We start from the raw sequence: 72089 nt of genomic DNA, 5'->3' as shown, positions 1-72089 counted from the left end.
AAGATGCTATTTTTGGTCTTATCCTATTCTATTGATCCCATTACACCTCAACATGACTAAACCACTACAAAAATCCTATAAATCTCCACTGTCAATATGTCATATGGTGCTCATCAATAGGTAGCAGCAGTTCTGAATTGTTTGAGGCCACATCATCTTCCACTGTCTGCATGTTAAATGTTCGGTTAGGCTTAAATAATGAATTTCCGATTCCATGATCTTTTTGATAGATATTTAAGTATATATGCTGTATTTCTTTACATATATTGTAATTCTTAAAAGATATCGGCAGTATGTATTATGATTTTGGATTTAGATCAAAATCATTTCTTATTTCAGTTACTTGCGATATGCTGCTTCAAATTGTCGCTTGATATGTTAGCAATTCTGCTTAGTATATACCTTTTGATTTGGTCTTCATATACTGTTTTCAACTTCTCTCTGACCTTTGCTGTTATATTTTCAATTATAGGTTTATTGAAAATTTTGGTACTCACGTTATTGTTGGTGTGAAGATGGGAGGAAAGGATGTAGTATATATGAAGCAACAGCATTCATCTTCTCTTCAACCGGCTGATGTACAACAAAAGTTAAAGACAATTGCAGATAAAAGATTTGTGGATACAAGTGAGCAATATAGAATGGACTCAGAACAGAATTCTCAAAATGACAAGGTTTGTTGATTGTGTCTCTGCTCTATGCATGTGTTTTGCTCGCTTTTACCTTTCAGTTTTTGTTGAAGCAGGTGTATAATTTAATAGAAGAACTTTCTTTTACTCTATAGAAATGCATATTATGCATGCTTCTGAAGCGTGATTTTATTTTTTTGTGAATTGTTAGTTTTCTGGGATTTGTGGCTTAGGCTACATAGTACATAGCTTCAGATATTCGTATAAAATGAAGTGTCAGTAACCAGTCAAATTACTCTGTACTTATGCCTCACCAAGCTGCTGGCACTGCAAATGCTCAGCAACAAAGTTCTACTTCTATATGTGTTTCTTTCACTCTATACTTCAAGTACAAACTAAAGCTCATTCATGCCGGTGTATGGATGAATGTTTAATTTTTTGTCCTTCCTCTTACTCTTCTTCCATTAAAAAGCTTATCGAAAAAAAATTCACACTGTCGTATATTTTTTCACTCTCATCTTCTTTATCATTTTCTATTGCCTCTATTTTTCTTCAGTTATTTTCATTACATTCACACTGCCACCATACCAGAAGGAGCGGCATTGTTGCATCTCTTCTGCGGTTATCAATCAAAAAAGTGTTTATTAATCTGACCTAAGTGTGCAGTTGACCAACTAGACCTGCACTAAGTATCCAAAAAATTCTATTTTCTATGTGAACTGTAGCCATGAAAGCTGTAAGAACTCACCTTTGGAAAAGGTTTCTTTGCTTATCAGAGCACTACACTGCACATATCTTATTCCTTCTGACCTCCTGACAGTCCTATTATACTCATTATGGTGCCTGTAATGTTGATTAATCTACCTTCAATTCTTTTGACCTTTTTGGTGAATTAGATTGTTCAATATATATAATTTTGGTCTGGAATACCATCTATATTAGGTTCTTAATCATACAGAAGTTATTAAGCTTTATTGACTTGTCACAATGCAAAATCTGCCAGTGACAATAAGAAACTGTCTTAATAATGATTCAAGGTTTCAGATTTTTTAATTATATACATGCATTATTGGCTTGAGTCAAAGTCACCTTATATTTCAACAGGGCCAATTGTTCTGCTATCTCATCTGGTATAAAGAGATTAATTTTGCCAATTATTAAAATAAAGTTCAGTATATTTACCTTGTACATATATTTTATTATCTCTCCAGTTTCAAGTCAAGGAGCAGAGGCTGCGGTTTGCAGATATTGACTCGTCAAGCTCTTACTCATATAAGGAGGTATACCTTTAGATTATTTGCTTACCTGATTGAGTTTAGTTGCTCATTGTCACAGTTTTAGTCTTTTAGAAATCCGCCTTTGGTTGATTATATTTGTGTTTGTGTTTTAGGATATAGTAAGCATATGCAAGAGGAGGGGTGGCAGTGAAAATAAAAACTTAACCCATGATGAGTGGTTACATAGTGTACAGTTGGAACCTGATGTGACTTCAATGTCCTTCATCCCAATTACCTCTCTGTTGAATGGTGTCTCAGGGAGTGGATTTCTGAGCCACGCTATAAATTTGTACTTGCGTTGTAAGTATCATCCTTCTTTTGGTGTGATTTACTATTTGGAGTTGGTAATTGCAAAAGGAAAAGAATTTAAGGTTTTGGCGACAGCCACAAGCTAAACATACTCATAACTTCAAATTATCCATTCATTCAACGACAAGCAATTTTTTAATTCCATTCTGGCTTCTGTTTGCAGATAAACCACCAGTTGAGGAGCTTCATCAATTTTTGGAATTCCAGCTGCCACGGCAGTGGGCACCCGTGTTCAGTGATCTTCCCCTCGGTCCACAGCGAAAACAACAAAGCACCTCATCTTTGCAGTTTAGTTTTATGGGACCTAAGCTTTACGTGAACACCACCCCGGTAATCCTTTTCTTCGTGTGTTGAAACTAAATCTTCTCTGTTTCTTATTCACATGCATCGATATTTATAATGCTTATATGTATGGCAGGTTGATGTAGGGAAGAGGCCTGTGACAGGTCTCCGGCTATATTTAGAAGGAAAAAGAAGCAATCGTTTGGCACTTCATATGCAGCACCTTTCCTCCCTTCCGAAAGTCTTCCAGCTTGAAGACGATCCAAATGGAAATTTTCTCCAGGAGTCGTATGATCGTAAATTTTATGAGAAAGTTCAGTGGTCGAACTTCTCTCACATCTGCACTGCTCCTGTTGAATCTGATGAAGATTTATCTATAGTTACTGGAGCAAAATTAGAAGTTAAGGATCATGGCTTTAAAAGAGTGCTCTTCTTACGACTTCGCTTCTCAACAGTAGCGGGAGCGATTTCAGCAAAACATCCTGAATGGGATGGTTCCCCGGGTTTGGCTCGTAAATCTGGGCTTATATCAACTCTAATAAGTCATCATTTTACAACAACGCAAAAGCCATCTCCAAGGCCAGCTGATGTGAATATAAACTCAGCAATTTATCCAGGTGGCCCTCCGGCACCAGTCCAAGCGCCCAAGCTTTTAAAATTTGTTGACACAACAGAGATGGCAAGAGGGCCTCAAGAAACGCCGGGATATTGGGTTGTATCTGGAGCAAGACTTGTGGTTGAGAAAGGCAAGATCTCTCTTCGGGTAAAGTACTCATTGCTGACTGTAATATTACCTGATGAGGATGAAGAGCTGCTAGAATAGTCCTAACATCATTGGCTTTGCACTTTGAATCACTTGGAAGAAGCATATTCAATATATAGGTGGTAATTTTATCGATAATCCCGAGCTGGATGTACTATATTTTGGTTAGAGGAGCCTATGAAACATAGAATGACCCAGTTACAAAAAAATGTTAAAATTTTCACTGTAAATTACTTTGGCTACTCTTTCATTTTCATTTCTCTCGGATGTGTTGTGAGTGTGTTTCTCCAGAAAGGCAGTGAAACTGAAGTAACTTGTACATGTAATCTAAATCTCGTAATTCCTATAAAATCTTGCTTTTAAAGACAAAATAATGTATCACAAAACTTACTTTTAAGTTGCTTGTTTAGAAAATCAGGTGGCACCATACATATTGATAGTATATTATTGTCTTTTTGGTTACAAAGAGTATTGTTTTAAAAGTGGTGTCTACAAAATTTCATAGGTAAGATCTACACATGTATTGCATTTTTCGAGTTGATGAGAATAGAAATAATACGAAACACAAGTTATTCTTCTTTAAGGTAAGGTAAGCATAAGATATTTAAATACGCTGAAACTTGAATTGTCGGACGAGGCACGTACAAGGTTTAACTATATTCCTGAGTTTCTTAAAGGATCCATTGAGTTAGGATGCTAAAGATGGAAACTTTCAACTTTGTCTTTTGTTCTGTTTTATTTTGCTCCAATTACACAACGTTCCTTTGAATTTTTTCAAGTAAAACGAATAAAACAACACGTACTTGTCCAGTTTTAGAAGCAGAATAATCATTGAAATTGGATTACATTCACCAGATTCTGTTACTTCACAATAGTATTAGCTACTGAATTCTGCAGAGGATCTATTTAACTAAATAGCAGAACACAAGATCTGCTAACTGCTGCATTCTTGTATGTAAGAAAGTTACATACAATACATAATTGTGATCATTACATAGGGACTATAATCTGTGCAAGGAGTAAGTATGTTCATGGGATGGCCAAGAGGCACCTTCCCTTTTACATGGTAGAGGAGCAGGTTGTGCAATGAAAGTCGGACACCGCTGTCCTGGCATCACTACAGAAAAATCAGATGCATACGATGTTGGTACCTGTTACACAAATTGATCAGACAAAAGCCTGCATTAGGTTTATGTGAAATAAAAGACAAGGGCTTGTGTTAAAATGTTCGAATGCAAAATGATATTATTAAGGTGATCTACCACGGGTTGATGTCCAAGTTTCTGCATTCTTCTGGATTCTGCGGGTCTGTTAGTACCATCTTCGAGAGAAGAGAAAGAAGCAGTTGGTCTAAAAAGATGTTCGAAAATTGCCATGATAAGAAACATTGATATTAATATTGCTGTGGCAACAAATCCAAAAGAAATTGCATTCATGGAAGTTCCAAAGTTTTTCCATGGAGCTTGGCGATCAACACCTGCTTGTGATGGATTAGGTTGTGAACCAGTATAAATGTTCCATGGCTTTGCTCTTTCTGAATCGAATTCACTCATACTTTTATGCGGGGTGAGATGAAACACACAGGGATCTAGCAAGGACTAAAATTGTTTATGTGTATGAAAACATATGCAAAAAAGGCTCATTCAAACATATACAAGTCTGCAGCTGCTGGCTCTTTGAAACGTATGTTTCTGATCAGTTCCCGATTCTCTGTCAGTCTGGAGAGCAAAAATTGATTTCAAAGCAAATTAAAGTTTGAACAGATGTAAGCAGTTCATGAATTTGAGCTTCATCAAAGATAAAAACGGCTCTTTCAGTAAGTAGAAAAATAAATATATAGCATACATTAAATTATATAAGCATTCTTTTGGAAGTAGATGAAAGTTATGTCGAGGAAAACTTCCATTTTATCTGATTCATCACCGAATTGGAGAAAGACGATATAAATTGCAACTAGATTTTCATGTCGTCGTAACGTTGTATGCAGACATTCATCAAGCTAGATATATCTAAGAATAGATATGTCCTCCTGGACATGGATAATTCAGTAAATGGAAGTACGCTAGTAGCTGCAAAAACAAGCATTAAAAGCTGACTGTAGTAGCTTTTGCTGCTAATATGAGCAGGCTACTTCTACATCCTATGAATTAAGAACTTGTGTGCTGCAACTTCAGAATGGATCCTAAACAAAATTACCACTTCCCCACTAAGTCCTCATATAAGTATCAACAAGACGGAAAATCATGATAATTGCAAGGGAAGAGTAAAGTAAAATCCGAAAACAGGATAAACGGAACAATGCAGATACAGTAGACATGGATGGTAATCAACAAAATTCATGATTTTCTACAAAAGCATGGGAACTTGGCCACAGGAATTCAAGACTCTCATACGAAACGTATAAAATTATGTTGAAGTTAAATTAAACCTGTTCTTCTAATTTGCAGAAATCATAAAACCTTCCATCTTTCCAGAGAACCAAGAGCACCCCATCATCTCTTTTTTCCTTCCTGCCAATGACAGAATAAAACACACTGAAAATGCTTTAAACTAATAATACTAAAAGAATGCAGCTAAGCATAACCACTTTTATACCCAATAGAAAATGTAAACACAAAGTTTTATCATAAATCTCACTGTAACACTTACTTATCTATATTGTAATGTATTCATGTTCATGATCTTGATTCCTAACTTAATCAACACTATACCTTTGTCTAGAGAAACAAACTTAAAGAATTCTAAAGTATGGGCTTTCTTGTCTGGCTAACCACAACAACAATGACCTATTGGTTCTTCTAAAGCTTTTTTATATTTGTTTTTTTAAGGCCAAAAACACTGACATGGGTGCAGCATCCAAATCTGACCCGATCCGTTTACCCGAAGGAATCGATTCCACAATATTTTTATTAAAAAATAAATTCAACTACTGGATGCTCATTACATCAGATTATCATGTGATTAGAATGTGTGAGCCATGATAGTATCTACAACCAGAATTTAACACAGAGTTATAATTTCAAGGAGACACATGCTTAATTCTTCTCTTCTCATAATTATTCGTACTAACATTTTTAAGAAACATAAGGAAACTGAGACAAACAGCATATCAGAATCTAAATATATGCTTCACCATTTGTTTAGGACTACTGGAGTTAAGCCTAACCACCATGCAACAAGAGCTAAATTCTGTTCATTTAGAAAGTGGAAGTATAATCCATGTAATAAAAACAATTCAACGGAGAATACAATATAACCTAGTGATAAAAGATTTCCGTATATGTAAAAACTATTAAGGAACCGGTCTCATGATAAATTGTAAGAATGTCCCTCTAAAACCTCACAATAAATTATGAGAATGCCCCGCACGACTAATATCATGTTAAGTACCAAATCGCGCTAAAATTTTAAGATGACGAAGAAAGACCCTAATAAAATCTTAAGAAAAACAATTCAACTGATAATACAATATAACCTACTGAAAAATGGCTATCTCATTTCATGTCTTAAGTATGAACTATAAAAAATGAGTAGGTGTTTGGGAACAAAATAAAAAATAAATCATCCAAGACTCGGAGACGGTTAGTGGCAAATTGTAATCACCTTTATAAAGGTAAAATGCTTGCACAGAACATGATAAATAAAAACCCGTCTCGAATTCGTGCAAAATTCTTCATGGCATGATTAAAATTCATAATTAAAATGTCAAATCATTCCCCCGCTAGATGAAATGGAATAAAAAAGGCTGCCCTCTCAAGCTGCAGCAAATCTAAGGCTGCAGACCACTAGGAATTCTACATTTTGGTATTATAATCACATCCTACAATGCTTCTCTTCCCACAACAATTATGGTTTTTGGCTCGCATACACATTACTTCTTCAGTTCTTATATTCATTGCAATTGCACTATATCGGTGCATAACCATGCGTTAGAAAATGAAAAGTTTGAGGTTTTAGACATCTTGATGTCATTTTCAAAAATTAATTGTTGGAAATTGTTACTTGTGACGAGGATTAAATTTTTACATTTGGATCTAAGTCATTTTCTTAGCGTAATCCATAAAAAAATTGAGTTGAAGTTAGTAGTTTGAAATGTTTAATGACTTATCATATTGTTTTAATATGAATGTTGAATATCTAGAACAGTGAGGATTATCCGTTGAAACTCAATGTGGATTATCCGTTGAAGTTCAGCGTGAATTATCCGTTGATGCGATTATTCATTAATGGATTTGCTAAGTGCATTATCCATTGATGCTAAGTGCAAATCATGATGCGCTAAATTCTTATACTGACCGTTATGTTTCTTGAAATATTCATTAAATATAATTTAAGTCTGAATTAATTAATATAATATATTCAGTTATGTTTTGAATTATATATTTATATATATATATATATATACTGAACAAAACGTATGGAATATAGAGATACCGTTATCACATAATTGTGAAAACCCAAACTGCTTCTTCTCTCTTTCTCTCCCGCCAACATACAGAATAAAGCATAGGTTTTCTGGTCGAACCGAGGTAAACCGAGGTACAGGTCGCTGTTGAGTGTTACGTATCTGTGGATGATCAATCTGAGCTGTTGTATCCTGAAAGCGATATTACTGCAATCCAACACAGCGTAAGTGGGCAAGAATCTCTTCGAGAACAGTCTAAACTTCTCGAAGTCTAGGCGTCTCAGTTGTTCTGGTTCTTTCAGATTTGTTAAAATTTCTGATAGAGTTAAGTATTATGTCCTTTCTTTGTCAATTTCAATTACTGATTTATATCTTGTTGTTTGCGTTCGTATTTTTTTTTTCGTTATTTGGTTAATTGTCTGTTCTTGTTAATTGTGATATATGTAACTGCCTTATTATTACGTGTAGTATTAGTTCTATTTAGAATTATAATTGTGATATATGTAACTGCCTTATTATTACGTGTAGTGTTAGTTCTATTTAGAATTATACCTAACACTATGTACATGGGTGAACGCATTATCAAGTCACGAGGGAGCTGCGAGGTTAAGATAGGACTAAGAAGTTCATGATCCATTACATTAAAAAGGGTCCTTTTTTTAAGTTGGTTTAAGGGGAGATTACCTCCAAATTGAAAGTGCTTGGTTTGATTTTTTCGTCAAGACGAAGTACTTAAAATCTTGAAAAAAAGCACCAAACATATACTTTCCCAAAAATTAAATAATTTAACAGTATACTTGATGCAAATTAAACATGTGCAAAGTGTGTCCATTCAATCCTGTGCACTGTGCAGAACCATTACAAAATTGCTGCAAATCAAATGGGAAGCAAATAACTTGGAAACTCCTGTCCTGTGTAATAATTTAGTATGATAGAGCAATGCTACATACCGTGAAAAGGATATCAAAAATGTTTTCAAATGAGACGTGATATTATTTTATTTATGGGACTCATATTAATGCACGAGCTAAAAATATTAAGACAACTCAGGAACCCTTTTGAAAACTCTAGCATTTCTTTTTATGACGTATTGACATCTTATAAGAAAATAAGATAATGCACTAAATCATGGCATATTTGAACCTAATGCTAAAAATAATAAAGACACGGGAGAATCAGAGCAATGAAAACAGCCAGGTAAAATAACCTGTTAAGCAATCATTTAGGTGAAAGAAAGAAAAATGGTTAATGACTTATGCAACCAAAGTGAAAAGAAAAAACCAAAGACTTAGGAAAAGAGTGATATTGACTAGTAGATTAACATTTGTTCCTTAATTTTCTCCTTAAAGAAAGTCTTAAGAGGAACCATATAACTTGATTGAGAAGCACTAATTGCAGACTTAGTTGCAAAATTGTGGTAAAATATCAAAGATTAGATCATCACATACAGTAAACAATCACATAGAAAAAGAAAGTTGAAGAACTCTTTAAATTTTCAAGAAAAGTATAAGATGTAATAATGCCACTAAAAAGACAATGAGATAGGAAGCTTTTCTTCCCCCCCCCCCCACCTCAATTTTTATGTAGTAGTGCATATCATTGTCCACAGAAACAATCACTATGTCTCAGAAAGATGCAAAAGTCTAGCAGTCTGTTTCAACTACAATTCTCAAAAAAGAAAAAATAAAAGACTAGTGTTCAACTCTTATTTATTTGTGTCTTGTAGTTTTCTATGAAAATTAAAACTTTTTAGCACTAGTCAAGGAGGATGGAAAAAAGCAAATCAAATGCAAGGTTGATAGTGCAAGGCCATATCACAAATTTGTCTCCTCCTTTGTGTTATTGCTTTCTTTTGATTGTTAATTCTTTAACCACATTATATATTGATATATACTTTCTATCTTGTGTGTCCTTGTATGTTGTAACATGCCACTTCAAGGAAGGATTTTACTTTGTCTACTTAATTATTGTGGTAATTGCATATACAATTATTTTGTGTTCAAAATCGTGTTAATTTTAACAAATTTGTCATATTGTTGTAATTTGAGGACAGAATAATGGAATTATTTATAAGAAGGGGAAAAAAGGGGGAGGAAATAGAACAATGATGCTAAAGAAACAACGAAGGACCCCATGATAGGAAATGACATGAGAGAGATGTTGAAAAACATATTGGAATCATAAGCTTGTCCTTTTCTTGACCCCCTGCAATTCTAGGTGAAGCAACCCCCCCTTTTGCTTTTTCTACATGGTTTTTTTTTTGTTGGATGCTACATGCTAGAATGAAGACCTGCAGAAATGTTTGCATGTGGTTTCTTTATCCTTTTCCGAAAGAGCGGTTTTGATATATTAGCTTTTTTATCCCTTAGGTAGGCTTGGCTTTGCTTTGCTTTTTTCATTTTTAGGAATGCAATCTTGTTTCACTACCCATGTGCCTATCATGACTTTTTCATTCATTTGTATAATAGAATAGTACTTGTTCTTGTCCTAAGCTCCAATTGTCATTAAGGCAGTGGGGTTAGAGGTGCAGATAATTATCCAATTTAACGTACTAGTATTTTTCTTCTTGTGTTTCCATTCCTTTCTTCCTCCCATCATATCAAACATTTGATTTCGCACACTTATAGCTAGAATTTTAAGTGTAAAAAAAAAACCCCTTACTTATTAGCAATGCAAAGACTTGTGAGAATGGCCATGGCAAGACTTGATATGTAAAGAGCTAGAAAAGTGTAGAATGGATGCAATGTTAAGTTGTAGTTAAAGAGACGTAAATATTATTGGGATATATATAAGTACCCGTTTGGGAAATCTTAAAATAAGTAACTTATTACTTAAAATGATTAAATGTGAAATAAGTGATAAGTTAATAAATACTTATAAGTTCTATAGGTGTTTGGATAAATTTACTTATAAGTCACAAGTTTTTTTACTTAAATGAATTAAAACAAATAATTATTAAATACAATTATCTTAGTTCATGAATCTTAAATTAGAAAATATTTAAAAATTTATATTTTAAAATCAAAATTTTAGAAAAAAGTGAAAAAATGAAAATAAGTTGGAAAAAAAGTATGTCACTGCCAACTTTTAACTTATCAGCTTATAAGTTGTAAATTCAGCTTATAAGTTGGATCGACAAACACTCGTCGATAAGCTGTTACGGGCTTATAAGTCATAAGTGGCTTATAAGTATATTGTCAAACGGGTTAAATGGCGTTTTGGTCACTCAAGTGACCACTGACTTTCACTTAGGTCATCTAACTCAAAAAGCTGTCAGTCAACTGATCGTACTCATAAAAATTTTCAATCAAGTCACTACCCGTTAGTGTCGTTAAGTTTTGGACGGAAAGCTGAATCGGCAAGTGACATGGCTTCCACGTCATGTGACCGTTGTACCCGCCCAGACCATTTAAAACCCGTAAATTAAAACCCATAACCCATAATCACTACTTCTCTTCTTCTTCAGTTTATTTTGTTGCAATTAGGGTTCTTCCTTTTACCCTTCTTTCTACCATGTCCACTTCCAAAAGCTCCACAGTCTCAGCCCCATCTGTGAACAATTCATTTAACTCGTATAAAATCCATAAAAACAACTTCGGTGTCGATCATGGATATGATAATATTAAATGTAAGTGTGATATTGTATCATCCCCTTCAAGAAGCTTGGAAAGAAGGTACTCAAAATCCGGGTCGGAGGTTTTTTGGCTGCAAGAACTATAGGGATCCCTGCAAGAAGTGCAATTTTTTTTGTGGGCTGATCCACCCTACACTGACAGAGCCCGAGAAGTTATACATGGATTGAAGGAAAAATTGAAGATGAAAGATGTCGAATTGGCTAAAATCAAGCAAGAGTTGAGTTCCGTAGAAAGGAAAATGTTAGTAATTGATGAAGAGTGTATGGCAATGCAAAAAAAGATGGACGACGTAACATAAATGGTGAAGGAAAAAGCTCATTTCAGAACGAAGAAGATGTTATGCTTTGTTATCTTAGTTTGTTTTGTGGTTATGTTCTTTAAGTAATGTTAATGATGTAATATTTATGTCAGAATTAGTGAATGTAATGTTATGGATGTTATTGTTTATGTTTTTATGAATGAAATGTTTATGTTTATGTGATAATATAATATTGAGATGTTCGAAATAAACACAGTGCCAAAGTTATATATTAAGTCCGGAAGATTAATCCATAGTGCGTACATAGTACATAGAGTTATACTACATAAATAGTAGTTCAATGTCACAAATGACAAGAGTTTAAAGTACTCAAATGGTTCTAACTTTGGCATAAGTAATTCATCTACTTTTTTCTTGGGTGTGGCAGTCCTGCTACTCTCTTTCTTGGAGTTGATTTTTTCACTTGTCCCACTGCACTTGTTGGAGGTTTGTTGCTAACTGGTGGATTAGTCACAGTTGGAGTGGTCACGGGTGGAGTGTTGTCGGTGCTCATTTGTCCCATATGCTTCCTCAACCCCGGATTTGGCATCTACAATATAAATAAAAAATGTATTAAACAAACCATTGATATAAACTTATGTTAAACATTTATCAACATAAACTTATGTCATGGATCTCTATAAGCATATCAATAATAGGCATATATCTTGCTTTCAAAATCCATGAGTTAAAACACTCACTTGTATTATTTTCAGTGGAATTGGTCAATGAGTGTGTCTTAAAGAAAGCCTTGGACCACATACCTGGTTCTAAGTCACTCATCTTCTCAAAAGCACCTTTAGAGGCTTGCTCAAGTGCCTTATTGCTTTCTTATAGGCCTGGGGGTGAGTTGCTGTTGATGCTTCAAAAAATGCACTCATGACCTCACAGCTTGCTTAAAATCACTCTTACTACCAAATACCATCCCAGCTTTAAATTTAATATTGTTGGCGGATGTGTTAACATTAAAGACCCCATCTACACACTTCATTTTCTGTTTATCTGGGTGAGGGTTAGCAAAACAGAACTCTTCATCACTCTCCTCACTACTAGGATAAAAACCCTCATCTGATTCAGTAGAATCATCATATTCCATCCCTGACATTTCATGTAAATTAGCTTCCCTCTCCAATTCATCCATTTTTCTTTTTTCTTCTCTACAAGCTTTCCTAATTTCTACATACTCATCATCACTACATTTATAATTATCTATTTCTTCATTAGATTCAGGGGCAGGACTCACATGATACACATAAAGCACAATATTATAAGCACATTCCTTACTTAATTCAATCAATATTGGCTTACTTTCAGCATTCAGTACATAAATCTTCAATGCAGGAATTCTAAAATAAAGGGAATCATACTCACCAACAACAGCACCAAATGTGGTCTTTAAATTATTAATACCAAGGTTTTCAAAGTCGATTTCCTTATAAACCTTTTTGACATTACTTGTGTAGGAGGAATACGGAACATGAACAGAATAACCTTCATAATAGACTGTCACATTGTACAAGTTTTTCCTGTTAAATATAAACAAATTAAGAACCCTAATTGCAAATATGACCATATAAAAACTTATATTCAAAGCAAGAATATTTAGCCCTAATTAACTGTAAAAAGTTCAGATATAACATTACTTACATTGCTTCTTTATCGGTGGTCTGATTTGCATCTTCAAAATTTGATTCAGCTTCGTTATCCTTCTCCGTTTCATTGTTATCTCCATCAGATGCAAACAGGTAATCGGTATCATTGCTATCGATATCATCGATTGGTTGAGTTAAACGAAACTCAACACCCGATCGAGTTCGAACCATTCTTGCGATTAGGGTTTAGATCGTAAAGAGGGGGGTTTAATTTTGAGATAAAGAGTTTTAATTTTGGGATAAAAGTTAAAAGGGTCGTGGGTTTTAATTGGGTCTGGTTTAATTTGTTGGGTGGTTTTAGGATTGGGCGGGTCAATTATCTGATGTGGCATCCGACTTGTACATATTTAACGGAGAACCGTCTATAGTCAACGGGATTTAACGTTCATGAAATTTTTAACGTGTGCAATGATTAAATTGAACACTATTATTTCTTCAGTGACCTCATTGACAGCTTTTTGAGTTCGATGACCCAAGTGAAAGTTAGTGGTCACTTGAGTGACCAAAACGCCATTTAACCCATTGTCAAACAGGCCCATAGTCATATACATACATACAGGCGATGAAGCAGACAATCACATGATGTACTCATGCTCCATTTCGGCTTGGCCCATGCCTGCTGCAGTTCTATATATATATATAGAGAGAGGCAAGTGCTCAAATACAAACCAATATTAGAATATAAACTACAAATCAATGAGACCCACATATTTAATCACTTTCCCTTTCGTTTTTAATTTTTCTTTTCCCGTTAGTTGGTTAACTTTAAAAAAAAATCACCGTATTTTTATTATTCTCTCACTCATCGATTTGCATAGCATATTTGCTATATTTTGACGACAAATCAGTATTTAAACTTACTTGAATCAGTAAACTAAAATCAGTACTAATTCCAGAACCAGTACTTTTAGTGATTCTCGTAGACATAATTAGTGATTTATCATCGAAACATATCAAATATGGTATTCATACTGATTGTTGGATGATTTAGAAAAATATAGGGAAGTTAGATTTTAAAAAGAGTTCACTAATTGACGGAAAAAATTTAATTAAAAATAGAGGGAATAATGTGTAGTTGTGTGTGGGAGGTGTAGTTTGTAGTTTGTATTTTAATTTAGTTTGTATTAGAGTAATACTCTATATCTATATACAGAGCCAGCTTTTACGGGGAGTTTCCCAGTTATTTGCCTCGGGCCTCCAATATATATACATACATATAGTATTAATATTTATAATTATTAATTATTAATTATGTTCAATAAAATTATTAAAATAATATTTTTCTTCTCCTGTATACACCATACAGGAGTTTAGAAATCTAGACAAGTACTTTAACTTTAGGCTCATTCAATACAATAAAAAAAAACCCAATAAATTAGTATAATGTTTTACAATATTTTAAATCACTTTAAGTTTTTAATATAATCAAAAAGGTAGAAAACTTAATAATACGCTCAATTAAGTAAATATAGAATGAACAAGAGCAGCAAAGGTAATATATAGTGATCTCTTCAATTTTTTTATACTTTGGTATTTTAAATTTAAAACTAATTTACTATACTAGATACTATATATTTTTTATTCTTTGTAGTATATTACAGGTGTTAGAATAATGATGAGTAAAAGAAAGCATAATTCAGAATGTTTTAAGAGAAGGAAAAATAAAGGCAAGACAAACTCAAACAATCTTTACAAGATTCTATGAATAAGCATGTGAAACCTATTAATATATTGGGTAAGAATTATTTTTATACTTTATTTATTAGTTAAAAATTATTTTTATTACTGCAAATTTTTCATGTGATTTTAGTTTATCAAATTTTAGATTTTGATTCCAAAATACTAGGGTCTCCAAAATACTAGGGTCTCCAAAATCCTATATATATTAATAATTTTATATGTGAAGCCCAGGCAACCTATGTAAATTACACACTGTGGTTTCGGTTTAACAAGTTGTGTCGACCCTGTTCTCTTACCTTCAAACCCCCAAGTACTTCAATCAATCAAGATCAATACTAATATGCAGATTACGCTTTACACTCCTATAAGAAGAAATTTTTAAAATTTTAGAAGTTTCATTTGACGAGACAAACTTCATCTCCCGCAATCAAACTACTAATATAAAATAATGATAACTCATTAAAAAAACATTCATATATTGGATTTGGAAGTAGACATTTTATTCGTAAAAAACTAGGTCACTTTGAACCCCAACTGAATCTGGTCTGAAACTAATTGCAGGATAACAATTTATAAACCTCATCCCCTCCTTGCAACTTCATATCACTTTCACTCTCCATTCACATTCCTATCAACCCTTTGGTTCACTCTTATTTCAACAAAATGTCTGAAATTCTGACTTGGTCCAGCTCTCCATATGTGTTTCTTCTATCCACCAAGTTCAGCTTCCAATGCTTGAACAAATAATAATTCAGCGAAATGTCTAGAATTCTCAATTCCATTTAGTCAACTTGTATGCCGCCTACGGCCTATACAACAAGCAACAGGCAGAGAAAAAAAATACTTCTAAACACAAAGATTTATTCATCAAATCCAACTTGAACTTTTAATCCAAAACTAACCACTGTTGCAAAGATGTGAAGAATGAAACATGACGGCCTATACAACAAGCAACAGGCAGAGAAAAAAAATACTTCTAAACACAAAGATTTATTCATCAAATCCAACTTGAACTTTTAATCCAAAACTAACCACTGTTGCAAAGATGTGAAGAATGAAACATGAGGTCTAAACAACATAGCACAAAATACGGAAACTATGAAATTCTATTCAAATGAAAGTTCTGCAAGGACAAGTTACTAGAATTGCTCCAGTTCTTCAAGCTTTGAGTCGACCATAGAATCTAGCCTTTTCCTCCTCTGTCTGGAAACGACCATGGCCAAACTTGGAAGATGTATCTATGAACTTCAGTTTGATTTCCTCCATTGCAAGCCTAGACGTCTGGGTCAACAGTGACTGCCTCAGGGTGACAACCCTCTTTTTAGGTCCCACGCAGCATCCCTTGATCAAAATGTAGTCATCTTTCACAACACCATAATGGGGGAAACCACCCATGGGTGTGATATCCTTCTCAGTCCTACAACACAATTATGATAATGAATTGCAATACTACAGTAATTTGAACCTTCAACATAAAAACAAATAAACTAAGATAGCACAAAGGTGAGCTCATGTATAAGCATGGGAGCACTCGACAATTCCTGACATTTACAAGTTATACTGAAGGTGGAAGTCAAATTCCTTCTTGACTTTATTAACAAAATGTTGCAATGCTGAAGGATGACTGACTAGTAAGGGAAAAAAATTATCTAACCTGTCAAACTCGGTTATGGCAGAATGGCTTTCCTGACCTGACTTGCCCAACTTGTAAATCTTTTTATTCATCTCAGTACGATGATGATAACCATTTTGTCCAGCTCTAGCAACTGTGTATGAAACCCTGGCCGGATGCCAAGCACCTATACAAGCAACCTTGCGGAGACCACGATGTGTCTTGCGAGGAAGACGGGTGACGCCCCAACGCGTCACAACACCTTCATAACCCTTGCCCTTGGTCACCCCTATTATGTCAATCATCTCATCCTTTTGAAAGACAGCATCAATAGGAACCTGTTTCTCAAAAAAGCTATAAGCAAAGTCAACCTTTTTAGCAACATTTCCCCCGTTCACTTGTATCTCCATCAAGTGAGCCTTCTTCTGCTTTAGCCCTTTCATCTTCCGAATCTACAAATTAAAAATGTTGTGTAAAAACCAATTTTTACAAGTGGGAAAATAAGGACTGGACTGACATACAGAACAAAGAGTACCTGTGTGTGAGCAAGAACACGTATCACAGTGCAGTATTTCTTCATTTTCTCCAGTTGTGATTCAATATCCTTTTTCCCTTCTTCACTTTCGAACTTCTTTGAGTACTTGCTAAAAGCCCTTTTCTTAGACTTGCACCAGTTCTTATAGAACCTCCTTTTCACTTCTTCATTCAGATGTTGGGCCCAAACAGTACTGAGTGAACGAAGGCCTCGGGGTGTTTTCACATAACCAACGACACCAACAACAATCATTGGTGGCGCTTCAATAATTGTCACAGCTTCACAAGTCTCTTTCTTGTGCAGCTCTATAAACCAGACAATTTCATCAGTGCACAAATAGATTAAAGACTGCCAACAAGGCTGCAACAAATATCTTAAAAGGGATTCTTGTCAACAGTGCACAATTTCATCAATGCATGTTTTAGATAGTCAAGCTAGGATACCAGCAAAAAAAATGATTGACCCAATTTTGTATTTCAATTATAACAGAAATAATTAATTACTTAATTTCAAATATATCTTCAAAATCTACCCACACGTTGACAAGTACATCTCATTTAATTAAACTGCAAAAAGAATAAAAAAGAGATTAGCTTCACTGATATCACTTGACTTGCTCTTTAAATAGCCTTCATTAATTTACCCAGGATTATTCAAATTATTAATCTAAGAGAAATCTAGCAAAAAAGCCTGCACAAATATCCCTTTTAATAGATGCATACAAAACTCAAAATTTTAATATTCAATGTCAAAAAACTATAAACAATTTTATAAAACGTGCTATATACATGTAGATAGCGCTAAACATAAAAAATAAAAGAGCCGGGCAACTCACTTGACCCAGGTTTTTCAACTTCTCTAACAATATGAGTCATCCCAGCTTTGTAGCCAAGGAACGCAGTCAATCTGCATGGTTTTGCGGGATCGTCTTTTGGGAAAGCCTTCACTGTATAAAACAGAGCAGCAACATCATCAATAACAAGCACCTACTTCAATAAGGATGAAACTCAAGTGCAATCTATTGATAATCTAGAATACAACATATAGGCAGCTGATTTGATACCAAAAATTACAAACTCATTCGTAAGTTACAAAATAAAAGACATATAAACAAGGTCTCACAGAATACAGAATAGATATTTTTTTTAAAAAAAGTATGAAAGGAGCCTTATAAAATAGGTACAGTATGTGGCATGTCATTTAAGAACAAAATGCCTCTCTAATGTTAAAAAATTCTTTTGACACATTGACAAACTCTACCAAAAGAATAATTGACATTTGCTAAGACACAATGAAGTAGAAAACAATACCAATCAAAACAGTGACAAGTTCAAACACAGAGTTCCCTATTAATTTTCATAACTAAACAAACCAGTAAAGTTTAATGAATCAAGACTGCAGAAAGACAATACGATGTCAAATTTAAACTAAAACGTGCAGAAATAATTAGAAGGGTCAGGCATGATATAAAATAACATAAAAACAGTAAGAAAATAAGATCATTTCAAAAAACAATGAACTAATGAGAAGATAGAGAAACTAACAAATTTGAGGCACAGGAACGATTACCTTTGCCTCTATGACGTGCTGCCCTCTTCCTCGGAAGAAATCCTAAGGAACCGTGCCTTGGGTGTTCGAACTTGCGATGAGACATGATGCTTAAAAGTATATCTGCAAATCTTACAGACATTATTTTTCATTTTTTTTCCTACAATGTTTTACGTAAATACTCAATATCATTAACAGATGACAAAACTAGAATACTCTTGCAAACTCAATTTAGTTGGCATGGACAACAATAAAACCTGTCTGCAATCAGCTCACAATAAGCTCATCATTACATGTATAAAAATTGGAGGCAAGAAATGTAACCACGCTAGTTTGTGAAAAAAAATGAACTATGGTGGCTATAAGAGCATCAAGAAGAGAAATGATACATATTGCCAAATAAAACTGACAAGACAAAATAAATATTAATTTTTGAAATCAATATTAGAAACAAATACACAAACCTAAAAATAACCAGCAATATGAAATTAAAAGCAAAATTATAAATAATTCCTCAGCAATTAGTAGACACTTACAAAAATAAATACGACCACTGAGATTACAATGAGGTCATATAAGAAATAAATACCAATTTAAATCATGTCCATGGTTTGATATACAAGCCATATGAAACTTCTAATACAAAAATGTATCCACATGTATAACTTATATGTAAAATTACATTTTAAAAATGTACTTACATCAGAAAATATGTTATCACAACCAGTCCTATTTGACAAAAGAAATTCCCCCAAACCAGAGGCCTATGGCACGGAAATGTACCAATTCTCGAGCTCATTTGTTTTTCATACCAAATACCCAAACAAACGGATAACGGTAAAAAGCTATTTGGAGAATCCAGCCTTGATTACACACATAAATTGTTTCTTGGGGAATATTTCAATTACCATAAGGGAAAGGAGCAACAACAAATCAACTGATGAAGCACAAAACCATCAAAACAACAAATTCGAAAAAAAATCCCAAATTACTCAATCATTAAACATACATTACACAAGTAAAAACAAAGTTGAACATAATAAATATGCAAGTAATATCAATATAGTTACAAAACCAACATATATGCATAAAATTACAAAATTATCATTGCAGTACTAATAGCACGCAAGCAATCAGATGATTAAAACATTTACAATCATGTCTAAGAAGATATGCATACTTATAAGCAACAGATCTACAAAATTAGCAGCTTACTTACACGACAGAAGTTTTGATTTCCTGCAAAACGAACACAGCGACGCATATACATACAAAGACAGATATAGATATGAAGCTAAGAATACATTATATATGTAGAAACATACCTCTCAGATGGGCAGCGCAAAAGCTTCAACTAGGGTTTTGAAGTCTGAGGTAAAGAGGGGTATTTATAAATGTATTGGATTGGATGGTCACGATTTATTTTAAGCTGTATTGCTGGCCCTGCGATTTTAGGGTTTCGAACAGGAGATGATGAATTGTTTGGACTTGGCCCAGTTTGGTTGGGCTTATTTACAACAGGGCCCGTATGGGATCACTCGTGTAAATTATAAAAGTTACAAGCTCATTTCACTAAACTATGTTTGTGAAAAAAAAATACGATAATCAATTATATTTCACAATTATTTTAATTTTTTATAACAATTTTTAAGATAGTTTTCTATCATTTATTTTGTCAAGAATATAGACGTATTTTCTCTTTTCATGCATAAAATTTATAATTACATATGTGGTGCAATTTGTATATATAAATCTTCTACAATCAATATATATAGGGTCTTACTACAATGGAAATCTATTTTAAAATAAGATATGAGATCTAATTTTCATCATTCCAATTTAAATCTACTTTTGATCCACATCACTCATTTTAAATCTCATCATTATCTCCCACTATTACCATTTGCATCATCTTCTTTCAACTCCAACCACCCCACACCACCTCCAACCATCGGCAACCGGCGACCATCAGAAAATCACCACCGTCAAAAGAAGAAATCAGTACCGGAAATACAAAGATCACCACATCCGACCACCGATGAACATAAAAGTCACCACTGGAAACACAAAAATCGCTATATCTGGTCACTGTGGACCACTATCTCCGACCAACAACTACAACCACCACCTACAAATCACCATAGTTATACAAAAAAACATCACTGTATTATCACAAACATCGCAAAATCATGTATAAATCACCACTTTCACCTGCCCCATAACTCTATCTTCTCCGACTGCCACAACACCTGCCACCATCATAACAACTAATCGCCACCACAACACATTATGTTAAAATCACCAATAAATGCACAAATCACCAAGAAACTATAGAGCCATCACCAACCCCGAAAAATCTTCACCAGTATATAGCCCTAACTTCAGATCTGTAAAGGCTTGGAAGGCTGCTCATTCTTTGCGACTGAAATAGATTAAAAATTTTAAATCTTCATTGTCGTTGGTTTTGAAACGGAACTGGGCGTTAATGGTTGATATTTCGATGACAGTGATAATTGTTCCGGCGGACGAGAAGATCGAACGGCGGAGAGATTCGTTGATCAGCGAAATCAAGAACAACGACAACTTGTGACCTTCATCTCGACAAAGACGAGATCTTAAACATCTCTATGGCCAAATAATGAAATCAATAGGCGGAGCTGAAGTTAAATCGATGATGAATATGCTGTCGAAATCGAGGATGGTCGTATTCAGGTGAATCAACGGTGATCGGAGACGAGCTTGTGGTGGTCGGAAAGATTAAATGAGATACAGATACAGTGTGAATGAGAGAGGGAGGCAAGTGAGGTAGGATAATTAGAGAGAAAGAGTTGTGTGGTGGAGATTAAAAGATACTTTATAAAATTAAGTGCAGAGATTAGATCTCAGTTCTCACAAAAAAATGGCGTTCTCATTTGAGCAATTCCCATATATATATACTTACACACACACATATATATAAATATACATATTTTTAGTGAGAACCCCCACTAACGTGGCAACATAAATTTAATCTCAGCCATACATTTTTATAGCAACACTAAATCTTAACCACACAATTTATATATTAAATTTTATTTTTATCTACCCACCTCCCTATATACTCTATATCCCTCTTTCTCTCCCTCTATCTCCCTTCTCTCTCTCGATCCCAACTCTTATTTTCATTCTTTACTAAACTTCAATTAAGTTTTTTCTATTCTGATCATTCATATATATTCAGATATGTCATCATAATCGATGCAAACATCTGATCTATATTTTAAAGATACAATCGCACTCCTTCATCTCCGATTTACTCTTACCACTACATTATTCTCCAAACTAGTTTGATAGTGACGAAATGTTTGTGATTTGAATTAAAATTTTGAATAGCCGGTGAGTTTTATGGTGGAGGAGTATTGATTTACATCTAGCAATTTTAAGAAGGATGTCAGTGATACCTAATGATTTTCAAAAATATGCTAGTGATTATAGGTTGTGTTAATGGAGGTAAGGTGTTTGTTCTAGTGGTGACAGTGAACGTAATTGCTACAGTTTTTGAAATCTGTGATCGATAATAATTTCAACAGAGATGCGAGGGGTGGTGATGGTAATTTATATATGATAGTGATTATTAGTGGTATTATCGGTTTAATCTGGTGTTTTGTTGGTGGCCGGAAGAGCTAATTAAAAATGATGACTGGAATTGATGTGGTGATTTTTCATTTTCTGGTGATGATTTTTGGTTTGGCGGTGGTGATTTCATATTTGACGGTGGTGATTTTATATTTTTACGGTGGTGACAGTGAACGTAATTGATGCAGTGATTGAAATTTGTGATCGATAATAATTTCAACGGAGTTGCGAGGGGTGATGATGGTAATTTATATGTGATAGTGATTATTAGTGGTAATATCGGTTTAGTTTGGTGTTTTGTAGGAGGTTGGAAGAGCTAATTGGAAGTGATGACTGGAATTGATGTGGTAATTTTTCATTTTCCGGTGGTGATTTTTGATTTGACAGTGGTGATTTGATATTTGACGGTGGTGATTTTAAGTTTTGACGGTGGTGATTTTCTGGTGGTCGTCGGAGGTGGCGGTTGAGGATGGGAGGGCTGGTTCTATGACAGTTGCAATGATAAACAGTTAAATCACCAACATAAATGATATAATCATTGGTTCTCATTTAGTTCTCATATTAAGGGATTCTAATTAGAGCGCGAGATTCTCATTGGAGCGCGACTATATATATATATATATATATATATATATATATATATATATATATAAGGTTTTGGTCCACAACCCCGGGTGGTTGTAGTAACCACCTTCCGCATTAAAACATGGTGTTGGATTTTAATCGCAGCGGAGGCATAGTAAAACACTTTTACACATACAAAATCCAAATAAAAGCAAATAAATCGTGGTAAAAAACATATGGATCGATTACTAACCTTTAATATGCGATCCAAGAGCAACGATCGGAGATCCTTAGCAGCTGCTCCTCAAACGTGAAGCACTCCACCGGTATCCACCAAGAAAACGACGTTAAGGAGGAGGAGGAGGTGGAGAGAATTAGGTTTTTATAAAAATTGGGGTTAGAATAAAAATAGGGTTTATAATAGTATATTTATAGGCAAAATTTTCAGCTAAAATTTTCCCATAAATGTTATTGTTATTATCCCATTTATTATTCTCATTAATAATTAAAACACCTTTTAATTATTAATACTTTTTCTAAACACTTTAGAAATAATTCTCTCTCTTGATTTAATTTCCAAAAATTAAATCCTTTAATTAATAATATTAAGAATTTTTCTTTATAATCAATTAAATCTCATTTAATCAATTATTAATTTTACCAATTAATTATTTATTTCATAAATAAATAATTATTAGCCATTATTAATTAATTCCTCCACCATTAAATCATTCTCTTTTTATGGTGTGACCCTGTAGGTTCAATATTAAGCCGGTAGTAGAAATAAATAATAATAAAACTATTTTATCATTATATATATAAATTCTCTAATTTATTAAATATGATTAATTAATTAATCACATTTATTCTACATCGTGAGGGATACTTCTCAGCATATCGCGACTATCCGGATAATACGAATTCACTGCTTAGAATTCCAAGAACCTATTCAGTGAATAGTTACCGTACAATAAACTCCTTCTACCCTACAATGTCCCGATTAAATACAAGGCATGGATCTCGTGTCAAGCCTATCTAATTTAATCACTTACTTACCATTTACTATGCTTAGTTCTATGCAAATTAGAAACACCTTTCTAATTTCATTCACTCTGGTCAGAGATTCCTGAACTAGCATAAGTGGATCAGCCTTGAACATTCGCTTCCTTCACTGGAAGGGGTATATCCTTTATTGATCATACACTATCTTCGTGTACAAATTCCTATACCCAGTAGAGCCCTAATAATTGTCCCTGGAGACTAAGAACTAAACCAAAGCATAGTTCAGTGTACACAAGATGACTATGATGACCTCAAGTCTAAGGATACTTGTACAACTATCACTATGTGAACAACTGCTGACACGTGAGTGAACTCCATCAGTTGTTCAGCTGGGTGAGTCATGTTCAGTGAACTTATTCTATAATAAACACCTACATACTAGCTATAGTGTCACCACGCAAATGTCTATGAGAACAGACATCCTTCATAATGAAGCAAGCATAGTATGTACCGATCTCTGCGGATTATTAATTACTAGTTAGTAATCCTACGACCAGGAACTATTTAAGTTTAGAGTTATCATCTTTTAGGTCTCACTATTATGATCTCATCATTATCCATAAAAAGCTTTACTCTAAACTATGGTATATCTTATTTAAACACTTAAATAGATAAAGCCCGTAATAAAAACAAAACTAGTCTTTTATTAATATCAATGAAATCAAAACAGATTATATAAAATTTATTCCTAAATCCTAATACATGATTAGACTTAGGACATATTCCTTTCAATCTCCCACTTGTACTAAAGCCAATCACTCTGGTATCTAATACCCATCTAGTCTTTATGATGATCAAAGTGACTTTCAGAAAGTAGCTTTGTGAGTGGGTCTGCTATGTTGTTATGTGTGTCAACTCTATTTCAATACAATACAAGAAATGTTACCGCGCTCCCACTAACCCTTTTGTAGACACATGGTTCATCTACGTTTTTCATAAAATCAAACTCTTTGATTGTCTCATCAAAACGAATGTTCCATCTTTCGAGAAGCTTGCTTTAAACCACATATGGTTCACAGCAGCTTACACACTAGGTTTTCATTTCCCTTGGAAAAAAAACCATCTGGCCATTTGCCAGATTTCATAGTCGTAGTAAGCAGCAATCGCAAGCAAAATCCGAACTGATTTTAACAGGGCTACATGTAAAAGGTTTTATCAAAGTCAATCCATTGCCTTTATTTGAATCCTTTTGCCAAAAGCCTGGCCTTAAAGGTCTCCACCTGGCCATCTGCTCTAATCATTCTTTCGTACACCGTATACATAGATTCCATTCCGGATTTTATGGCACTGTGCCATTTCTCTGAGTCAACACTACTCATAGCCTCATTATAGGTCACAGGGTCGTCATCATCAATGATTGACAACTCATTGTCATTCTTAATGACAAGGCCATATTACCTCTCAGGTTGGCGAGACACTCTCCCTGTTCTATGAATGGGATGTTCCACAAAAGGTTGTTCAGTCAGAACAGGTGTTTCCACTTGATCCGTAGTAGTTTGTGTTTCTTGAACTTCATCAAGTTCAATTTTGCTCCCACTGTTTCCTTCAATGATAAACTCCTTTTCCAAGAAGGTAGCATGTCTGGAGACAAACACCCGATGATCGGTGTAAAAGTAATACCCTAAAGTCTCTTTAGTATATCCCACAAAACTACATTTTACGGATCGATATTCCAGCTTATCTGGGTCAACTTTCTTGACATAAGCTGGACATCCCCAAATCTTAACGTGTTTAAGACTCAGTTTCCTTTCTTTCCATATCTCATATGGAGTTTGAGGAACAGATTTAGAAGGCACCTTATTCAGTAAATATGCTGAGGTTTCCAATGCGTAACCCCACAGGAATACTGGAAGATTCGCATAGCTCATCATGGACCGAACCATGTCTAACAGAGTTCGATTTCTCCTTTCAGATACCCCATTCAACTGTGGAGTATATGGAGGAGTCCACTGGGAGACTATACCATTTTCTTTGAGATAATCTAGAAACTCTCCATTCAAGTATTCACCACCTCGATCTGATCGAAGAGTTTTAATACTGTGTTTGGTTTGTTTCTCCACTTCATGTTTATATTCCTTGAACTTTTCAAAGGCTTCAGACTTGTGTTTCATCAAATACACATATCCGAATCTAGATCTATCATCTATGAAAGTAATGAAGTACGAAAATCCTCCCATGGCTTGCGTAGACATTGGTCCACATACATCTGTGTGTACCAATCCTAGCAAATCTGCAGCCCTCTCTCCATGTCCACTAAATGGAGATTTGGTTATTTTACCCAATAGACAAGACTCGCATGTAGGATATGATTCAAAATCAAAGGGGTCTAGTAACCCTTCCTTATGCAATGTCCGAAGTCTATTTTCACTAATATGACCTAGCCTACAGTGCCATAAATAGGTCATATTTTCATCATCTCGTTTTCTTTTATTAGTTTGTTCAATCTGAAGTAAATCATGCTCTACGTCACATACATACAGACCATTATTTAAAATTCCACGTCCATAAAGAACATTATCTCTAAGGATTAAACATTTATTATTCTTAATAATAAATGAAAAACCATCCAAATCCAACATAGGGATATAAACAATATTCCTCACGATAGAGGGAACGTAATAACAATTATTCAAAATAATAGTCTTGCCCGTAGGCATATGTAAACTAAATGATCCTACAGCTATGGCCGCAACCCTTGCTACATTGCCCATACGTAGAATCACCTCATCTTTTTCAAGATTCCTACTTCCCTTTAGTCCTCGCAACGAATTGCAAATATGAGAACCACAGGCGGTATCTAATACCCAAGTAGAAATTTGACCTAGTGACATATTAACTTCGATCATGAACATGCCTGAATCAAAAGCGGTAGTCTTACTACCCTTCCTCTTTTTCAATTCTGCAAGGTAAACCTTGCAGTTTATCTTCCAGTGCCCTAACTTGTTACAGTGAAAGCATACAGCTAAATTAGGATCAGTGAACTTGTGAGCATCCAGTATGCTCCTGAGTGATAGTGTATAAGACATAATGTATATTGTAAATCTGTAAATGATAACAATATAACAACACTTAGCAAATATTCGATTTCATTTTAAAACACTATATGAATCAGGTCTTTATTCATAAGTGGCTCCCACTAGTTTACCTAATTTATTCAACCCCCTACGTGAAAAATTAAGCATTCATAATGCTAGTGGGAATAGGGATCCTACATTCAATTACACAACCCCGGCTGTGGCACGAAACGCCATGTAATGTTCAATAGGCAAGGCAGACAACTCTTGTCAATTACATCTAATGTTATTCCCTAATTAAACTTTAGCCTCTTGAATAATTGAGTCACGACTGTGGCACGACAAACTCAATATTCTAAGTCAAGTCTAACCCAACAATCCCTACAATTGAATCAGTCCCCAAAGGCCCACGACTGTGGCACGTAACGACCTTTAGATTCTTATTCAATGTACACATCTCTATGTAATAGACAAGTATTTCTTATTTCGAAATCAAAGCCCTCGGCTGTGGCACGAAACGACAATGATTTAAAAATAAGAACTACTTTCTATCATGTTGGAAGGCTATGACCGACACAAGCCCGTTGTGTCATTGGCCAATTACTACTTGATATTATTTAATTTTAGAGGGATTATATTACGTTACAATCATAATCATATTATAAAGAGATTCTTCCTTTTAAATTAAATATTTCAAATCAATAATCAATAATCAGATGATTCCCAGATCGGGTGGAGCATTGTCAAGAGGCGTCACTTAATAACCCTTTCTTACAGATAGAAATCTGTTATTGATAGAATCATCCTTTCTCTCATATCGAAAATTTATATTTAATTACGTGTTTCATAAATACAAGAATCTCATGATTGTATTCATAATATTATTATTAAGGTTATGAAACAATTTCACTATACTAGGTTGTCTAACAAGCGCCTTATGTTCATATAAGTTCACCTAAATCTATCATCACATGATAAACTAAGCATATATCACATATATAAACATGAATAAACATCAAGGTAGGCATGTTACATCATCTAGCATATTGGTCTAAGCATTATACATCTCTATGTATCACATGAAGCATTTAAAAGCAGTTAAAACAGTTAAAAACACTTTCGGAAATATAAACAGTTCAAAAACTTTTATATAAACTAAAATTTTATCACTCCATTAGATCCGTCTCGGAAAAATGAATCCAACGATATATTGCACGCCCAAAACGGAGTTACGAAACTCCCAGAAATCAAATTTAAAAATAACAGACGGGCTGTAACGCTTTACAGGAACGCGTTACAAGCTCTGTAACGCATTCCGGTGATGCGTTACAACCCTTTTAAGCCATTAAAAGGTGTAACGCATTCCGCGAATGCGCCACAGGGTGTAACGCATTCTTGGAATGCGCGACACCCCCGCCCCCCGCGCGCGCGCGTGCGCCACACGTGCCTGCAGCAGCCGCCTCCTGACAGCTTCTCGAATGCCGCGCCTGACTTCCGTGTCTTCTTCTTTTTCCGTGCAGCAGTAACATCACAGCAACAGCAGACAGCATATGTACAAATATATATACTTACAATTTATATATATATGATTATTTAGTTACGAATTTAATTACAACAACTTCAAAAATTCATAATAAATAATCTATACATCATAAAATTATGAAAAAAATATCCAGACGATCTACAACACTTGTAGAACCCAGATCAACATTCAAAATTATTTTGAGAAACGATTTCTCATCAGACAAAATTAATCCATGATATAACTTGTAAAAATCATATTTAATTCATACAAGCACATAAAATTCTAAAATTTTTACCACAGATCTATATGCATACAACCTATGCTCTGATACCATTGTTGGATTTTAATCGCAGCGGAGGCATGGTAAAACACTTTTACACATACAAAATCCAAATAAGAGCATATAAATCGTGGTAAAAAATATATGGATCGATTACTAACCTTTAATATGCGATCCAAGAGCAACGATCGGAGATCATTAGCAGCTGCTCCTCAAACGTGAAGCACTCCACTGGTATCCACCAAGAAAACGACGTTAAGGAGGAGGAGGAGGTTGAGAGAATTAGGTTTTTATAAAAATTGGGGTTAGAATAAAAATAGGGTTTATAATAGTATATTTATAGGCAAAATTTTCAGCTGAAATTTTCCCATAAATGTTATTATTATTATTATCCCGTTTATTATTCTCATTAATAATTAAAACACCTTTTAATTATTAATCCTTTTTCTAAACACTTTAGAAATAATTCTCTCTCTTGATTTAATTTCCAAAAATTAAATCCTTTAATTAATAATATTAAGAACTTTTCTTTATAATCAATTAAATCTCATTTAATCAATTATTAAATTTGCCAATTAATTATTTATTTCATAAATAAATAATTATTAGCCATTATTAATTAATTCCTCCACCATTAAATCATTCTCTTTTTATGGTGTGACCCTGTAGGTTCAATATTAAGCCGGTAGTAGAAATAAATAATAATAAAATTATTTTATCATTATTTATATAAATTCTCTAATTTATTAAATATGATTAATTAATTAATCATATTTATTCTACATCGTGAGGGATACTTCTCAGCATATCGCGACTATCCGGATAATACGAATTCACTGCTTAGAATACCAAGAACCTATTCAGTGAATAGTTACCGTACAATAAACTCCTTCTACCCTACAATGTCCCGATTAAATACAAGGCATGGATCTCGTGTCAAGTCTATCTAATTTAATCACTTGCTTACCATTTACTATGCTTAGTTCTATGCAAATTAGAAACACCTTTCTAATTTCATTCACTCTGGCCAGAGATTCCTGAACTAGCATAAGTGGATCAGCCTTGAACATTTGCTTCCTTCACTGGAAGGGGTAGATCCTTTATTGATCATACACTATCTTCGTGTACAAATTTCTATACCCAGTAGAGCCCTAATAATTGTCCCTGGAGACTAAGAACTAAACCAAAGCATAGTTCAGTGTACACAAGATGACTATGATGACCTCAAGTCTAAGGATACTTGTACAACTATCACTATGTAAACAACTGCTGACACGTGAGTGAACTCCATCAGTTGTTCAGCTGGGCGAGTCATGTTCAGTGAACTTATTCTATAATAAGCACCTACATACTAGCTATAGTGTCACCACACAAATGTCTATGAGAACAGACATCCTTCATAATGAAGCAAGCATAGTATGTACCGATCTCTGCGGATTATTAATTACCAATTAGTAATCCTACGACCAGGAACTATTTAAGTTTAGAGTTATCATCTTTTAGGTCTCACTATTATGATCTCATCATAATCCATAAAAAGCTTTACTCTAAACTATGGTATATCTTATTTAAACACTTAAATAGATAAAGCCCGTAATAAAAACAAAACTAGTCTTTTATTAATATCAATGAAATCAAAACAGATTACATAAAAGTTATTCCTAAATCCTAATACATGATTGGACTTAGGACATATTCCTTTCACATAGCGGCAGATACTGCCGCAATATTTCATTGCAAAGGCTGTAATGAAACATTGCTGCAGATGTTGCCGCATTGTTTCAATGCAACAATACCCGCACATTGTTTCATTACAACAGCGCAATGAAATAATGAAGCAGTTATTTAATTTCTTAAATAACAAAAATTATATTTTAATGATTTAATTTGTTTTCGATAATAACGGAGTTAAAAAGTATATAACTAATTTGAACAACAACTTGTTTCTATATTTACTAATTTTATTACTACTTCCCATTTATATTATCAATTGTATAACGAGTTAAGAATTTAAAATTTAATTAGATATATAATCGGAAAAATAATTAAAATATTAGTTTTAATGAAAAAAATAAAAAAACACAGATGATAACTGAAATGTTCAATGTTATGATTGTTTATTGATCGAAAGGTGTCGTCTTAATAAAAAAACACAGATGATAACTGAAATGTTCAATGTTATGATTGTTTATTGATCGAAAGGTGTCGTCTTCTTGCCTTGAACTTTTTTGAGTGAATTCTACATAAACTATTTTAATTTAAATTTTAAATATTTCAAATTTATGTATAATAACACATCTGTACTGTATAATGAAGTTATACTGAATTAAAAAAAATTTGTACAATTCTTCCATTTTAAATAAATAAGAACTAAATAATAAAAAAAATTCCCCCCTCCCGCAATGTGTCAATGCGGGAGGTGTAAATCACAGCCACAACATATTTAAAACACGTGGGCGGGTGGTTGAAGAGCCAACTGCCGCATTGTTTTATTGATGGGGCCGCAATGACACAATGTCGTAGGCGGCCGAGTTATTCTAAGTTATTTTATAATTTTTATAGGCAAAGAAAATTCAATAAAATTTTATTTTTTTAGTTTTTCACATTTTTAATATGTGCATGATAACATAACAAGAAATTTTTATATAGTTTGTTACCAAGAAATTTTTAACATTTTAGAGGCTAAGTTATTTTATATTTTTTATAGGCAAAGAAAATTTGATAAAAATTCATTTTTTTAGTTTTTCACATTTTTAATTTTTAACATTATATTTGTTTATTATAAATTAAAAATTGATAAATTAAATTCGACAATACAAGAAAGATAAATATTAAATAATTTATTTCATTAAAATAGAAAAGGAGTACATTCAAATATTTTCTTAAACAAAATACATAATAACTTAAATATTTTATTCCGACGAGAATGATCAAGTTTTAACGGTGTTGGAAGAACCGCCTTTATCACCCTTATCGTCGTCCTTCTTCCTCTTCAACTTTTCCGCCTTCGCCTTCGCCTCATCTTCCTTTCTTTTCTTGCGCTCAAGCGCCATTTAATACGGCGGAGAGCTATTGTTATGTCTTCATCTCCTTCCGGCCCGTCATAAGCCACGCCATCGATAATTACCTTGTTATTGTCCCAATCATAGTAGAAAACCATTTTTCGGAAAATAGAGAGAAGAAAATATTGAAGAGAAAATGTAGAATGAAAAAAATGAGATTACAAAAGCACTATTTATAGGCTGAAAACCGGAATTTTAAAAACCAAAAATTTAATTTAGGCACAAAAAAAAATGTTGCGGAAGCTGAGTGGTAAGACTGTTGACTAATCTGCCGCATTGACCCAATGCGGCAGGCACGACTGCAGCAATGAGTCAATGCGGAAAGTGATTCTGCAGCAATGAGTCAATGCGGTATGTCGGTCCAACCTTTGACCAGTCAACTTATAATAATAATGGCACAAAAATTAAGTATGAATTCACAAAAAAGTATAAAATTATTAATATAAATTTTAAAAACAAAAATTAGGTATGAATTCACAAAAATTGATATTGATTTAATATTTGCACAAAAATTAAGTATGAATTCACAAAAATTGATATTGATTTAATATTTGCACAAAAATTAAGTATAAATTCACAAAAAAGTATAAAATTAATAATATAATTTTATTATTAAAATTGATAATTTAATTTTTTAACTAAAATAACATATATGACAATTTTTAAAAACATAAAACTCACAAAATATTGTAATCATAAAAATTCAGAAATATTATTTGAAAACCAAAAATTTAATTTAGGCAAAAAAAAATGTTGCGGAAGCTGAGGGGTAAGACTGTTGACTAGTCAATGTGAACTAGTGACAGATAACTCGACGGATAATCCTTTTAATTATCCGACGGATGACTCTCCCGCAATGATTCAATGCCGAGGTCTCCGACGGATGAGGATTTATATCACTCGACGGATAATCCTTTTGATTATCCGACGGATGACTCTCCCGCAATGATTTAATGCTGAAGTCTCTGACGGATACTTGTTTGTTGAGGAGAAACTGATCCAATTCGGAGGTTCTTACTCAGAGAATCCTTGGGCTTAGGTTATAATTATATTCAATTCAACCCATTATCAAATCCTACTCGGCGAATCGGCGATTTGACAACAAAAGCAATAAAAAATCCAATATATAATATTATATTGCGTCAGGAACTCGACTATAATGGCTCCAAAATCTGGTTGGTGGTTATATTTAATGGGTCACTCCAACAATGTTTCATTGCTGGAATGTTTCATTGTTGGAGACAGTTTTGTTTGATTTAACATTTACTTCAACATTGGTGGTTATATTTAATGGGTCACTACAACAATGTTTCATTGCTGGAATGTTTCATTGCTGGAGACAGTTTTGTTTGATTCAATATTTACTTCTTATTACTCATTTTACAATTTACAATATACTTTCAACAATTTCAAATTTACTTTCAATTTACTCATTCTTGAAGGTGATCTCAAAAGGTTAGTTTTTGATTGTGATGGCTTCTTTTTTATTTAAAGCTTGTAGTTCCTCTTCTAGTGAAAATGATAATTACGATTATTATACCCCCGTTAGACGAACCCTCTAGCTTGTCGTAAGTTATTTATTGATGAAGATACTGTAAATCTTGATAGTGATGATAATATGAATAATGTTGGTGGTGATAATATTGATGTTGATAATGTTAGTGTTCATAATGTTGATAATAACGTTGGTGGTAATAATGTTGGCGGTCATAATGTTGATGATAACGTTGGTGGTGATAATGTTGGCGGTCATAATGTTGATGATAACGTTGGTGGTGATAATTTTGACGGTGAAAATGTTGATGACGTAAAAGATGAGAAAAATGTTGAGAAAAAGAATCATGGATTTAAGAATAGTAACGATGTTGTGCCTTATATCGGCAAGATTTTCGATACATTGGATGATGCAGAAGCATTTTATAGGAATTATGGTCGAAAAGAGGGATTCGAGATAATGATTAGGAATACTCATAAGCGAACAAACACAAATGAACCATCATACCGTTTGTTTATTTGTCGAAAAGGTGGAAGGGTAGGAGCGACGCCGTTGGATTTTGGTAAAGGAAAACGAGTTAGAGAGGTAATTCCACGAATGAATTGTGGTGCTCGAATGTGTGTCGTTCACAAAATGAAGATGGACAAATGGAAAATTAGTTCGGTGGATTTAGAACACAATCATAAATTGGTGTCGCCGGAAAAAGTTCAATTTTTTCAAAGATCACTCAACATAGATCCTATGACGCGATCATTGATTGAGTTGTTTAACAAATCGGGAATTGAGACGGGCAAAGTAATGAAGTTTCTTAGCGAGACAAAGGGGGGTGTTGAAAATCTTGGTTTTTCTAATCAAGACGTACGTAATGTCATACGTGATATTCGGTGCCGAGTGTTTGATTCGGGTGATGCGGAGTGTGGATTACTTTTGTTACAAGAACTACAAGAAAATAGTTTTGGTAATTTCTTTTATCGGGTGGATGTAGATGATGAGAATCGTGTACGGGGTTTGGTGTAGGTTGATCCTCGGTCCATGAACGCGTACAAGAATTTTGATGATGTGGTTATGTTTGATTCAACTTACCGGACGAATAGGTATTGTATGCCTTTCATACCTATTACGGGCGTAAACCACCATTATCAAAATATACTATTTGGATTTGCACTTGTAAGGGATGAGACTGAGGCATCGTATAAGTGGGTTTTGAGGACATGGTTGGAAGCCGTCGACAATAAACCGCCTCGAACAATTATTACTGATCAAGACATTGCATTGGGAAATGCCATTGTCGAGGTCATACTTATGCCACAAACAAAGCATACGTATTGTACATGGCATATAAGTAGTAAGTTTCCCGAGAAGTTGTCTTATTTGTACACAAATTATCCGGAGTTCAAGACAGAGTTTAATGCATGTGTGTACAAGTCGTTGACACCTACAAAATTTGAAGGTAAATGAGAGCAATTAGTCGAGAAGTACGATCTTGAGGATCATGCTTGGTTAAATGACATGTATGCTATTAGAACTCAATGGATTGGTGCTTACACGAAGCAACATTTTTCCGCTGGCATGACTACAACTTCAAGAAGCGAGTCTACAAATTCTTTTTTTGATGAATATGTGCAATAATCTACCGGTTTGAAGGAATTCGTTGAGAACTCCCAAAAGGCTTTGGAGACACAATATCTGAAGGAGGTTAAAACCGATTATGACAGCGAACAATTGGAAAGGAGATTAGTTTTGCACTCATCCTTGGAAATGCATGCATCCGAAATCTACACGAAAGAAATGTTCAAACGGTTTCAAAAGGAGCTTATGAAAAGTACATGTTACATCGTGAACAGTGTCAAAAACAATGGAACTTATATGTCGAAACTGTATTTGGTTGAGAAGGCTACCCTGCCGGAGAATTGCAGAAGAAAATATCGAGTGACGGTTTTCATGTATGAAAAAATTGAATGCTTGTGTAAGAAGTTTGAACATTCCGGGATGATTTGCAAACACATAATCCGTTATCTTGACAAAAAACAAAAAATCAAGATACCAGAAAGTCTCATCATGGGTAGGTGGACAATGAACGACAACAAAATTGCGGGGCCTCTTCCATATGCTCCTCCCGGTATTGGTAATGATGGTGCATCACAACCATTAAGGTATGGTGCATTGTGCAAATCTTTTCAAGATTTAGCTGCTTCCGGTAGTTGTTCTGTTTCACGGTATAAATACTTAATGGGTGTGATTGATAGAGAGAAGAGATACTTGAAAGATGCTTTTGCGGATGAAGAGCGTAGAGAAAGAACCCATGAGGCGAAAACTCAAGAGGACTACCAACATGATCCAATATTTGATCCTCCAAAGTCGAAAACTAAAGGAAGGAAGAAAACAAAAAGATATAAAAGTGGAATTGAGACGTCAACTTCAAAGATCAAGATCAAGCCTCGAAAGTGCAATTATTGTGTGGCGATCGGAGGAGAACATGATGCAAGAAACTGTCCCCTAAGGGAGGAGCATGATCGAAGAAATTTTTAGGTTTTAACCTAACAATTGTTGACAAGTAGTACATTAGTTCTTTTAACGTTATTTAAATTTACACATAATATTAATGTTGCATATTAATGTTATTTTTTAACAAAAATATTATCCAACTCTTATTATTAATATTAATATTGTTTAAAATATTTTCAACACCAAAACTCTTATTATCCAACTTAAAATATTGTAAGAGAATTGTGACAGAGCACCCAGCCAGCACTTGAACCTTGATGAGAAACCATTGCTTTAAGAGGTCTCACTGCAGCAATGACTCATTGCTGGGTACTCTGCTCCACCCAAAACTCACTGCCTCTTTTTGTTAACAAAAGTGAGTTTAGTAATATTAATATTTTTAAAATATTTTCCAACACCAAAATTCTTAAAATATTTAAAATATGCAGTATTAATGTAAAAATTTGAAAAAAGTGATTTAATCAACAAAGTCAACTAGACATTAAATTAGTCAATGCGAACTAGTGACGGATAACTTGACGAATAATCCTTTTGATTATCCGACGGATGACTCTCCCGCAATGATTTAATGTTGAGGTCTTCCGCAATGATTATTTGATAGATGACTCTCCCGCAATGATTCAATGCTGAGGTCTCTGACGGATGAGGATTTATATCACTCGACGGATAATCCTTTTGATTATTCAACGAATGACTTTCCCGCAATGATTCAATGCTGAGGTCTCCGACGGATGAGGATTTATATCACTCGACGGATAATCCTTTTGATTATCCGACGGATGACTCTCCCGCAATGATTCAATGCTGAGGTCTGTGACCAGTTTTCTGCAGAAAACTGACAAGCAACCTAGTGCTTGCCAGTTTTCTGCAGAAAACTGGTCACAGACCTTTATACTGCTAACATCAACATTGCGGGTGATTTACATAGTTTAAGAAAAAAAATGGCATGGTTCCATTTATTTTTATAACTTACCAACCTGTTTCAACTAAATCTAAATCAACCAACCAATCAACATCAAATCTAAATGCAACATCAATCCAATAAAAATAATCATAATCAATAACAAAGAAAACACCGGAACAAATCCAAAATATAAACTATAGTCCCCTGTTCCTCTGCTGGATCCCATAGTCACTTATCCGTCTAGCGAGCCCTTTTGAAAGCTCCCAAGCTATGCGATACCGGAATGTCCAAATACCCAATACAGGCTCCCAAACAGCATCTCTCAACGATATGCCACTAAGTATAGCATCCATGTACTTGCACACGTACACGCCACAATCATGGGTATTGGACTGCATCGGTCATTCCTGTACGAAATGAACCTTCAACTTATGTCCATCAAATCTGGAAGGATCCAAGTAATGCAACATAGCTGGCACTATGTACTCCTAGAAAGGTTTGGTTTCATATAATTAGTAACCAACAATGACAAGTGTATGTAAATTGACTAGTAATTATGAAGAACATAGAATACCATGGCATATATATATCGAGAGTAAATACTCTTAAGACTATCCCCCTATTCAGCTAGAGGATCAATTAAAAGGAGCTTCTGTTGTTTAATGTCCAGAATGAACAAAAACCAGTGAGCATCATTGCAGCAAGGGTAGAAAGCAAAGTCACAATCCAATAATGATGGCCCAATCCGCTGGACTGCATATGAATTATATAAACTATGCAGACCGACCAACTGCACATCTGAAAGTTCAGCTTCGGGATGGGCCTGCAACATTGAAACAATTATAAAAGATCAAATGAACTACAAAATCAAAGAGTTATCAATTATCATTAACTTAGTAACACATGAACTAAAAAGTACTTTTTGTTTTACCTTCAAGTTCTTGCAATAATCTTTTAACAGCAGTTGCACGGAAAAGCTGAAGGTAAAGAAGAACTTCTTAGCCGTGGGCTCCAGACCCGAGATGGACTCCCTAACCTTCAACAACTCTATGTAGGCATCCACGACATTGCTGTCTAAATCACATTCGGGCTTTAAGGTCTGGACATAATCCCAAGTAAGCTCAGCAGTGCCTTTATGATCTCTCCAAATAAAATCATTCTTATTACCCCACCAGTGCTTGTATAGCCAAAAAATCTTCCTGTTTTTCAATAGCCTCGTCATATCAGCATGCCGCCCAGGACCACCCCGCCTCAGTTTATCCTTCAACTTGTCTTCATCAGTGTCCATCTGTAAATACATTTCAAGAGAATCAAATCAAACACATAGTCAAAATACGTACTGCAAGAATCAAACATAAAAAATGGAATGATTCAACATACGTACATCAAGAATCATCCTCAAACTATCAGGAATAACACCACTACGACTACCGAATTTCACCATGCCACCTGCAAGTGGAGTCAACTCAGTAGTAGGAGTCAACTCAGAACTCCCAAAAGTGCGCTCGGTAGTAGGAGTAACAGGGGTAGCAGTAACAGCACCCTATAAATGCATTGAGTATCAAACATTATATACACATCTAAATCTAAAGAGTTAGACTACTCGAATAACATACTCGAATATGTATAAGACACACAATAGTAAAGAAAGTAAAGTTCTAAAACTAAAGAGTAGTACCTCAGACTGAACAACATTAGACTGAACAACAGGGGGGGCGGATAGGGGGGTCGACAGTGAAGCAGGGGTAGCAGAAGCAGCAACCTACAAATGCATTGAGTATCAAACATTATATACACCTCTAAAACTAAAGAGTTAGACTACTTGAATAACATACTCGAATATGTATAAGACACACAATAGTAAAAAAAGTAAAGTTATAAAACTAAAGAGTAGTACCTCAGACTGAACAAAATCAGACTGAACAACAGGGGGGGCGGATAAGGGGGTCGACTCTGAAGCAAGGGGAGCAGTAGCAGCAACCTACAAATGCATTGAGTATCAAACATTATATACATCTTAAAACTAAAGAGTTAGACTACGCGAATAACATGCTCGAATATGAATAAGTACCTCAATCTGAACAAGATGAGAGACATGTACAGGGATAGCCGCAGCGTTAGGGACTACAGTCTCATCCTACATTAGATGTCAATAACTCGATCAAACTACATATAATTCGGTGTAGTAGACTACTCGAATAACTTACTCGAGTAAGTACCTGACGAGGACGTTTACTGGCTGCCTGTGTAGGTGAATCATGAGAATCAGAAGCAAACTCTTGCAATAACACGATAAGATAACGATCATACACACATTCACATTCAATATAGTAGACTGGATTTTGGAATGACTTAAATGAAACGCACCTCACGTGTACGTTTATGCGGTGAAGGAGGAGCACTTGGATCAATATGTATATCCTGTGCACGTGAGGGTCTATCAAAACTGGGTCTACCACTCAGTGTTGACTCGATCATAACGAATCAGAAACTCAGGAATGCACTCATAGAACCAGTCTGGGGGATCATGGCTGTGAATATCATGTAATGTCCTCATCCCACAGTCAAGCTACACAAATCATTAACTATTAATCATCTACCTAAACACCCTATAAAAATGCAACAATGAAATAAATGAATACAGGATTCAAATATTAATCTAAACTCTAAAACATACCGCATCAACCATGTCCTGCTGAGAGTACCAGTCATGCGACACTATCTTGCGTGAATCAACACCCACAAAATGAGCAATCCTCAGCTTACTATGGGTCCTATACCAGTACATATACTGGTCAATGCTCACGTACTGCCCCTCTCCAACGGGCTCTATCTGGCCATCAAGATAAGCATACCACTCATCCCGATACTGTCTCAAAGTAGTCATATGCTGGTCCCTCTGCCAACGAGATAACCTGTCCCTCCGTAGAGTAGACATATCAATAGGATCATCTGGAATATGCTGAAGCATACCGAACTGTCTCAAGTCTCTGTCCGGCATGACATACTCGACAATCTCGAAGCAAATAAGTGGAATACGGCCGAGACTCATATACGAAGCATCCATCAGCTCGACATCACACTGCTCCTCAGAATAGTCCACCGCATCAAAGAATAACCGATAAGGCTCCCATATCAGCTAACTCATCTCAAATCGGTCAAAATCCCCTCGGTACTGACCTATAAGCAAAACAATAAGGGAACATATGAAATTGGATAGTTCAAAAGCATGCAAATGTTTATTCGAATGAGAGTTCAAATAGTAAATATGCAAAAAAGAACAGTACCAGTATGGTGTGAGGGTTCTCCCTCCGATCAGGGTTCGGCTCAGCCCATGCCAAAGCCCTCGGCCAAATAAGCTCCACCCCAGGTGCAATCTTAGGAGCACCAGGTAACAACCTCTCGTGTGCCCACAACATCAGTAGCATCGTGTATCCATTAAGTGTTGTTGCACTCTTATGAGCAGCCTTGGTCAAACCTCTAAACAAATAGCTCAATACAGCAGCTCCCCATGCATACGATTTAATCCGAGGTGAATCCTGGATGAGTTATAAGTACCTGCGACACAGGAAATACAGAGTAAGTAAGAATACAGGGCAAAATAAGGGCATGATAATAAATGAGAATACAAGAATTATAGTGTCAAATTGAAAATAAATGAGAATACAGGGCTTCATATGCAAAATCAACAAAAAAGGACAAGTGAAGGACTAAGATGCTATAAACTAAAATTTAAAAACTGAAATGCAATAAATACAAGTAAATACCTCGGATGCACGGTATATCGACTCGATGAAGGAAACAATATGCCCCCAATGATGTATAAAAGATAAGCTCATGTGTAAACCACAAGATCCTCTTCTAGCCCCCCCTGGTAGCTCCGTATATCGTTCCCTTAATTTGTAAAGCTTGACCCCGTCCCTATACATATCTTTACGTCCCACCTCATCCAATCTTGCATCCTTCCATTCCCTCATCCAATACGCCTTCGGAGCGTCAAGATCCCTATGAGTAACTGGACGACCCTTAACAGGGAGTCCCATAATCATGTATACATCCTCAAGGGTGATGGTCAACTCACCAAATGGAAAGTGAAAGGTGTTAGTCTCTGGCCTCCACCTGCAATTGCATTCATACACAAACATCACAAACATTGCCAGTGACGATTCAAATAAATGAGAAAATTATTACAAATTAGTACATTTCCACTAAGGCCGTTATCAAATGAATATCGTTTTGAGGAACTGAACGATTGTTCGTGAAAGCCGAGAAACCCCATTGGCTCAGCAACTCACGCTGGGGATCCGAAAATATCCACTACTGATGATTAGTTGTGTATTGCCGTACATCCAGCTTATCCCGCATACCTCCCGCCCATATGGCAGTACTAATATGATCATCCTGCATCGTCAGGAGTGATCCAACAATAGGCCCGCACTCATTCTCCATAGTAACTGCAAAGTGCACAATAAAAAATACTATATAATCCCAACTTAAATACGAAACATTTATAGAACCGTTATTTTCTATTTTAAGTCCTACCGAAAAATCGGCATGACTCATTCATTTATAAGCTAGCCACAACCAATCAATCAATCAACAAGCATTCCATCCACTGTCTAATCACAATAACATATCTCAACTTACTATGCGAAACAATTACTAGTACATTTCGAACCATTAAAGCGCAGAAACGAGTCAAATTACTACTAACCAAATTCACAACAATGCAATCCAAATAATTCGAATTATATCAGTTAGGTTACAATTTTGTATTCTGCATCTTTTATACTTGGCATTCTTAATCACGCAATTGAATTATAACATATCCTAATCTCAAAACTTCTTCGAGTAAATTGAATTATAACATATCACTAGAAAAACACATAAATATAACTCCAAACAGTCTGAATCACGCAATTGTTATAACAATCTCACCATAGGAGGCAGCAATGGGTCATTGCGGCAGTATATAACTATATGTATGTATACGTGTGTGTAGATGATGAGAATCATACCTAAGTAGCTGAATCGCCGGAGTAGATGTTGAAATCGCTCGAATTCACCTGAAATCGCCCGCTGCTTTTGGAATTAGGTTTTTAATATTATGAAATTAGGGATTTCAGGAAGAAACGGGTTAAAACCGGGTCTCGTCTGAAATAATGGCTCATTGCGGCAGCCGCAATGGCTCATTGCGGCAGCGGGGGCTGTTCTGTAATTTCCCGAATTTTAAGTAATAGTTTGTTAAAATAAAGAATTTATTAACAGAAATATATAAATACAAAATAAAAATATAAAAACTAAATAATAAATAAATTAGCAATTTAAACATCAATTAAATTTATTTATATATTTATTATCTATTATTTTAAAATTATTTAAAAATAAAACTAAATTGTTTCCAGCAATGAAGCATTGCGCAAGCCGCATTGAGTCAAAGCTGGTGAGCTCCCGCAATGTAACAATGCGTAACCCATATTGAAGCAATGCTGCTATGCTTCCGCAATGTAATAATGCGGCAGGTGGTTATTAGAACCACCTGTGGCTGTGGAAGGTCATCCATATATATATATTAGGAATGTGTTGTAGGCTTGATGATATATAACCAAAACACCTTAGTAGATTTAATTAAGTGTGTTTTGTAGTTTTCAACGGATAATCTTACTTTGTCATCCGTTGAAAGAGTAGCTTGTATTTAAATAAGTTTTTGTAGCACATTCCTGTATAATGAAATGTCTTAGAGAATTAGGGGTTGTAGGAAATTCTAAGTCATGTTGACTACTAGAATGATATGCAAAATAGGTTGGCTAATTGTAAATATTAGATGTCTTGTAATTTTGCATAAATGAAATTGAGTCAACTGATATGGAAATACTTTCAACCGATGTTTCTACAAGGCTTCGATGGATGACCCAAGTCACTCTCAACGGATGATCCAATAGAGGCTTGACGGATAATCTACAAAGTCTCGACGGATAACAAATTCAAATAGGAGTTGATACTGACTTGACAGTCACATGGGTTGATTTTATACAAAAGGAACGTGGTAGCCTATTGGCAGGATTTTGAGAACAAAGAAGTATTTCCATTTCCATGCTTACTTAAAAAAATACAAAGATGTTGGATAGAGAAATAAAGGAACATGTGATTAGACTTAGATATTTTATTTTATTAGTGTTCTTTTCTTCATGTAACTTGGTAATATATAACAAGAGTAGCAAGTAGTCTATCATCAATTGAAAGAACTGAGAAATAAAAAAGGCAAAATCTGTTTAGAATTTCTCTATTCTTATTTTGTAAAATTTACTTGTAAACGGCTATGTGCATTCTTGCATCACATAATTCTCAATCAATATATATCTATGGTGGAAAGTTCAATCCACCGGAAAGTTTTTAAATCTCCGTATTTAATTATTTTGTATTTTGAATACATTTATATTTCATTTCGCACACTTGCATATTCAAACACTGATATATTTTGGTAAAGAAGTTTCTTAATTTCAAAAAGAAACCAAGAATTATATTCAACCCCCATTCTGTAATTCTCATGTTAGATTGTTGGGAATAACAATTGGTATCAGAGCAGGCTCTTGACACACTGAGAGTTTAAAGATCAAAATAAATAACAACATGAGCAGGAAGGATGTTGGAGTGAAGATCCCTTTTTCTGGATAAAGACAATTATCACCACTGGAAGGTGAAAATGCACCTGCATCTTGTCTCTCAAGATGAAAGGTATGTTGATTGCATTGAGAAAGGTCATCGTGTTCCTCGATGAGCTACTACATATGTTGAAGGAGCTGTAGGCAATGAGCAAAGCATTCTAAAGCCAAAATCAGAATGGACAGATGAAGATATTGAGCAAGTGCACAAAGATAAAAAGGCTATGAACATTTTGTTCAATGGTCTTTATGGTGACATGTTTGACAATTTTATCAACTGTAATCCTGTTAAGGATATTTGAGATACAATTCAAATCATATGTGATGGAACTGAAGAGAGAGAAAACAAGATGCAAATTCTAATCCAACAGTATGAGCACTTTCATTGTGAAAATAACGAATCTTTAAGTGACATTTTTAGTAGGTTTCAAAATATACTAAATTTATTGAAGCTACATAGAAGAGTCTATCAGACAAAAGATTCTAACTCGAAATTCCTTAGATCTCTACCAAAAGACTGGAAGCCTATGACTGTCTCTCTTAGAAACTCTCAAGATTATAAGGAGTTTACTTTGGAAAGACTGTATGGCATTCTAAAAACTTATGAGCTTGAGTTGGAACAAGATGAGCATATAGAGAAAGGAAGGAAGAAGGGAAGATCTATTACATTGGTAGCTGAACAAGAGAGAGTGAAAGAGATAAAGGTTGAAGCTGTGGAATCTGCACCAAACTCAAGGTTTTGTGAAGGCAAAGGAAAAGGGCTAATGGCTGAGCATGAAGACCATCTTAGTTAGGATGAAATGAAGGACATATATGATTATCTGGCTTTCCTATCAAGAAGATTTGCCAAGCTCAAATTCAAAAAAAAATTGGAGCAATCAAGCCAAATAGAAACATGGTGGATAAATCTAGATTCAAAAAGAAGTTTGAGCATGTGGATTACAAAAAGAAGTACTTTAAGCTGCTCAAACAAAACGAAAGGGCCTTTATGACTCAAGAAAATGACTAGGTAGTTGGTGGGATAGATGAGGATGAAAAAACAAGTTATGTCAACTTAGTCCTAATGGCCAAATAAGATGAATCAGAAGTCAGTTCTTCAAGCAATCAGGTAAACAAAAATAATCTTTAGTATTTGGATAGTGGTTGCTCAAGGCACATGACTGGAGATTCTACCCTACTCACCGAGTTCAAAGAGAGAGTTGGCCCAAGTATCACTTCTGGAGATAACAACAAAGGTTATACTGTGGGATATGGCTTGATTTCAAAAGATAATGTCATTATTGAAGAAGTTGCTCTAGTGGATGGACTCAAACACAACCTTCGGAGTGTCAGCCAGCTATGTGACAAGGGCAACTCTGTAACCTTCAATTCAAAAGCATGTGTTGTTACAAAAAAAAGAACAAAAAAGTGGTTCTCACATGAGTGAGAAAAGGAAATATGTATATAGCTGACTTCAACTCATCCAATGCAAATTCCATTATTTATTTTTTCAACAAAGCAACTCAAGATGAAAGTTGGTTATGACACAAGAAACTGTCCCATCTGAACTTCAAGACTATGAATGAGTTAGTCAGGAAAGACCTATCAAGAGGCATTCCTTAAGTTGAGTTCTCAAAGGATGGACTGTGTGATGCCTGTCAAAAGGGAAAATATATCAATGTATCATTCAAGAAGAAAATTGAATCTACAATTGAAAAACCACTGCAACTATTGCATATGGACTTATTTGGACCGACCAATGTGTTTTCAATCTCAAAGAAAAGATATTTCCTAGTGATTGTGGATGATTTCTCAAAGTTCACTTGGACATATTTCCTAAAATCTAAAAATGAAGATAGTGGAATCAATATCAATCATATAAGGCAAGTCAACAATCATCCTGATCTCAAAGTTAGAAGAATCATGAGTGACAATGGAACCGAGTTCAAGGATTCTGCAATGATATTGTTTTGTGAAGAAAATAGGATCAAACATGAGTTTTCAGCAGCAAGGACTCCAAAACAAAATTGAATTGTGGAAATAAAGAATAAGTCTTGTATTGAAGTTGTAAGGATAATGCTAGAAGAATCAACGTTACCAACTTATTTTTGAGCAGAAGTTGTAAATACTGGATGCTACACTCAGAATATTTCTTTGGTCAATTAAGCAAAATGCATGACTCCTTATCAACTGTTCAAGAACAGGAAACCAACACTTAACTTTCTTCATGTCTTTGGATGCAAATGCTACATTCTAAGGAATCAAACTGAGCAACATGGAAAGTTTGATGCCAAAACTGATGAAGGTATATTTGTTGGATATGCTGTGGAAAAATCATATAGAGTCTACAATTTTATAACCAACATTGTTATGAAATCTGTATATGTTGTGTTTGATGTTAAAGAGATTGAAGGACTGCAAGATGAAGGTTTCCATATGACAATGTTGAGATGAACCGTGATGACAGTGATGATGAAAGTGATCAAGAAATAATTTCTAAGGAAAATGCAGAAAAGTCAGCAACAAATGAAGTACAGAATTCTACATACGTTGAAAGACAAGGTGCATCATCCGTTGAGAGACAAACTGCATCATCCATCGAAAGACAAAATTTAACATCCATCGAGCCATCAATAGGAGTTGAAAGTCATTTTAGATCACACACAGAAAGGGCCACAACTTCAAGTCAAAGATCCACAAACTCATGGGGAGTTTCTTCTAATCAGAACTTAGTCACACATCAAGACAACTTTGAGGCTTCTTCATCTAGAGCTAATCTACCACAACAAAGAAAATGGACTAGAGATCACCCATTTGAACTAATAATTGGTGATGCATCTTCAAGAGTGCAAACAAGGAAAACGACTCAAGATGAATGTCTGTATAATAGCTTCTTGTCACAGGAAGAGCCAAAGAAGGTAGAAGAAGCTTTGTTGGATCCTGATTGGGTTTTAGCTATGCAGGAAGAACTAAACCAATTTAAAAGGAATGGAGTTTGGAAGTTGGTACCCAAACCAAAAGGCAAAACTCATATTAACACCAAATGGGTATTCAGAAACAAAATGGATGAAAATGGCATAGTCATAAGGAACAAAGCCAGATTGATTGTTAAAGGCTATTGTCAATATGAAGGGATATATTTTGATGAAACTTTTGCTCCTGTTGCAAGACCTGAAGCTATCAGAATTTTTCTAGCTTATGCTACCCAAACCAATTTTAAAATCTATCAAATGGATGTAAAGAGTGCCTTTCTAAATGAAGATTTGGATGAGGAAGTCTATGTTAGTCAGCCTCCTGGTTTTGAAGACCCCAATTTTACAGAATATGTTTACAATCTTTTGAAAGCATTCTATGGATTGAAGCAAGACCTAGAGCCACTTTGTCAAAATTTCTTCTAGAAAATTATTTCACAAGAGGTACTGTTGATAAAACTCTTTTCTTTAGAAATGTTAATGGATCTAGTATACTTGTTTAAATTTATGTAGATGATATTATATTTGGCTCTACAGATGAAAAACTCTGTAAAAAGTTTGCTAAACTAATGCAAAGTAAATATGAAATAAGCATGATGGGAGAACTAACTTACTTTTTTGGTCTCCAAGTTAAGCGAGTTAATGATGGAATATTCATTAATCAAACCAAATATATTCATGATCTTTTAAAGAAGCTTAACTTAATGGATTGTACATATGCAAAAACTCCTATGGCCACTTCAACCAAACTTGAAATAAACACAACTGAAAAGTTTGTAGATATTTCAAATTATAGAGGCATGGTAGGTCCACTTTTATATTTAACAACTAGTAGGCCATATGTAATGTTTGCTACTTGTCTTTTTGCTAGATTTCAAGTTGATCCTAGAGAATCTCATTTAGTAGTTATTAAGAGAATTTTTAAATATCTCAAAGTAATACCAAAACTTGGCATTTGGTATCCTAGAGATTCTGGTTTTGATCTAATTGGTTATTTAGATGCAGATTATGCAGGTTGTAGAATAGACAGAAAAGAACAACAGGAACCTCTCAGTTTCTAAGAAACAAGTTAGTGTCCAATAGAGATTCTAGAGAAGAGAGAGAAAGTGTTAAGAAATAAAGTGGTAAATTTAATAAGAGTATTATGGAGAAACCCAAAGATTGAAGAGTCAACCTCGAAATTAGAAAATGATATGCGTGAAAAGTACCCTTGTTTGTTTACTTAGGAGATTCTGAGGACATAATCATTTTAAGGGGGGGAGGATGTAATATCCAAGATATTACATGTAATTATTTTTGTCAATAAATAAATATTATGTGATTATTATATGAATTTTTGGTGAATTATGTGTTAGTTGATATACATGTTTGGTGTTTATATGTGATAAAATTTGTGAATTTTAATTTTTATATGTCTAAAATAAAGTATATATTGTTTTGATATTTTTCTATTAATTTATAGGTTGTTATATGATTTTATAAAGGATTTATAGATTTAATAAATTATATTTCAGATTAATAATAAATTATTTTGAATAATCAGGAATTGTCCAACTTCAATCATTTTTACTACCCGGAAGTCTCGGCAAAACTCCTTTCTGACCTAATTTGATTATTCCGAGCATTTTTCGTGTTTTGACTTTTTTCTATTCTGATCATTCATATATATTCAGATATGTCATCATAATCGATGCAAACATCTGGTCTATATTTTAAAGCTACAATCACACTCCTTCATCTTCGATTTACTCTTACCACTGCACTATTCTCCGATCTAGTTTGATAGTGACGAAATGTTTATGATTTGGATTAAAAATTTGCATAGACGGTGAGTTTTATGGTGGAGGAATGTTGATTTACATCTAGCGATTTAAAGAAGGATGTTAGTGATACCTAATGATTTTTGAAAAGATGCTAGTGATTATAGGTTGTGTTAATGAAGGTAAGGTGTTTGCTCTGGTGGTTACAGTGAACGTAATTGCTACAATATTTGAAATTTGTGATCGATAATAATTTCAATAGAGATGCGAGGGGTGGTGATGGTAAATTATATATGATGGTGATTATTAGTGGTATTATCGGTTTAATATGGTGTTTTGTATGTTTCCAGAAGAGCTAATTGAAAGTGATGACTGGATTGATGTGGTGATTTTTCATTTTCTGGTGATGATTTTTGGTTTGGCGGTGGTGATTTCATATTTGAAGGTGGTGATTTTATGTTTTGATTGTGGTGACAGTGTACGTAATTGATGCAGTGATTGAAATTTGTGATCGATAATAATTTCACCGGAGTTACGAGGGGTGACGATGGTAATTTATATATGATAGTGATTATTAGTGGTAATATCAGTTTAATCTGATGTTTTTTAGGAGGTTGGAAGTGATGACTGAAATTGATGTGGTAATTTTTCATTTTCTGGTGATGGTTTTTGATTTGACGGTGGTGATTTGATATTTGATGGTGGTGATTTTATGTTTTTAAGGTGGTGATTTATTTTTGATTTGACGGTGGTGATTTAACAGTTGCAATGATAAATAGTTAAATCACAATCATAAATGATATAATCACTGGTTCTCATTTAGTTCTCATATTAAGGGATTCTCATTGGAGCGCGACTATACACACACACATACACACACACACTTATATAAAAGAGAATATTAATGCGTTTATGCGGTGTCTCTTAGATCGACTCATTATATTTTTCGAATTTCCTCAATTTTTGAATTAAAAATTAATAAAAACTAAAATTACCTTATATTCTTAAACTTTCTATCCAAGTCGAAAATAACTTTAAAAGATTTATTAATAAAGGGAAAGCAAAAAGTGTATTGTAATATTTTTCCAAACATTCTGTCCAATCAAAAAAGAGTTAATCTTATTAATAAAAGTTACAATTATCTTATATTCTTTAAAATTTCTTTTCAAGTCAAAAAAAACTTTAAAAGATTTACTATTAGAGGGAAAGTAAAAAGTCTATTTTAATATTTTTCTAAACTTTCTATCCATGTCAAAAAAATACTTAAACTTGCACAACAAGTCAAAGGAAGATAAAAATTCTTTATTAATATTTTTTAAAACTTTCTCTTCAAGTCAATTCTTCAAAAGATGGGGGAAGGCCCTTTGTGTTTAAACCACAAAAGCAATGGCTCAATATGCTGAGAGACGGCAGGCGCGACCCTTTTAACCGACTGGATATGCATTTCCTGGACTCGTAACACAAGAGGCGCATGAGATACATGCTTATCTCGAATCACCAGCTCTTCATTCTATTTGAGTAGACAACAATATGCATATGAGGAAGCCATATTAGAGATACGCATTAGAAACTGGTGCATCTCTTCTTCGCCTTCATAACTGTAAAGTTTATGGATTCTCTTTTTACCAAAATTATTGAAGATCACTCATCTACACAATTACATCACCAAACCTTTTTTTATTATTATACACACAACAATAACAACAACCCTTTCACACATATACACGCATAATTTAGGTGAATTGTGGATGCTAAATTGTTCATTGGGAGCATGTTGTTTTGATGAAGATGAATAGTTCGATTAGCTCATTGGCATATAGTATCGATGACTAGTACCACCCGATCCAACGACGATCGGAGAAGGTGTCTAAAAGATTTCTGAGCAAAAAAGGTCTTGGAGTGTTGTATCGTTGATTGGTTTATGCTAAATTTGGATACACATTATTCATTAGCGTATTGCTGGGTATTTAAGGCCCAAAACTCGCATATAGGCAAATCAGGCACTGTTTCCTCAAATATCGGTATTTTGGTCGATTTCTCTTAAGTGATTTACTAATTAGGAGAATTATTTTTTTATATATTTTTTCTAAACTTTCTTTTCAAGTAAAAAAAAATCTTGCACAACAAGTCAAAAATAATTATAAACTCATGTTTATGAATCAATAAATCGAAATATAAGAACAAGGGGTTTATTATTGGAGAAGAGTTTAAAAAATATCAAGAGCAAATGCAACAATGTTTAGCGGTCTCATTCTATCTCTTTGTATATATTTTTATGTATATGTGTTATTTCAGAATTAAACTCTTAATTTTATGATTATCTTGATTGTGTGGTGTGACTGAAATTGTGAATGTACTAATATTTGTGTTTTATGATATGTCTTTCAGCTTACAAGTTTAGGGGGTCTGATCTTAGGGTTCATAGTAATGTACTGTTATTTTATAATTTAAGATTATTGTTCTATTTTTAGGTTTGTTCAATTACTTATTGCCTAATCTGATCATAAATAAGCAGGAATACGCAGTTCAGTTAGATTGATGGATGTCGGGAGTAGCTAGCCAAAACCCGAGGTATATAGGTCATTGCAAAGAACAATTTACTAAATACCGGGTCCAAATCAAGAGTTCCAATGGCAAAAAAAATCGTAGAAGAGTGACTCATTGAGAGTAAACATGTTTAATTAGAGAGTGTTTCGTTGGAATTCTACATTTATTCGGAATTTTTAAATATAATGAACACGATGCCAGAAATTCAAAAAAATTATAATATTATTTTAACTTTTTATGGATATTTTATTTAAAAGCACGTTTATAAATCGTAGAAGAGCGGCTCATTGAGAGTAAACATGTTTAATTATATAGCGTTTATTTAAAATTCTATATTTATCATAATTTTAGAATGATCGGCACGAAACAAAAAATTCAAAAAAAAATAATATAAAATAATTTTTTACATATATTTTATCTAAAAGCACCTTCACAACGTCTTAGTAAACTAGTTTATAACTGAATGATGTTTACACCGATTAATTCCGATCCCTACTTTTTATAACTCTATATACAATCTAGAATTTGATTCTCAGATTATTAAGATAATTATTATAACCGCTTAATAATTAATGTAGCATTTGGTTAATTAAATCATAACTGGTTAATTATATATATGGGGGTGTTCATGGTTTGGCATAATTAAGGATGCTTTTATAATTGGCCCAACTAAATTTATTTGATAATTTCCGAACCAATGCATAAAAAATAAACCGGTAGTCAACCTTACTCATCGTACATCAGTTTGATTAAGATTGGGTCAACTTGAATAAGTTAAATTAAAAAGTTAAACATTATGATACGTATAAAATTTTGAATAACAATATAGTTCTAGTAATGTAAATTATATTTTTTGTATATACATACGTATAAAATGTAATTATGCATCTTCAAATAAAGTAAAATATACTATATAGTGTAAAGTTAAATATAATATATAGATATATATGTAAATATTCATATAAAACATGAAATATAAACTAAATGATGTTGACCGAAAAAATTAAACCTCGAAACCAACCATCTTAATTCGATAGAATTTTTTATCCAATCGCATATAATATCCTATATATAATAGGAGTAAGGGAGTTTTAGCGGTATAATTTATTTGGTTGGTCGTCATGGGTAAATGAGTACTATTATTATGGGATAGAATAGAGTAACACTATTGTTGAACAGTTTCAGTAACAGTCATAAAATCTGCAAAACACCGTAAAAATACGAATGAAAAGGGAAAGAGGAGCAAGCTGACTTCTCACTGCAAATATTAAAAGGTATTTTGTCTTAAGCGATAGATTATATCGTTATGTTTCTTTCAGTTTTGACCATCCACCAATGCATATGAATCTAAATACAGTCCAAGTGACTTTGTAATCCATGTGTATATAAATAAAGTACGGGGGGCCTTTTCAGATCATATATTGATGCGCTAACTTTTTGTTTATTTTTTGTAAAATTTATTGATCTTGACATATTTGCTAACTACGAATGTTATTCAATTATTTCTTATCTATAATCCATGTGAAGAAACTTTATGTTTAATAAATATGACTAGGGATATACAACTGTTAAATTTGTAGCTTTGTGTTGTAGGAGCCTTGCGTATTTCATTGATTTAGCGTTTTATATGCTGTAAAATTTAATGAATTACTTAATTTTCGTAAAACTGATAAAATAAAATTTAAAGCTTCTAAATAGCCATTTAGATCTAAGCAATTGCATTAACAAATTGCCCTTGCTTTATACACACTCCTCTCGGAAAAATTCTCAAATTCAAAGATCATTGGAGCTATGAAGTAACCTCTATTCCTCTAAAACAATGTTGTAATTTCCTCCTAAAAATTAAGAAACACATTGAATAACTTCTGAATCCAAGATAGGGCTGTTCACTAGTAGAGTCGAGCCGAGTTTTAATGTAGATAAACCGAACTTTCATTATTTTTTCTGGCATATCAAGCCGAGTCGAGCTTTCCTATCAAACAAAAAAAACGTGTTCGAGCTTGAGTTCATTAATTAACAAGCCGAACATAAACTTTCTAGTGAGAAAATATAAATTGAGCTTGAGTCGTAACCGAGCAACTCTGTTAGATATGAATACAACACAGGGGGGTGAATGTGTTTTGGCTTAAATGTTTACTTTTTGATCGACTTTGGGTTTAGCAGTTGGTTGTTATCAATGATTTTGTAGAATAGATGTTAAACATAAATAACAATACAAATATGTAAAACAAAGATCTTCAAAACTAACTTAATTTTATATTAAAAATCAAGCAGTGTTTTGCTACAAAATCTCTAAGTTCTTGGTTTAGAACTTAACTTATTTCTTAAGAGAGAATACAATTTCTAATCTGTTCAGTCCTATCTTAAACAAAGGATCTCAGTTAACTTTATATGATAGTTAACTTTGGTTTACACAGTGAACAATAAGAAGTGCTAATCACTTTTCTAACCTGTCACTAATCACTTCTATTTAAGGGAAAAGTGAGATTTCCATATCTAGATTAGCATATCTTCATCCACTGTGTATTGGTTGATCCTCTTTTGTCAGTTAATCTTCACCATTAATCTTGTACATCTCTCAAGCTGCTTTTTGTAGACTTGTCAATCCAGCTGTGTGAATTGTTTGTTGATTTGCAACCTTGGATATTGAACTGTTCTGCAATTCTGTACTTAGAGAAATTTCTTCACTTCGAGATCTCCAATTAAGCTGTAGAGAACTCGACATCTCGATAGGCATGTTGGCTTGTCGATATCTCTGAAACTTCATTGTTGACTTGACTTATCGACAACTCTGAGTTCTCTAGTGAATTTTGGTTTATCGATAACTCAGAGTTCTCTAATGGACTTTGGCTTATCGATAACTCAGAGTTCTTTAATGAATGTATACTTGTCGGTATCTCTGAGTTCTCGAATGGGTATCTGACTTATCGATATCTCCAATAGCATTTCCTGAGTTCTCGATAGACAATTCCTGAGTTCTCGATAGGTCTTTCTAAGTTCTCGAATGACTTCTCTATAACCATAATTCTGTGACTTGTAGAGATCTTGACTTAGAATGTTTTCACCAAACAGAATTATTCAACTCCAAGCTTCTTCATAATTCTTCTGAGGCATGACCTTCTTGATCTTCTTCTAGATAGAATTCTTAGGCTTGACACTGTTTAGGGAAAAATGCTCCAGTCTGCTCCATTTACATTTTACAGACATTAAGTGTTACAAGTATAAATTACAGATTAAGGTTACAATACAACTAATCTTAGGGTTGTCAATATGACTTAGTCTTGTTATGATATAGGCATGTCTTGCACAACAATCTCCCCCAATTTGTGAGAAGATTGCTTATCATAAATTCATGCCTATTAACAAGACTAACCCCAAGTTAAAGAATGAAAATAAAATAATACAAAAGTTGATACAACACTTATACATTGAACATTTGACAGTTTACAATAGTTAGGTAAAGACTGAGCTTTTTGATCCTTTCTCAATTATGTTCTTAATCTGTACAAGTATTTTTAATTCTTCTAGGATGGGGGTGTCAGTTAGTGAAAGGAATATGTCCTAAGTCCAATCATGTATTAGGATTTAGGAATAACTTTTATGTAATCTGTTTTGATTTCATTGATATTAATAAAGACTTGTTTTGTTTTTATTATGGGCTTTATCTATTTAAGTGTTTAAATAAGATATACCATAGTTTAGAGTAAAGCTTTTTATGGATTATGATGAGATCATAATAGTGAGACCTAAAAAGATGATAACTCTAAACTTAAATAGTTCCTGGTCATAGGATTACTAACTGGTAATTAATAATCCGCAAAGATCGGTACATACTATGCTTGCTTCATTATGAAGGATGTCTGTTCTCATAGACATTTGTGTGGTGACACTATAGCTAGTATGTAGGTGCTTATTATAGAATAAGTTCACTGAACATGACTCGCACAGCTGAACAACTGATGGAGTTCACTCACGTGTCAGTAGTTGTTCACATAGTGATAGTTGTACAAGTATCCTTAGACTTGAGGTCATCATAGTCATCTTGTGTACACTGAACTATGCTTTGGTTTAGTTCTTAGTCTCCAGGGACAATTATTAGGGCTCTTCTGGGTATAGAATTTGTACACGAAGATAGTGTATGATCAATAAAGGATCTACCCCTTCCAGTGAAGGAAGCGACTGTTCAAGGCTGATCCACTTATGCTAGTTCAGGAATCTCTGGCCAGAGTAAATGAAATTAGAAAGGAGTTTCTAATTTGCATAGAACTACGCATAGTAAATGGTAAGCAAAGTGATTGAATTAGATAGGCTTGACACGAGATCCATGCCTTGTATTTAATCGGGACATTGTAGGGTAGAAGGAGTTTATTGTACGGTAACTATTCACTGACAGGTTCTTGGTATTCTAAGCAGTGAATTCATATTATCCGGATAGTCGCGATATGTTGAGAAGCATCACTCACGATGTAGAATAAATGTGACTAATTAATTAATCATATTTAATAAATTAGAGAATTTATATAAATAATGATAAAATAGTTTTATTATTATTTATTTCTACTACCGGCTTAATATTGAACCTACAGGGTCACACCATAAAAAGAGAATAATTTATTGGTGGAGGAATTAATTAATAATGGCTAATAATTATTTATTTGTGAAATAAATAATTAATTGGAAAATTTAATAATTGATTAAATGAGATTTAATTGATTATAAATTAATTAAGAAAAGTTCTTAATATTATTAATTAAAGGATTTAATTTTTGGAAATTAAATCAAGAGAGAGAATTATTTCTAAAGTGTTTAGAAAAAGGATTAATAATTAAAAGGTGTTTTAATTATTAATAAGAATAATAAATGGGAAAATAATAATAATATTTATGGGAAAATTTCAGCTGAAAAAATTTCCTATAAATACACTATTATAGACCCTATTTTATTCTAACCCCAGAAACCCAAAAGTTTTAGAAAACCAAATTCTCTCCACCTCCTCCTCCTCCTAAAAGTCGTTTTCTTGGTGGATACCGGTGGAGTGCTTCACACTTGAGGAGCAACTGCTAAGGATCTCTGATCGTTGTCTCCGAATTATTTTAAAAGGTTAGATTCGATCCCTCAAATTTTTATTCACGATTTATATGCTTTTATTTGGATTTTGTATGTGTAAAAAGTGTTTTTCCACGCCCCGCTGCGTTTAAAAATCCAACAGTTAGAGCCTCCATTAGTTTCAGCAAATCTTGCTTAGGATAAGTAGCTAACATCCCTATCCTGTATCTTGACAAATAGCCAGCTTTTACATTCAGAAATCTTCCATCCTTTGATATTCTGCTCTTGCCTGCTGCCTTTCTTCTGATCTTCTAATATACTCATCAATGTCATGCTCATATTTTCTCTTCTTTTTAGCTAGCAAAGCTCTATGCTCATCTCTCATCTCCTCTCTGTTAACCACAAACACTGCCAATATTGTTCTCCATGCCTTAGTGGCTGAATCTTTACCATTCATCAAGCTTAGCACCCTTTTCAGTTCAACAATTGAGAGAGAATCCATTAGTCTATTTCCAAGTTGTTCAAAGGACCCATCACTGTAGTAGATTCTAACTTCTTTGATGTTAACAACCCAAACTCTGACCATTCTTTCAGCTAGCTGTTGGAAGTTGTCTTCATCTGAATCAACAACATTTAGAGGTTGGAAATCATCTTGATCATCTCTGTTCCAGATGGCCTTTTCACCAAATCCATGATCATTGAGAAATTCAGCTATCAGTTATCTTCTTCTTTGTCTTCTTTGTCTTCTGAATCTTCTCTTGACCTTGGCTTCTTTTGGACCTATTCCAACTGTTTTGAAGTGTGTTTTATGGGGTGGCTTGAATGAAGGTACAGTTTTGAGTCTTTTCAGATAAGTATGGCTGTGAGTGATTTGAGTTTTGATGAAAGAGTTTGCCGTGAGCTTGTAGAAATATTTAGACTTAGAGGTTTGAGGTTGAGCAGTTTTTGATGAGATTGAATGTGAAGGTTTAGCAATTGGTATTTGGATATTTAGGGTTTGTAGGGGTTGTGAGGTATCATTCTTTTGTCTTTGTCTCCTTCCACCCCTCCTTTGAGTCTCAGATCCACTTTTCTTCTCCTTCTCTTTCTCACTATCACTTTTTCCACCAATTGCCTTGCTAGATTGACTTGAGTTTGAGCTAGAAGGGTTTTGACCATCTTTCTTCTGCTCATCATCACCCAAGTCATCTTTGTTGATTTGAGTTTTAGGCAAATTGGCTTCAGGGTTATCAATATATCTCCTCAGAATCTTGATCATAGCTTCATCTTCACTAGTCTTCAATTTCTTACTTTTCAGCCCAGACTCAAGCACCATTATCAGTCTTCTGTTGGCCATGACACATTTTTTAGGTACTTGGAAATATTTCAGTTGCTTGGTTGTAGAGCAGATATAGTGCACCCCTTTGCTTGAATGTAGATAGGCTTCTGGGAATGCAGCTTCATGAGCCTTCTTCAACTCTGCTAGTAGCATTTTCTCTTCATTGGTGATTATCCTGACCTTGTTAATCAAAATATCCACCTCAGATGCTCTTCTAGAAATTAGATAATTGATATTGACTTGCATATATCTGTCTACACCAGAATCATTAAGATTGATCACTATCCTTTTCTCCAAAAGCTGGTCCTTGACTGGGATCTGCAGCACCCTGATGTAATTGATAGTCTTTTCCAAGGTCGTTTTGTAAGTGAAGAAGTTGTTGTTGAGAGAGTTCCTTAGTCCAGTGAGCAAATTGTCAAACTCTTGTGTCATTCCTGGACCTTGGGCAGCCATAAGGAGCCTCTCTTGTTCTAGACCTTGTACTTGACTTTTGAGTTTTGATTGTGCTAGCCTTGCATCTATCTCCCCCTTAGTCTTGGTGACAGGCATGAGTAGGGGAGTAGGAATCTCAGGTCTTACAGCTTCAGGCAATGATGGCAGTGGTATGTTGAGTTTTCCCATAATGGCTCCCAAAGCAACTGTATTCTGCATTTGTAAATGCTTATGGGACTCCACTAGGGCCTGAATATCATGTTGTTGACTCTCAACCAATGTGGTTAGAGCTCTGACTTGTGAAGATAAATCTGAGTTGGAAGCTTGAAGTGAAGAAATTTGATCTTGAAGTTCTTTTATTTGAGGAGTAGAGGTAGTGGAGACCGTTGAAGCTGAGAAGGACCCAAAGTGTTCATCAACAGCTTTTCTGACACCCTCCATGAGAAGAAATGAAGGCTCATACCTAGCAGTATGTATTTGATTTAGCTTGACCCCGGTATCATTTGAATTTGTGATTTGAGCTTGAACTTGTTTACACAGGGCCTTGAAAGAACTCTTCATATTTGACACTTCCTTCTCCATGGAGGCCAGATTCATCCTTGACATTTGCTCAGTGAAAGATTGGAATTTATTCTTGATGTCCTTTTGAGAAGGCACAATGGCATCCATCTTTTCCTTGATCAGCTTCCTGATTTTATCTTCATGTCCAGTCAATTTTACTTCAAGGGCCTTTCCAAAGAGATGGAAAGCCTTGAGTTGGGCTTTGTGCACATCCATGATGGCATCATAGACTTCAGGAGGAGTGAGAGATTTAGCATTGCTTCCCATAATAGTTATGTACTCCCTCCTGAATCTAGCTAAAACTTCATCCATTTCTGCCACATGGTCATCAGACAACCAGACATCTACATTGCCATCCTCTTCAGCCTCATCTACTATCTTCTCCTTCTATTGTTCAACCTCTTTATTGAAGCATATCAGTATAGCTTGATATTCCTGGTTCCCCATGTCTGAAGTGAGCAATTACTGAGAGAGATTGGCCAAGCCTGAGATTTGATCTACCAACATGTCATCAACTGTAGAAGGTTGAGCTTCTATATCTTGTAGCCATTGAGCCATGACATGTGGTTGGCTGGATTGAGATGTGGATGGCTATTGAGAAATGTCCAGATTACCACCTGTGACTGAAGTCATAGTTTGACTCACAGATAAATCTGTGGTTTTGACAGTTTGTTGTTCGCCACATGTAGTGGGAACCTCCATTAGAGTTGGAGAGGATTTGACTGGGTTATTGTCATGTACACCAGCCTCAAACCTTTGTGCACCTTGCTGAGCACTGTCATATAAATGTGATGAACTTGCCTCTCCCATAACAGGGTCATTGACAATTGTACTCCTAGCTTCAACTTCCAAGGCAATTTCAGCTAGGGTTTTGAGGGGAGTTGTTCCTTCTAGAGGAACCTCCAATTGAATTGGAGAGGATTTAGATAGCTCTCCCTCAAGAGTACTACCCTCAAACATATTCATTTGTGAAGATGATTGTGCACATGAAGGTGCAAGAGTGACCATGGGGTCTTTAGTAAAAACTGATGAAACCTCATGTTTTTGATGGTGTCATCAAGGTCTATCCCAGCTAGTAACCTCTCACCATCTAGATGTTGGTTCTGGGTGGTGATCACAGTTTCATGAACCATGTCACTTGAGTGTTGGTGCACTTGAGAATCAGATTCAAGTGCTCTATATGATGAAGAAATTTGAGAGATTAGAGAAGTTTGCTCAGTTGTGAGTGTTGGTAGCTCCCCCTGAATGGATAAGAGAGCTTCAAATGATGTGCCCTCAATGTTTGTGCCATCCTTATTTCTTCTACCATACACTCTAGGTGCAGGTTGTGCTGACTCAGTACAGGATGCATTCGGGTGAATGCTCTTTTCTATAGATACACCCTGTTGAGAGGATGCATCTAGTAACTGTTTACTCCCCATTTGTTCAATTATACCCTTTTGGGAGGACACAGAGGTGTTTTGAGTGGTCAACTCAGGTATCTTACTCTTCTTTGGTCTCTTGACCAAGGGTGACTCTGGTTCAGTTTGAACTGTTTCACTCTCATTCACAACAGCAAGGGTTGGTTCCTTTCTCTTCTTTTTACTCACTTCAGTCTTTTGAGAGACTAAAGTGGTTGGTTTGCTAACATCTAGTGGTTTAGAAGAAGGGGCTGCGGCTTTGGAAGGTCCCTGTTGGTGTGCCTGTGTTTGTACTTCCACAGGCTCAGGAACCATAACTGAACTAGCAAATTGAGGAGCCCTCATATCTGGCATAGGGTAAGGATAAGTCCTGAATCTCTCCAACATAAATGGAGTGATTCTAAGACTTACACTCACCTTATTCTTTGTAGTAAGTGAGCCAAATATTATTTTGGACACTTGCTTATAATTTCCAATTCTACTACTATCAATACCAGCTAACAAATATATGTCATTTACTTTATGAGCTAAAGTAGACATAATAAACCTTGGCAAAAAGATTTCTTTACCTCTATTCTTCAAAGGCATAGTAAGCCTGGTAGCCAGCTCCTCCAGAATTAGAGCCCCAACATTCAGATGCCTGTTGTGAGCTATTGAGAACACCAACTTCTGCACCACACTTGAGATGTTGTCAAAGCCAGTTTTTCTGCAGGTGAAAGCCCTCACTACAGAATCAAACACAAAGGACCATTCTTTCCTAAGGTTTGTCCTGTTCAGGCTTGCCAAGTTGATTGAGCCACTGTAGTTGATGAAGTCCATGAATTCACTCAGCTCATCTGTAGTTGCATCTCTCCATAGTTCTCAGTTGGCAATCCCAGGGCTGTATTCACATCAACAGCTAAAAACTCAATTTCTTGGCCTCCAATTGTGCATGTGACCACCATAGAAGTGACATTCTCTAGAACAACTGTCCTAGTTATAGGTGATGTCCAAAATTCATGAAGAACATCCAAATATAGCACAAGACTTGCAGTTAAAGCACCTGCAATATAGGATTCAGAAAGAAACTTCACAAACCCCTTGAAACTATCAGGGGCTTAGTTAGCATCAAGAAAAGTAATAAAGTTGGTTCCCTTATCTGGAATGATAGCTCTAACAATGTTTTGTGCCATTTTAGTGTTTAGAAGTAGTGGGTAAGAAAAAGTTTTGAGAAAGGAGCAAAAACGAGAGAGAAATCGCCTTTTGTCTGAAAGTTAGGTCACTTGAGATCTCGAAAAAGTGTAAGTACAGTGTATGTATCGAGAAGTCTGGGTATTTATGGAAAAAGTAAAATACTTATCGAGAAGTCAAATAAACGTTTGATATTAAACTTATCGAGAAGTAATTTTGAATTTGAAAAAGGTACATTCGATAAGTCATTTTATTAATTCTTTTTGAGAACTAAGAAATGATTTATCGAGAACTCTGATAAATGCCCAGTTTGTCCGAAAATGGACTAAAAATGATTCTAATTTGTTTGAATTGAATCAAATTGAAATCAGAATAAATTTTCCAAAAGTATTTGTCTAAAATAATTCATTAAATTAAATTATTTTAGTTCTGAGTTATTGATAAGTCTCAAAATATCCTTGTCGAGAACTCTGTGAATTAACACTATTAGAGAACTCTACATGGTCTTATCGATAAGTCATAATAGAGCTTATCGAGAAGTCATTCGAGAAGTCTATAAATAGACTTATCGAGGACTCACTCGGGAACTCTAAAATGACTTGTCGATAAGTCATTTTGACTTATCGAGAACTCAGTTCTCTATACCTTTGAGTACTGTTATTCTGCCTTGTGTTAATTTTACACATTTAAGATGTAAATTAACAACTAGGCAGTTTACTTAGAATTTGGAATATTCTAAGTTAATTTTTGTGTTTTTTTTTTTAAATAAATATACAGAGATTCTGAAATATTTATAATTCATATTTCAGTTAATTTCCAATTAAATCAAACTAGGTTGATTTATTAGAAATTAATCTGCTGCAACATATTAGCTGAGTTCTTGCCTTAGGATGAAGAATTGAGCATTCCAATTTCACTCACAAGTCTAGTGAAGGTTGCTTCATCCAAAGGTTTAGTAAAAATGTCAGCTAATTATTTCTCTGTTGGAACAAAAATGAGCTCAATGGTACCATTTGCAGATGTTCCCTGATAAAATGGTACCTAACATCAATGTGCTTTGTTCTAGAATGATTAACTGGATTAACTACTATAGATATGGCACTAGTATTGTCACACATAATAGGAATTTTGTGTAACACTAGACCATAGTCCATTAGCTGATTTCTAATCCAAAGCCCCTGAGCACAACAACTTCCAGCAGCTATATATTCAGCCTCAGCTGTAGAAGTTGACACAGATTGTTATTTCTTACTATACCAGGATACAAGTCTTTGACCAAGAAATTGACAGCTTCCACTAGTACTTTTCCTATCAACCCTGCATCCAGCAAAATCTGCATCTGTGTATCCAACAGCTTCAAAACTAGTTCCCTTAGGATACCATAATCCCAAGTTTGGAGTTCCCTTTAAGTATCTGAAAATCCTTTTCACAGCCATCAAATGTGATTCCTTTGGATTGGCTTGAAATCTAGCACATAGACAAGTAGCAAACATGATGTCTGGTCTACTAGCAGTCAAATAAAGCAATGATCCAATCATCCCTCTGTAGCTTGAAATATCCATACTCTTGCCTTTCTTGTCTTCATCCAACTTGGTTGCAGTAGACATTGGTGTAGATGCAGGTGAGCTATCCACCATACCAAATTTCTTCAATAAGTCATTCACATATTTGGTTTGGCTGATGAAAATACCATCACTTCTTTGACTAACTTGAAGGCCAAGGAAGTAACTCAATTCTCCCATCATGCTCATTTCATACTCACTCTGCATTAGCCTAGAGAATCTTTGACAAAGCTTTTCATTTGTAGATCCAAAGATGATATCATCCACATAGATTTGAACTAGGATCATATCTTCACCATGCTTCTTGTAGAAGAGAGTCTTATCAATAGTACCTCTGCCCATGTTTGAGTAGAAATTTTGACAGTGTGTCATACCAGGCTTTAGGTGCCTATTTCAATCCATATAGAGCCTTGAGTAATTTGTAAACAAAGTTAGGAAATTCTGGATCTTCAAAGCCAGGTGGCTGTTGCACATAAACTTCTTCTTCTAGTTCACCATTAAGAAAAGCACTCTTGACATCCATTTGATACACCTTGAAATTTGAGTGTGCAGCAAATGTCAGAAAAATTCTTATTGCTTCTAGTCTTGCAACAGGAACAAAAGTCTCATCATAGTCAATTCCCTCTTCTTGTGAGTAGCCTTTAGCAACCAGCCTTGCTTTGTTTCTAGTAACAATTCCATTTTCATCCATTTTGTTCCTGTACACCCACTTAGTTCCAATTATGCTTCTGTTCTTTGGTGCAGGGACTAATTTCCAAACTTTGTTTCTCTCAAACTGATTCAGCTCCTCCTGCATAGCACATATCCAATCAGGATCCAATAGGGCTTCTTCAGTTTTCTTGGGCTCTACTTGAGATAGAAAACATGCATGTAGGCATTGATTAGCAGTTGCACTTCTAGTTCTCACACCAGCTGAGGGATCACCAATAATAGCTTCTACTGTATGACTCATATCCCACTTTCTAGTGTGTGTCTGTTGACTAGTGCCTTCATCATTTTCTTCAGTATTACCATGACTGTCATTTTCATTCTCTCCTTCTCCCCCTGAGTTTGTGCCATCAAATTCAGGTGTCTGGAGAGAGCTTTCATTCACATGATTTTGTTTAGAGGTCTCTTCATTTGTCATTTGTTGTGCTACAACTTCATCTTCCTCATCAGAATCACTATCAATGGTTAGATTCTCAAATGCAAGGGCTTCAACATCATTTACATCAAGGCATTCCAAGCCTGGACACTTGTCATCATCAAAAGTCACATCTGTGCTTTCCATAATTTTCTTTTGATCAATCACATAAACTTTGTAGGCTGTTCTTTCTAATGAATATCCCAGAAAAATTGCTTCAAAAACTTTAGAGTCAAATTTTCCCACATATTCAGAGTTATCTTTTAGAATATAACACTTGCTTCCAAACACATGTAAATGCTTCACTGCAGGCTTCCTGTTAGACATAAATTGAGTAAGGTTATTTGCCATGAGCTTTGTTGATGAGATATCTATTTTGAGTGTAACATGCAGTATTAACAGGCTCTTCCCAAAAACCAGTTGGCAACTGAGCATCTTGTAGCAAGGTTCTAGCAGCTTCAACCAATGTTCTATTTTTCCTCTCAACCACTCCATTCTGTTGAGGTGTTCTAGCTGCTGAAAATTCTTGAGCAATGCCTTTGCTTTTGCAGAATTCACTTAATGTTGAGTTTTTGAATTCTGTTTCATTATCACTCCCCAATCTTTTCAAACTAACTTTTCCTTCAGTTTGCTTCTCAATTTTCTTGATGTGCTCAATTATAATGTTTGGAGTTTCATCTTTAGAGTACATGAACTCAACCCAAGTGTATCTTGAAAAATCATCAACCATGACAAGGGCATATTTGTTCCTTGAAATGGAAAAGACATTTACTGGCACAAACAAGTCCATGTGAATAAATTGCAGAGGTGCACTTATAGAATTCACAGATTTTGACTTGTGACTTGATCTTTTCATTTTTCCTTTCTGACAAGCTTCACAAACTTCCAGTTGAGCAAATTCCAGACTGGGCATGTCTCTCACACGCTCCTTCTTGACTAAGGTGTTGATTGCTTTGAAATTCAAGTGAGATAGCTTCTTATGCCACAATTTGCTTTGCTCTTCTGATGCCTTGGTGTAGAAACAACACACTCCATTCTTATTTGTTGAGTCTAAGTCTGCAACAAACAAGCTTCCCTTTCTTACTCCTTTAAGATCAAATTCACCAGTCTTTTTGCTAATAAAAACACAATCTTCTTTGTTGAAAACAACTTGAAAACCTCTGTCTGTAAATTGACTAACACTTAGAAGATTTACTTCTAATCTAGCAACTAGTGCTACATCTTCAATGACAACATTTCCAGAAATAATCTTTCCATATCCCATTGTGAATCCTTTGTTTTTGTCTCCAAAGGTCACCAAAGGGCCAGCCATCTCCTCAAATTATGATAGCAAGGCCTTATCACCTGTCATATGCCTGGAATATCCACTATCAATGATCCATATGACCTTCTTTCCTTTGCCCTGCACACAATGAGGATTAAGTGTGTTTAGCTACCCAAGCTGTGTTGGGCACTTTCTTATTGTTAACTGATTTTGCAGAAGTAGAATGAGAATTTTCAGATAAAATAGAATTCATAGACTGTTGAGCATTTTTCCTTTCAGATATAGAACCAACTTTTGATTCTATGAGATCAATTCTCAATTTGTGGCAACTCTTCATCACTTTCATGTTGCAGGGAATGTAGTCAAACTTGTCACAGAATGAATAAGGATCATTAGCCTTAGCTTCATTGTACTTGCAGACTCCTTCAGGTGGATTGCTAACAATCTTTTTACAAAGGTGAGTTAGGTGATTCATTGATCCACAATTCTCACACCTCTTTCTAGGAGCATCTGTAACATAAGCAAAATTATTGCTTTTGTTTATCCCAATCTTTCCATTTCTATTCTTCTTTTTCTTTTTGACCTCTTCAGCTTTAATCTCCTTCACAGGCTCCTTAGTTTCTTGATTGGCTTTTAGTGTTTCAACAGAGATGGAAGACTGAGTTGTCTCATCATTTTTCTTTTCCTTGTCCTCATCAGCTATCTCCTATTTGATGATCAACTCTTCTTCACTGAAGTTCACCTCACATGCCTTGAACAAAGGTTATTCAACTTTCTTCAAAATAATTGGAACATTCTCAGTTTCAGTTGATTTTCCTTTGTCACTGACAGACTTCTTTTTGTTGTTCAAACCCTCATAATCAAGACCAATGGCAATGTTTGCACATGGCTTATTCTTTTCATGATATTGGCCAATCAACTCAGAAGCATTTTTGAAGGATTTCAGCTTCACTCCATTCTTCTCCAGCCTTTCTCTCAATACTGCTTCAATTTCACTTGCACACTTTAATTTGTTCTTTAAGTATGCATTTTCTTGCTTAGCAGCATCAAGCTCAACCAGCAACAATTCGGTCTCTTGTTTTTCACTCTTAAGTTTTTCATTGATCTTTTTCAATCTGCTAACTTCCTCATTTGCAGCAACCATGCTTGTATGAATGTGGAACATTTCTGTGCTCATCTTTTCAACAGTTTCCTTATATTGACTCACATTTAAATCAATTATGGTAAGAGTTGGTACCTGTGATTTAGATGATGAAGAATCTCCTTGCTCCAAGGCCATGAGTGCATAGTTTCCAACTTCTTCATCTTCATCATTATCTGAATCATCCCAGCTTTTGCCCTCAGCAATATAAGCTTTCCCTTGTTGCTTCTTTAGAAGAGCATCATACTTTGCTTCCAATTCAAGATAGGCTTTGTCTTTCTTTGCCTTCTTGGGTTTCCTACATTCTGTATCAAAATGGCCCAACTCATCACAGTTAAAGCACCTTATGTTTGATCTATCAATAGATCCAGTTTTGTAGCCAGTTTTGCTATTAGGAGTGTACTTCCCTTTTTCTTTCCAGCTGCTGTCTTTGTTGAAGGACTGTCCCTTGCTCTTGAAAAATCTTGGTTTCTTCACTCTAATGTTAAAGAATTTTCTAGCTAAGTAAGCCATTGATTTGTCTAGCTCATCAAGCTCATCAAGAGTGTAGAACTCATCTTCTTCATCCAATTCCAGTATGACTTGCTCTTTAGTGTCATTGACTCTTTTCTCACTTGTAGAAATTACCGGAGTTTGGGATCTTTGCTCATCATTAGAGGTCTGGCCATCATTCACAATCAGTGCACTTGAGCCATCCATTACATATCCTTGACCAGCCCTTAATGATTTCTTTTGAATCATTTCAAGTTCATAAGTTTTCAGAACCCCATAGAGCACTTCCAGTGTGATTCTACTCAAATCCCTTCCTTCTCTGATTGCAGAGATCTTTTGTTCCAAATGATCAAGGAGAGTAAACAAGAACTTCAAATTCACTTCTTCAACATCATAAAATTTATCATGAAGCTACAAGTCATTTATCAGCTTATTAAACCTTTCAAACACATCAGTAATACCTTCCTTTGGTTTAGCCATAAAACCCTCATACTGAGAAATCAATATCCTTATTTGATTTGACCTAACCTCCTCAGTTCCTTCACAGAGTATCTCAATCTTTTCCTAGATCTGTTTAGCAGTGTCACAGTTGACAATGTTATTATATATTACGTTGTCAAGTGACTCAATTAGTATCAGTTGCAAAGCACTGTCTAGGGAAACTTTCTCTCTTTCAGTTTCAGTATACTCAGAGGCATCCTTGGGAGCATAATGAGCTGGAATAACCATGTCTCCATCTGTGGTTTCCTCAACTCTAATCATAGGAATGAAGGGCCCATTCTTGAGGATCTGAATGTAAAGGTGATTGGCCATTCTTATAAATAACAACATTTTCTTTTTCCATAAAGTGTAGTTGGCCTTATCAAAGGGAGGAATCTTGATACTACTGATTTTCTGTGTATTCATTTTTCCAAGATCTAATCTGTTTACTTTCAGATTTTGCTCTGATACCACTTGTTAGATATGAATACAACACAGGGGGGGGGGTGAATGTGTTTTGGCTTAAATATTTACTTTTTGATCGACTTTGGGTTTAGCAGTTGGTTGTTATCAATGATTTTGTAGAATAGATGTTAAACATAAATAACAATGCAAATATGTAAAATAAAGATCTTCAAAACTCACTTAATTTTATATTAAAAATCAAGCAGTGTTTTGCTACAAAATCTCTAAGTTCTTGGTTTAGAACTTAGCTTCTTTCTTGAGAGAGAATGCAATTTCTAATCTGTTCAGTCCTATCTTAAACAAAGGATCTCAGTTAACTTTATATGATAGTTAACTTTGGTTTACACAGTAAACAATAAGAAGTGCTAATCACTTTTCTAACCTGTCACTAATCACTTCTATTTAAGGGAAAAGTGAGATTTCCATATCTAGATTAGCATATCTTCATCCACTGTGTATTGGTTGATCCTCCTTTGTCAGTTATCTTCACCATTAATCTTGCACATCTCTCAAGCTGTTTTTTGTAGACTTGTCAATCCAGCTGTGTGAATTGTTTGTTGATTTGCAACCTTGGATATTGAACTGTTCTGCAATTCCGTACTTAGAGAAATTTTTTCACTTCGAGATCTCCAATTAAGCTGTAGGGAACTCGACATCTCGATAGGCATGTTGGCTTGTCGATATCTCTGAAACTTCATTGTTGACTTGACTTATCGACAACTCTGAGTTCTCTAGTGAATTTTTGTTTATCGATAACTCAGAGTTCTCTAATGGACTTTGGCTTATCGATAACTCAGAGTTCTCTAATGAATGTATACTTGTCGGTATCTCTGAGTTCTCGAATGGGTATCTGACTTATCGATATCTCCAATAACATTTCCTGAGTTCTCGATAGACAATTCATGAGTTCTCGATAGGTCTTTCTGAGTTCTCGAATGACTTCTCTATAACACTAATTCTGTGACTTGTAGAGATCTTGACTTAGAATGTTTTTCACCAAACAGAATTATTCAACTCCAAGCTTCTTCATAATTCTTCTGAGGCATAACCTTCTTGATCTTATTCCAGATAGAATTCTTAGGCTTGACATTGTTTAGGGAAAAATGCTCCAGTCTGCTCCATTTACATTTTACAGACATTAAGTGTTACAAGTATAAATTACAGATTAAGGTTACAATACAACTAATCTTAGGGTTGTCAATATGACTTAGTCTTGTTATGATACAGGCATGTCTTGCACAACAAACTCGTTAATAAATAAAAATGTAATTTTACTGGGCTAAACCAACTGATTTAATATACAAAAAAATATCATCCATTTTGAGTTTTAATGAGCTGAGCTCGAGCCGAACATACTAAAACTCGGTTCGAGCTCGTTTTGCTTAATTAACATATTAATGTGTTCGAGCTCAAGCTCGAGTTTAAGAACGAGTTGAATTTGAGCTTGATCGTGAACAACTCGGTTCGTCAACAGTCCTATAAGATAATGATATAAAATTATCCTTGTTAGCTACTGATGACTCGCTAAACTTCTTAGCTACAATTATCCGATGATAAATCACTAAACATCTCTCTTAGGTATGAAGTGTGACACGGGGGGGGGGGGGGTGTTTTTCTTGATTCTTGATTGACTTTGATAATTTATGGCTTATAGAACAAAATAGTTGAATGACTTTTGTAGTGATAAATACTATATGCAAACACACAAGTAATTTATCAAAAACTCACTTTATTTATATTAAATCAAATTTGTCTTTCTACAAATTTGTGTTCTTAAAAATAAGAACTCGGCTACTTCTCTTGAGAGAATTACAAGATTTTTCTAGATCTATTTGTTAATTCTAAACAAAGGAACCGTGACATGCTTTATAGATCAACATGCACAGTTTATATAACTTGCACTAAAATAGACTAACACATTTTTTAAAGCTACTTTATCTATTTCCATTTTTAGTTTTAGCATATCTGGCAGAATCTACTAGGTCTGTGACCCTCCTTTGTCCAGTTTATCTTGGCCCTTGATCTTGTATTCTTCAAACTGCATTTGTAGGCTTTCTAATTCAATGATAGAATTGTTTGTTGACTGAAAATCTTGGATCTTTAAGTTATCTGTATTCTGAATTCTGAAGTTGTTTGTCGAGATCTCTTTTGTTGTGTAGAGATGTCACATATCAATAAGTAAAATGACTTATCGATATCTCGAGTTCTCTACATAGGCTTTTGACTTGTTGAGGTCTTTAGTTCTCTATAAGTAGAACGACTTGTCGATATCTCTAGTTCTCTATATAAGCTTTTGACTTATCGATATCTGCCGTTCTCTATATGAGGATTTGACTTGTCAATATCTCCAGTTCTCTACATGAGGAATTGCCTTGTCGATATCTCCAGTTCTCTATATGGACCTTTTGACTTGTTGATATCTTCAGTTCTCTACATGCATATTGAATTGTTGATATATATTGGGACATTTTTACAAGTCATTTTAGACTTCTCGACATACTTTTCTACATTTTTGATCTGTGACTTATCGATATATGACTTAGAACATTTTTCCTAGAAAAATATTATTCAACTCCAAGATTCAATACTTCTCTCCAAGGCATGATCAAGATTGATCTTCTTCCAGAGTTTATTTCTTAGCTTGATGGCTATTCATAGAAAAATCCCCCAGTCTAATCTACTTAGCATTTACAGAGATGCAAGAAATATAATTACAGAATATCATTGAATTGTCATACAACTTATCCTTAGGGTTGTAAAGATGACTTAGTCTTGTTATGTACATGAATGTCTTACACAATAATCTCCCCCAATTTGTGAGAAGATTACTTGTCACATATTCATGCCTAATAACAAGACCAACACCAAGATAAAATTAGAAAAATAAGACTAGCAAATTTACAAAGTACAACTTTTATACAATCTTGCAATTACATACAGAGTTGAGTTTACATGTTCATATAAATTTCTCATCGCCTGGTTGTTCTCTAATTAGATCTTTGAGTCTAACTAGACTCCCAAGTTCTTTAATAATCTCAGTTCATCTTAGTGCTTCTACCAATTTGAGTCATTCACTTAAGAAGTAACTGTCAGGATGATTTATTATGTACCTTGATAACTTGTGAGTCTTAATATAGAGAAACACACCATTTGGAGAAACTCTGCTCAAGCCCTTAGCCTTTAGCTGTAATATCCCATAATTTTTAGAATAGTAATAATAATAGGATATTGAAAAATATGGATGAAAATTTGATTAGGATTAGGATTTAAATTTAAATTAGACTAATAGGCCTAAAATTTGTATCAAACTTGAATACGGATAATTATAGGCTAACAAAGAGGGTTTTGTATTATTATAAATACATCCTATTCGTCTCCCACGTTTTTATTATTAAAATTCATAGGGCTATTTCTCATAAAAAATCAGCAATCTTATAAAATTCGTAGAAAATCATCGTAAAGAATTCGATGATTCCGGACTTTTCGGAAAGATCTTTTCAATCTCTACAACTTTCCTGTTTCGTGTTTCCTAAGAAAACTTTGTTTAAATGGTCAAAAAGGCTAAACACAGATTTGGTCATATTTTGAGGTAAGTTTCCGATCGATCTTACTAGTGTTTTTTAAAATTGTGTGTTATGCGTATATATTTGATTATCAAAACTTGGGATAAGTGATGATATATTTGATAATATTATGTGATATAGAATATATATCGATGTATATATGTCATGTCTAGACTATAATTTGAGATCTCTGATTTGTGCCATGGTTTGTGAAAATATCGAATAAGAACTTTAAACCGTAGTCACCGGATTGTAGTGATATTTTTATGAAAATTTAGAACCGTTAACACCGGTTTATAGTGGTCGTGACATGGATTATGGGTTTTGAATTATTTTTGTTCATGCGCTATATATATCATATATATCGAATAAGAATAAGAATGTGTATCGAAAGTATTTGTTTCATATATCATATCGTATAGATCATTGTATTTTGTTATATGTGTACTTGTTAATTGGGCTACTAGTTGGATTGATTGGTTTCTTACTGGGTTGTATAGCTCATTACATTCAATTTCCAGGTTCGGTGTGAGAATATATTTGGATAACATTGGAGTTCGAGGGCCTTAGATTTGGAGTAGATTGACTACTGGACTTTCGTTAGTTGCACGTTCGTAATAGTCTCCTCTGTAATATAATTTTGGATAGTCAATTGTATTTTATTTTAGTTTTGATTTATAATTAATAGTCCAGAAAGTCGAGCTGTTACAGTTGGTATCTGAGCAAGTTGTCCTTCGTAGTGTATTATGTATGGGACTAGTACATTCCCTAGGATTCGATCTTGTTCACCATAGTTATGTTTGACTTATAGGAGATTAGTGTCGATTTTTGGACTTTGAAATTGTTGTGATATCGGGGACCAAATTCTTTTTAAGGAGGGTAGTATGTAATATCCCGTAATTTTTAAAATTTGATTAGGATTGGGATTAGTCCTAATTCTAACCATATTTTAATCCATTTTTTTCAATATCCTATTATTATTATTATTCTAAAAATTACGGGTTATTACATTAGCTCATTAGACCTTTGCTTAAACATCTCAATTTCCTGTGCATATTTCCTTTCATTTTCTTCTATTTCAGCCTTTTCCCTGGCATGTCTTTCATTCCTCTCTCTCACTCTTTCAACTAAATTTGCCTTCCTCATTCTTGTAAAAGCATCACTTGCATTCATTAAACTGATCACTCTCTCAAGTTCCACAGTGGAGTAGTTCTCAATAACTTCTTTATTTAACAAATTGAAGGTGCCATCCCTGAAGTAAATTCTGACTTCTCCCAAAGATTCAACACATAATTTGACTATTTCTTCAGCTAGCCGTTTGTGGTAGTCATCATCTGTTATGTTTTCTGGGATAGGTATACAATCACTTTGATTCAAACAATCCCAAAGTGCACCAGCTTCAACTTGATTTTTTTTTGTTTTCTCCCTGCAGACTTGAAATGAGTTTTAGTTGGAGGTTGAAATGAAGGTGGTTTTGAGAGTTTCTTTAAAGAAGTTTGGT

The 72089-nt window shown here is 34.6% G+C and overlaps 5 protein-coding genes across 7 annotated transcripts in view; 3 read left to right on the top strand and 2 right to left on the bottom strand.

Annotated features, from left to right (window-relative positions):
- The window catches only part of LOC141664315 (MACPF domain-containing protein At4g24290), a 5613-nt gene extending 1979 nt beyond the window's left edge, over nucleotides 1-3634 (top strand). The window contains exons 3-7 of the mRNA XM_074470236.1: nucleotides 473-674; nucleotides 1841-1909; nucleotides 2020-2206; nucleotides 2379-2545; nucleotides 2634-3634. Of these exons, the coding sequence (XP_074326337.1) occupies nucleotides 473-674; nucleotides 1841-1909; nucleotides 2020-2206; nucleotides 2379-2545; nucleotides 2634-3320 (1312 nt within the window). The 3' untranslated portion in view covers nucleotides 3321-3634. The remainder of the gene's footprint in view (nucleotides 1-472; nucleotides 675-1840; nucleotides 1910-2019; nucleotides 2207-2378; nucleotides 2546-2633) is intronic.
- Nucleotides 3635-4071: 437 nt separating this feature from the next.
- Nucleotides 4072-6303, bottom strand: LOC141663788 (uncharacterized). Of its 2 annotated transcripts, none has more exons than XM_074469610.1 (4): nucleotides 5910-6303; nucleotides 5689-5770; nucleotides 4523-4978; nucleotides 4072-4411 (listed from the first exon to the last, which is right to left on the bottom strand). In XM_074469610.1, the coding sequence occupies exons 3-4, from the start codon at nucleotides 4811-4813 to the stop codon at nucleotides 4262-4264; spliced, it is 441 nt and encodes a 146-aa protein (XP_074325711.1). In that variant the 5' UTR covers nucleotides 4814-4978; nucleotides 5689-5770; nucleotides 5910-6303; the 3' UTR covers nucleotides 4072-4261. The 2 variants fall into 2 exon arrangements, with proteins under 2 accessions (XP_074325711.1, XP_074325712.1); XM_074469611.1 differs by having other exon boundaries at nucleotides 5972-6303.
- Nucleotides 6304-15901: 9598 nt separating this feature from the next.
- On the bottom strand, nucleotides 15902-20091 carry LOC141666748 (large ribosomal subunit protein uL3y). Of its 2 annotated transcripts, none has more exons than XM_074472919.1 (6): nucleotides 19951-20091; nucleotides 18647-18748; nucleotides 17913-18023; nucleotides 17078-17382; nucleotides 16585-16994; nucleotides 15902-16347 (listed from the first exon to the last, which is right to left on the bottom strand). In XM_074472919.1, the coding sequence occupies exons 2-6, from the start codon at nucleotides 18729-18731 to the stop codon at nucleotides 16089-16091; spliced, it is 1170 nt and encodes a 389-aa protein (XP_074329020.1). In that variant the 5' UTR covers nucleotides 18732-18748; nucleotides 19951-20091; the 3' UTR covers nucleotides 15902-16088. The 2 variants fall into 2 exon arrangements, with proteins under 2 accessions (XP_074329020.1, XP_074329021.1); XM_074472920.1 differs by lacking the exon at nucleotides 19951-20091 and adding an exon at nucleotides 19845-19868.
- Nucleotides 20092-33365: 13274 nt separating this feature from the next.
- LOC141665469 (protein FAR1-RELATED SEQUENCE 5-like) lies at nucleotides 33366-34259 on the top strand. The gene has a single exon (XM_074471453.1). It carries the CDS (start codon nucleotides 33366-33368, stop codon nucleotides 34257-34259), a length of 894 nt encoding a protein of 297 aa, XP_074327554.1.
- Nucleotides 34260-34274: 15 nt separating this feature from the next.
- On the top strand, nucleotides 34275-35771 carry LOC141665468 (protein FAR1-RELATED SEQUENCE 5-like). The gene is made up of 3 exons (XM_074471452.1): nucleotides 34275-34692; nucleotides 34766-34779; nucleotides 34887-35771. The coding sequence occupies exons 1-3, from the start codon at nucleotides 34275-34277 to the stop codon at nucleotides 35769-35771; spliced, it is 1317 nt and encodes a 438-aa protein (XP_074327553.1).
- Nucleotides 35772-72089: the final 36318 nt, after the last annotated feature.

This window comes from Apium graveolens, chromosome 6 (genome assembly GCF_009905375.1).
Source record: "Apium graveolens cultivar Ventura chromosome 6, ASM990537v1, whole genome shotgun sequence".
NCBI lineage: Eukaryota > Viridiplantae > Streptophyta > Magnoliopsida > Apiales > Apiaceae > Apium > Apium graveolens.
Note: the sequence above shows the minus strand (reverse complement) of the source record. Positions and strands in the feature narration are given on the sequence as shown.

Bases quoted from the DNA above. Each gene is read 5' to 3' on its own strand.
- LOC141665468 (XM_074471452.1), top strand. From the start codon at position 34,275: ATGAACGCGTACAAGAATTTTGATGATGTGGTTATGTTTGATTCAACT.
- LOC141663788 (XM_074469610.1), bottom strand. From the start codon at position 4,813: ATGAGTGAATTCGATTCAGAAAGAGCAAAGCCATGGAACATTTATACT. The intron at 4,412-4,522 runs GTAGATCACCTT...TTTGTGTAACAG, and splicing joins AACTTGGACATCAACCCGTG to GTACCAACATCGTATGCATC.
- LOC141665469 (XM_074471453.1), top strand. From the start codon at position 33,366: ATGAATAATGTTGGTGGTGATAATATTGATGTTGATAATGTTAGTGTT.
- LOC141666748 (XM_074472919.1), bottom strand. From the start codon at position 18,731: ATGTCTCATCGCAAGTTCGAACACCCAAGGCACGGTTCCTTAGGATTT. The intron at 18,024-18,646 runs GTAATCGTTCCT...TGTTTTATACAG, and splicing joins AGCACGTCATAGAGGCAAAG to TGAAGGCTTTCCCAAAAGAC. The intron at 16,995-17,077 runs GTACTCTTTGTT...TTTAATTTGTAG, and splicing joins GTGTTCTTGCTCACACACAG to ATTCGGAAGATGAAAGGGCT.